At 37.6% G+C, this 67483-nt stretch overlaps 3 protein-coding genes, 1 long non-coding RNA gene and 1 pseudogene across 21 annotated transcripts; all 5 read left to right on the top strand.

The window, feature by feature from the left end:
* The first annotated feature begins 9835 nt into the window (after window positions 1-9835).
* Window positions 9836-21425, top strand: LOC147485952 (ubiquitin C-terminal hydrolase 13-like). Of its 5 annotated transcripts, none has more exons than XM_086571199.1 (32): window positions 9836-9990; window positions 10075-10141; window positions 10243-10402; window positions 10494-10651; window positions 11205-11470; window positions 11576-11794; window positions 11909-12017; window positions 12114-12229; window positions 12612-12710; window positions 13886-13995; window positions 15289-15363; window positions 15779-15857; window positions 15965-16111; window positions 16203-16283; window positions 16394-16513; window positions 16650-16772; window positions 17580-17657; window positions 17788-17876; window positions 18013-18121; window positions 18201-18269; window positions 18387-18497; window positions 18637-18692; window positions 18807-18984; window positions 19077-19178; window positions 19249-19320; window positions 19738-19803; window positions 19885-19950; window positions 20108-20194; window positions 20311-20424; window positions 20589-20663; window positions 20774-20860; window positions 20950-21425. In XM_086571199.1, exons 1-32 carry the CDS (start codon window positions 9958-9960, stop codon window positions 20989-20991), a joined length of 3363 nt encoding a protein of 1120 aa, XP_086427325.1. In that variant the 5' UTR covers window positions 9836-9957; the 3' UTR covers window positions 20992-21425. The 5 variants fall into 5 exon arrangements, with proteins under 5 accessions (XP_086427325.1, XP_086427323.1, XP_086427324.1 ...); XM_086571197.1 differs by having other exon boundaries at window positions 9837-9990; window positions 20308-20424; XM_086571198.1 differs by having other exon boundaries at window positions 9837-9990; window positions 10240-10402.
* An 11476-nt stretch (window positions 21426-32901) lies between these two features.
* Window positions 32902-33578, top strand: LOC147485951 (ubiquitin C-terminal hydrolase 13 pseudogene; annotated as a pseudogene). The gene is made up of 3 exons (XR_015202747.1): window positions 32902-33147; window positions 33223-33294; window positions 33504-33578. The product of XR_015202747.1 is annotated as a ubiquitin C-terminal hydrolase 13 pseudogene (transcript).
* A 40-nt stretch (window positions 33579-33618) lies between these two features.
* Window positions 33619-36317, top strand: LOC147485950 (uncharacterized). 2 transcript variants are annotated; one of them, XR_015201268.1, is made up of 5 exons: window positions 33619-33745; window positions 33837-33916; window positions 35116-35196; window positions 36023-36096; window positions 36289-36317. It is a non-coding gene; the product is annotated as an uncharacterized LOC147485950 (long non-coding RNA). The 2 variants fall into 2 exon arrangements; XR_015201267.1 differs by having other exon boundaries at window positions 36023-36317.
* Window positions 36318-42763: 6446 nt separating this feature from the next.
* LOC147485949 (putative GTP-binding protein OBGM, mitochondrial) lies at window positions 42764-47690 on the top strand. 3 transcript variants are annotated; one of them, XR_015201266.1, is made up of 6 exons: window positions 42764-44767; window positions 44843-44951; window positions 45040-45122; window positions 45275-45337; window positions 45445-47018; window positions 47236-47690. XR_015201266.1 is itself a non-coding variant. In XM_086571200.1 (5 exons), exons 1-5 carry the CDS (start codon window positions 44639-44641, stop codon window positions 46690-46692), a joined length of 1632 nt encoding a protein of 543 aa, XP_086427326.1. In that variant the 5' UTR covers window positions 42764-44638; the 3' UTR covers window positions 46693-47690. The 3 variants fall into 3 exon arrangements, 1 of the variants encoding a protein (XP_086427326.1); XR_015201265.1 differs by having other exon boundaries at window positions 45445-47092; XM_086571200.1 differs by having other exon boundaries at window positions 45445-47690.
* Window positions 47685-56266, top strand: LOC147485948 (callose synthase 5-like). Of its 10 annotated transcripts, XM_086571209.1 has the most exons (21): window positions 47685-47838; window positions 48097-48435; window positions 48543-48593; window positions 48710-48904; window positions 49170-49262; window positions 49665-49790; window positions 49906-50043; window positions 50133-50209; window positions 50302-50383; window positions 50479-50593; window positions 50716-50927; window positions 52023-52092; window positions 52166-52347; window positions 52957-53012; window positions 53091-53223; window positions 53374-53468; window positions 53581-54807; window positions 55083-55216; window positions 55311-55600; window positions 55786-55905; window positions 55978-56266. In XM_086571209.1, exons 2-11 carry the CDS (start codon window positions 48277-48279, stop codon window positions 50745-50747), a joined length of 1068 nt encoding a protein of 355 aa, XP_086427335.1. In that variant the 5' UTR covers window positions 47685-47838; window positions 48097-48276; the 3' UTR covers window positions 50748-50927; window positions 52023-52092; window positions 52166-52347; window positions 52957-53012; window positions 53091-53223; window positions 53374-53468; window positions 53581-54807; window positions 55083-55216; window positions 55311-55600; window positions 55786-55905; window positions 55978-56266. The 10 variants fall into 10 exon arrangements, with proteins under 10 accessions (XP_086427335.1, XP_086427330.1, XP_086427328.1 ...); XM_086571204.1 differs by having other exon boundaries at window positions 55083-55584; window positions 56098-56266; XM_086571202.1 differs by having other exon boundaries at window positions 55083-55600; window positions 56098-56266.
* Window positions 56267-67483: the final 11217 nt, after the last annotated feature.

Below are 67483 nucleotides of genomic sequence, written 5' to 3'. Positions count from 1 at the left end.
ATAATTATCTTTAATGTGAAGTTTGACTTTTCCCGGTATGTTTGTTGCCTCCTTATCTCTCGATTCTGTTACTTGTTTAAGTTGCGATGCATCTCTATCTTTGGGTATTCCCTGGCTCTACCTTTCTTTAGGGATCTTGTTTCTTTAACTTAATTAGATATCGCCTTTGCTTTGTCATATTCTTTTTGTTTGGCTATTTACCCGAATGCAAGTCATTCCCCATGCCCCACGTGTAAATTGTATCCCTCGTCAGCGAAAGGCTCATCGGACTCCGTGGGCTCTCTAGCCTCGAGATGCTAGTTGGGGCACTTATCTTGCCCCCAACTCAACTCTGGCCTTGTATCAGCGAAGGGCTCATCCCCTCCGCTGTCTCTCTTCATGCTCGGGCTCCATGCCCCATGTGTAGTTTGCATGTCTCATCAGCGAAGGGCTCGTCCTACTCTGCGGACTCTATAGACTCAAGAAGCTAGTTGGGGTAACTCATCTTGCCCCAGGCTCACCTCCGGCCTTGTACCAGCGAAGGGCTCATCCCTTCCGCGGTCTCCCTCTATGCTTGGATTCCATGCCCCATGTGCAGTTTGTACCTTTCATCCGTGAAGGGTTCAACCCATTTCGCGGGCTCTATAGCCTCCGGAAGTTTAATTGGGACAACTCATCTTGCCCCAGGCTCTACTCTGACCTTGTACCAGCAAAGGGCTCATCCTTTCTGCTGTCTTTCTCTGCGCTTGGGTTTCATGCCCCATGTTCATTTTGGACTCCTGCCTTTACAAATGATATTCTCTTCTCAAAAGTGTCGTTGTATTATATATTTACATATAACTACAGACTCTTGCTCTAGATTTTCATTACATTCAAGTGTGAAATTCTTTTAACATTCTCACATTCCACAACTTCTCTACCAATCTGCCTTCCTGTGTTCACAATTTGTAGGTGTCAGCTCATCCTATATCCACCACGGTGTAAGGTTTCTCACAATTCGGACCCAGCTTTCCATCTTTCTCCTTCCTAAGTACTAGGCGTCACTCGACGGAGCACCATATCACCTAATTGGAATCGCGGCGGCTTGACCCTCTTGTTGTACTGTCTTCGCAATCTCCAATGGTACGTACTCTTCCAACTTTATACAGGCTGTGTCTCTTCTCTCCTCTGCCAGATTTAGATCTGTTGCTAATATTCTCCAGTTTGAACCCTCCTCCACAGCCTTTGTTCGTGTTGTCGCTGCCACCATCTCAGAAGGGATCACGGCCTCCACACCGTAAGCCAACGAGAACGGGATCTCTTGGGTGGACGATCGAGGTGTGGTCCTATAGGCCCAGAGTACATGATTCAGCTCGTCTTCCCACGCCCCCTTCTTATCTTCCAACTTCCTCTTAAGATTGTTCATAATAGTTTTGTTGGATGACTCCGCCTGTCCGTTGCCTTCGGGATTGTAAGGGGCCGAGAACCCCTGTTTCACTTTATAAGTTTGCAAGAAACTGGTCACCTTCGCTCATGTGAATTTAGTCCCATTGTCTGCTATAATGGCATATGGCAGTCCAAACCTGCAGATAATATTTTCCCATAAGAACTTGACTATTTGCGTCTCCTTTACCTGTTGCAAGTGTACGACCTCAATCCATTTCATGAAATAATCAGTGGCTGTGAGCATGAACCTCCGTTTGCCACTGGCCATGGGCAGCGGTCCCACTATATCCATTGCCCACATAGCGAACGGCTATGGGCTTGAGACGTTATGCAATGGTTCTGCGGGGGCGAAGATCAGCTGGGAAAACCTTTGACATTTGTCACATCTTTTAGCAAACTCTACTGCATCCCTTTTCATATGGGGCCAGAAATACCCCTATGTCAATAACCGATGTGCCGTAGTTCTTCCTGCTGAATGACTCTTGCAATCTCCCTCGTGTAATTCTGCCAACACCTCAGATGATAACTGCGGACCTAAGCATTTCAACAGTGGTCCATTGAAGTTTTTTTAGTACAACTCTCCTTCCAGCAGAACATATCTCCGAGAAGTCTGTTCCCATCATCTTCTTTCCTTTTTATCTATCACTTCCTCTCCCGCCAAAAAGCACTTAATTGGATCCATCCAACTCCCGCTCTTTTCTACGACTTGACAAATCTTTATTGCGTCCTCAGTGCTCGGTTTCTCCAACTTTCCCACTCGTATCGTTCTTTCTTCCGACCCGGGAATTGCGGCGGCTACGTATGCCAGGGCATCGACATGTTTGTTCTCTCTGCGACCCAAGTGGATGAACCTGATCTTTGTGAACTTGGCAGATTGTTTGTGTAGCACATCCAAATATCTTGCCATTCTGGGGCATCATGGCGGCGAACCCCCATTCGCTTGACACACCACCAAATTTGAATCGGAATATACTGTTAGCTCCTTCACTCCCAAATAATCCTTGGCCATTCTCAATCCCGCTATCACCGTTTCATATTCTGCTTCATTACTGGATGCCGCGAAGCCTAGTTTCATGTTCTGCTCTATTTTGTTATTATTGGGTGTAACCAATACAACTCCTATGCCGCTGCACGTATCTGTAGCCGATCCATCTGCAAATACCCTCCATTTGTTGCTCTTATCCCACGGGTCCATTAGGTCCAGCTCCCTTTCCCTCTCTTGTTCCATGACCATCTATTCTCCCCAAGTGGAGTCCTCTGCGGGAAACTCTGCCAGAAACTCAGCCATCGCCTGTGCTTTTTCCGCGGTTCTTACCTGATATTGTATCTCATAGGAACTTAGCATCACTGCCCATTTCAACATTCTACCAGATTTTTCTGCCTTCAATGCTTGCCTCAGAGGCAAAGAGGCCAATTCGTCATCACCATTACCACATGCGCCTCAAAGTAGGGTTTCAACTTCAAGGTCGAAAACACTAACGCCAAGGCATACCTCTCCATTCTACTATACTGCGTTTCTGCGTCCAGTAATGTCTTGCTCTGAAAATACACCGACTTCTCCACCTTATCTACAACTCGGACCAGAACTGAGTTAACTGCATACTTCGTGTCCCCCAAATACAAATACAACTTCTCCCCTGTCTCTGGTCGTGACAACAAAGGCGCTTTGCCCAAATATTTTTTCAATTCCTGAAATGCCTCCTCACACTCCGCGGTCCACACAAAATCCGGTGTACTTCTTAACAACCTATACAACGATCTGCATTTATCGGATGACTTGGAAATGAATCTATTTAAAGCCGCGATCCTTCCTGCCAACTACTGTACTTCTTAACATTCTGCGGAGATGACATCTTTACCAAAGATCTTATTTGTTCGGGGTTAGCCTCGATTCCCCTATGAGTAACGATATAACCCAAAAACTTTCCTGTAGTCACCCTGAATGTGCACTTTTCAGGATTCAACTTCAAGTTGTATCTCCATAATATCCCGAAGGTCTCTCTCAAACCTTTTATATGTTCCTCTTTCGACATACTCTTTTCCACCATGTCATCTATATAGATCTCAATCCCCTTCTGAATCTTGCTTTCGAACATTCTCTCGCCCAACCGCTGGAAGGTAGCCCCCGCGTTCTTCAAACCAAACGGCATCCTCGTATAGCAGTATGTACCGCCTTCTACCACAAACGTTGTCTTTTCCTGATCTGGCTCGTACATTGCAACCTGGTTGTACCCCATCGACGCATCCATTGAAGGAAAATATCATGAACCCTGCCGTCCTATCCACCAACTCATCTACTCGCGTCATGGGATAACTGTCCTTTGGGCACTCGAGATTCACATCAGTAAAATCCACGCACATACGAACCTTGCCATTCTTTTTTGGTACCGCGACTATGTTAGACAACCAGTCTGTGAACTCAACTTCTCGGATTATCCCCGCCCTTTTCAACCTCGCGACTTCTTCGCGGATTCCTTTAGCATATTTAGGCCTGATGCTGCGCATCCTTTACCTCACGTGTTTAGCGTCTTCCTTCATGTGTAAGTGGTGACAAGCGAACTCAAGGTCTAACCCCGTGACCTCCTCTATCGCCCAAGCGAAAACATCTTTGTTTTTGGACAAGAACTGTATCAACTTACCCTTCCACTCCTCTGGCAAACTAGATCCTATCGATGTGAACTTCTCTTCTTCCCTTTTTCCAATATTCACCACCTCAATCTCATCGATCGTCTTTGGTCCCACCGATGTCTCCGCCTTCCCCTCCGCCAAGGTGCACTGTAATTGTTATGCCTGTCTCTTGCTAGGATTGGAAGTCTCTCTTTCAGTTTCGCGGATCAACCTCTTCAATGTTCCTCGATGACTATTCTTGGCCGTTATCTGATCACCGTAGACCTCATACATGCCGGTAAGTGTGGGAAATCTTATCACCTGATAGTAAGTTGATGGGACCGCCTTCATCTCATGAATCCACCGCCTTCCTAAAATTGCATTATATTGCGAAGCAGAGTCCACCACCATGAATCGAGCAAAACCCGTCACTGGTCCTGTTGTCACGGGCAATAAAAGTTCCCCCATGGGCTCCGTCATACTCCCATTGAATCCATACAAATTGGTTCGTGAAGGCTGCAGCTGTTTAGGATCGACTCCCATCTTCTCCAAAGCACCTCTAAATAACAGATCTATTGCACTTCTGCAATCAATCAACACCCTTTTCACCATATAATATCTCATCGCGACTGTAATGACCAGTGCATCCTCGTGTGGTGAGTCCACTGCCCGTAAGTTTGCGCTACTAAATATAATTCTGTCCTTTTCTGTTGTTGACGCCTCTCTTTGCCACGGTCTATCCATTCTCTCATTGATCTGCTGAATACTCGCAGTTCGCTTTACCTTGTCTCTATGAACGTTATGACTTAGAACCTCACCGTTGTAAATCACATTGATGGTTCCCAGTATTCTTCCCTGAGGCGGCAGGCGCTCCTCATTCTGGGCGCCTCTCACAAACTCTCTCATTCTCCCTTTCTCCACCATCCTCTGAATCAACCATTTTAGTGCATAACAGTCATTTGTCTCATGATTTCGTACCTAATGATATGCACAGAAAGGTTTTTCTGGTATCTCTATTGGTGTGCTTCGCGGTCCCTTATACCCCGGAAGATTCTTGATTAGGGGCAAGATCTCACTCAACGGTTTATCAGAGGGGTCTGTTCCATCTCGTGATATGGCTTCCTCTCCCTGTGCTCCGGGCGCCTTCCCGGCTTCCTTCTGCCCGTGCTCGGTATCCGCGATATCCCCTGCTTTCATTTTCTGATGTCTCTGCCCTCCGGTGTTCCCGTTCCTTCTCCAAAGACAACACTGCCTTCCTTGATTTCCTGGAATCCTTCTGCATGGTATCTTCATATCTAATGTACTTTTCCACTCGCGGATACAGCTCGTGCAAGGTCGTGATCTCATTCTTTGCCACGAACCGGTGCACTCCTATTCCCTGACGCAAGCCTCTCTCAAATGCTATCACCGCTGTCCTCTCATCTAGATTTTCTACTTTCAGTGTCTCTTCCTTGAACCGGCACAGAAAATCCCTAACTGATTCCGTGGACCTTTGTCGCACATTGAATAAAGCTGCGATATCTACCACCCGCTTCTTTGATGTATGAAGTGATCTATGAATGCCTGCTCCAACTCCTGGAAGTTTTTGATGCTCCCCGCTGGTAATCTGGAGTACCAATCCGATACCCCTCCCTTCAGACTAGATGAGAACATCATACACTGCAGACTGTCATACCGAGCCTCCTACCAAATAAGCATTTGTTGCCGAAAATGATGGATGTGATCCGCTGGATCTCCCTTGCAATCGTATCTCTCGAACCTCGGCTGAGTGAACCGCTTTGGGACCTCTGAAGCCCATATTTCATCTGCTAATGGGTTGCAATTCAAGCCAACCACCACTTGACTGGCCGTTCCTCCATGACCACTCACTTGCTTCCGGTTCGCCTCCCTGTCGTTGTTTATCATTTCTTGCACTTGCTCCATTGTCAAGCCAGCTACCGGGTTTTCAACAAGATCCGGCCCAGGCTCCTCCTCTTCAGAGATCCTTCTCTTCGGATCCCTCACTTCTTCCCCATCCTCTTCCTCCACCTTCTCTTTCTTTCTTCTTAGCTAGTCATTTTCCTCTCTCATCCTTTCAATCTCTTCTCTCATCAGCCGTGTTTCTTCCGCGGCTCGCTCCTCTTCTCCTTCCCCTCATCAATCACCGCCTCCGGCGTCGGCTCCTGAACCACTACTTTCTTTGGCCTACCAGCTGCTCTCTTTGGTGCCATTTCTAACTTGTTTTTATCTGGTCCCCACAGACGGCGCCAAATGTATGAACCTAAAATATCTCCACCTTACAATCTTCTCTTTTTCTCTCTACTCCTCACTGTTCACCATCTTTTTCTCTCTCCAGCGGTCTCCTCTTTTCTCCAGCGGCCTCTTCTTTTTATATCCTCCTCCCTCCATCTGGACCGTCCATCTATCTTGCCATCCCATGGCTCTCTTTCTGGCCGTACGCATGCCACGTCTACGGTCTAGGGTTCGGCGATCACGATACCATGGTCCTTTTTTCCTTCATTATGTTACACCCTATCCTATGTACCGCTGACTTAGTCCAACTTCCAACATTATGCCACTACAATGGAATTATAGGCAACCGCAGCGGTAATTAGGGTTTTTTCAGAAGTGAGAGAATGGCCTTGGGTGCATCCGTGCATGTATTATATGCTTGATCAAGACATTTATTTTATCTATGGAGACGAAAATCGGAGTGATCATCTTGACTTCAGATGCTCTAAGGAGGATGACAACTTGACAAGGACGTAGGGAAGAGGCGGATGAAAATGAAAGGGGTGGAGGTTTTGGGTGGTACCACTGTGGGTTGTATAGTAGTTTGGGATTGTCGGACCTAATAGGCCATAATAGGTTGGAGTTTCTCTTTTTTTGTTTTGCTTTGTTTGCTACTTGTTTATTTTTATTTTTAATTTTTGCATTTGTCAGGTGTGAGCCAAAGCCAGTTATCGTTGGTAACCTGGGAGGGTATCGATAAGGGAAGGAAATACACTCTTCATGTGAGCACATAAGGTTGCTTTGCCAAACCATCACGCTGTTCATAAGTTCTAACCTAAAAACAATAGTTTAATTATATTATTTACTTCGTACTTTCTAATTTGTTTATAAATAAAGTAATTTACCAATTCATTATTAATTTCAATCTAATTTTCTCCTCTAGTGTGCACATGACACAAGTAGTGGCCATGTTTCTCATCCCCCTCGTGCACAATAATTGCATGAAGACGGTATCTAACGCATAGTACAAAATATCGCGATAAATATCGAGATTTCAACAAAAGATGCATAAATATTGAGACAAGTTTATAAATATATACAACTGTAAAATATCAATGATATTTATGATATTTTCGATATTTTATGATATATTGTGATATTTTGATATTTTGTTTAGATAACAATTTTATTTGATATTTACCATTATATTTCAAATAAATATAAATGATATATCGTAATATATCAAGAAATATCCGCAATATCTATGATATTTGTCGATATTTTAGATATATCAACGATATTTGCATATCAAACAATATAAAATATCCCTAAAGAGAATGATATACACGATACATATCAAGAAATTGAGTATCGATGAACACCCATATCTTGATATTTTGTACTATGATCTGACGTATAACATGAAGAAATGAATAATGTTCAACTTTATATTATATTCATTAATTTTTAGATTAAAAGGAAAAACATAAACATACAGATGTACCTGGTGTCCAATATATAAATAAAAATCAAGTGACGTTGGATAACCAATTGTGCCATAATTTTTGCCACCACCAGAAATCCAAAGCCCAAGTTGAATAACCAAAATCGTCGTGAAAACATCAATTGATCTTTAAATGGATAATTCACATTGATTGTTGCAACCTAGACATATCTGCCGAATTCTACCATTTAAGTGGTTTATCAATAGTTGGTCTAAACTTGTAGTGCTAACATCTAAAGATATACAGACGAATTAGACTATCAGTAGATTCTACTTTCTCCATTAGGCAGCTAAGACATGCAGTCAGAAAAAGATAAGAGAAATCATTTTGCTATTGCAGTAATTAAACAACTCGATTTGAGATCATGTAGTTACCATTAAACCTTAACACGCACTACCAAGAATCTGAAAATTTTAAGTATTTAGAGTTTGAAGAACAGTTTCGAAAAATTCCATTGCATCTTCGTGTTCTCATGTTTTAAAACTGCCAAAGGCTATGGTTGTTAAGAAAACTAAATCTAAAAAAAAACACACACACACACAAAATCTTCCTATGAATACAACAAATCCAAAATGTATACAAAATCAACATATATACTTGTTATCAGTGATCAATCCAATATCAATTGGACTCTCATCTATATATTTTGCTAACACTTGAAATATGGCACAATGTATACAAAAATTCCAGTGGCATCTCTCGTGTTTCCTAAATAACGTACTCGGAATTAGCAATCGTTGCTAATATATATGTGAATGGAGGGGTTCACATAACAAGTGGTACATAGATTAGGAAGTCCAGTCACCTACACAATATAAAAGTAAATAAAACCATATAGAATTCACTTGAATCGTGGCAAGGCAGATGACAATGGAAGACATACATCACAACATGGCATGGGTCAAACTTCATGTAATAAGTGCTCACAAATATATAATCACATAACCTCATTTTCTAGAAAGCAAGAGCTTTACAGTACTTATATCTTATATATTATGCCAAAATATCATCACATGCATGATAACTTATATAGTCCCACCAATGAATAAAACTTATATAGCAAGAGCTTGATGCCTTGATATTGACAACGATATCTTATTTGATCATTGACCAACCATGTTATCTGTGGGCGTTAAAAGATAAATGAGAACAAATGTGCTAATGAAAAAAGACAAGTTAATTAGATCTTCTGAATGGTTGAAAAACTTAAGTTACAAATAAAAGTGTGAGAGTCCTACCATAATTTACACCCATCAATGAGTAAAGTTGCATCTCCACATTAGTGACCACGCATATGAATACGAAGGTAATGAAACATCCATCCATTGTATTAGTCATAACAACTGTAAGAAATAAAAAATAAATAAAAAAAAATAAGGGGGGTTTGTTTTTTGGTTTGTGTAAGTGTTTACTACTTATTCTCATTGCAAGTGGTGTCCCATTTTTTTTTGGGTGTTGAGTGTTTGTTTTTCAACTACTTATAAAAGGTAGACCATTTTTATGGTATATTTTTGCTATTTATAAATGACAAAAACATAAATAGTAAAACTAGACTTACAAAAATTATAAAACTCGACTTACAAAAAGTTATAAATAGCAAATCACTTATAAGTAGCAAAAAACAAACACCTCCTAAATTTGGTCTTTTTGTTTTTGTATATGAGCAAAAATTATACCTAATAGAAAATAAAATGAAAAAGTAGATTTAGAATTAATATTCTCTAGAAGGAAAAATTATTTTTAACCAAAAATGTTATGTCACCATCTTTACCATTTAAATTCAATCTAGGCAAATTTATGATTGAGAGAAAGAATATACGAAATTCAAACTTTAATTATTACAGATTAAAGATTTTGTTTTAAGCCATTAAAATTACTCGTAGAATCGTGGTTACGTTTTTACTCCTCAATCTCTAAACCCATCCAAAGGCTGCATGTACACATACAACAACACTTTACATTCCCTAGTAGGGTAATATTCGAAACACCGATTTACATTTGCCACGTGTCACACATGACATGCAGGAACACAGTAATACTCCAGTCTACACTGACTTTTCTCTCTTCACCTTCTTTTTTTTTTTCCTTCCTCTCAATTTACCAAATCACCCTTCCTCTCAATTTACCAAATCACCCTTCCTCGAAATTAAAAAACCCAGTCATCTGCACCAACAACAACATCTTTTTTTCACTTGTCATTTTTCTCATTTTCCTTCTCTGGCATTAACCGATGACTATGATGACTCCACCACCACCGTTAGATGTAAAATAATTTTTCAATTTCTATTTACAATTCTAATTGTTAGCTAGGGTTTTAACTGAGATTTGTTTTTTTTGTTTTTGATAGCAAGAAGATGAAGAGATGTTAGTACCACACTCTGATTTCACTACTGAAGTTCCTCAACCAATGGAAGGTATTATAAATTGATTGAATTCATTTCGATTAATTTGATGATTTGATTTTATTTACTGATGACATTGTATTGATTTTTTTTTTTTTTTAATAATTTAGTAGCTCAAACAGATACAGCAGCTAGTACTACTGTAGAGAATAATAATAATCAACAAGTTGAGGATCCACCAACGTCCAGATTTACTTGGACTATTGAGAATTTTACTAGGTTGAATATTAAGAAGCATTATTCAGAGGTTTTTGTAGTTGGCAGTTTTAAATGGTATGTATATACTCATTTGTTTTATTTTTTGTATACATTTGTTTTATTTTTTTTTGAATTGATTTTTTGATAATTGCGTGTTTTGGATTAGGCGGGTGTTGGTTTTTCCTAAAGGGAACAATGTAGATCATTTGTCGATGTATCTAGATGTAGCGGATTCACCTAATTTGCCTTATGGTTGGAGTAGATATGCTCAGTTCAGTTTGTCAGTGGTTAATCAAGCTTCCAATCGGTATACTGTGCGAAAAGGTTTGTTTTTTTTTACTAACTCTACGTCCTTTTTAAGTGTAAAATTTAAAAATGTATTTAATGTTGTTGTAATGTCTGTATGTTAACAGAGTAAATTCAGTAGGGAAGCATCTTTCCTATAAGTCCAAAGAAACTTCATACATATTCCTCGTATACTTAGTAAATTAGGGCTTTTGGATGGATTTGCAATCATTTTTAATTCTCTGCTATGGTTATTTACATATTTGGACTCCACTCGTTTAATATACAGTGTAGCTTATTTCGAGATACAGTAAGACACATTTAATAATCCATAATAAGCACTAGTCCACTATAATACTTATTGCTCTAACTCCAAAGAGTGGTTTTGGGCAGGGTTGGCAAAATTTCTATTGCACGTAAATGGCGTAATACATTTTGCTCATCTGTGTAGTAAATGAGGCATTTAGATGGATTTAGATTCAATCTTGTTTCTCTCGCTGGTTATTTTACATATTTGGATATATAGCTTATATCTAGGTATGGTAAGACACTTTGTCTGTTAATAATAAACGAGTCCTTACTCTTCTTGCAGACACACAACATAACTTTAATGCACGAGAGAGTGATTGGGGGTTTACTTCGTTCATGCCTCTCGGCGAACTGTATGACCTTAGTAAAGGTTTTCTTCACAACGATACATTAATTGTTGAGGCTGAGGTTGCCGTCCGTAAGGTTGTGGACTACTGGTCATATGACTCGAAAAAGGAAACAGGTTATGTTGGACTTAAGAACCAGGGAGCAACCTGTTACATGAACTCCTTACTTCAAACTCTGTATCATATTCCCTACTTCAGAAAGGTTGGTGCCCAGGACCCTGATCTCTCTCTCTCTCTCGTTAGATATTATTGATCTTTTAGATATAGAAGTTGTCTTTATAAGAATTTTGTTTTCTTGGGAGTACAGGCTGTTTACCATATGCCAACGACAGAGAATGACATGCCATCAGGAAGCATACCTCTAGCTTTGCAGAGCTTGTTTTATAAGCTCCAATACAGTGACAACAGTGTGGCTACAAAGGAGCTGACCAAGTCTTTTGGTTGGGACACATATGATTCTTTCATGCAGCATGATGTGCAAGAACTCAATAGGGTTCTTTGTGAAAAGCTTGAAGACAAAATGAAGGTATTGCTTCGAGGTATTATAATTGTGGGGTGTGTTGGGGGGGAGGGAGGGGAAGGGGTGGTATGAGGTGGGATTTATTTATTTTTGCATTCTCATATTCATTTATTAATGCAGGGAACTGTTGTGGAGGGTACCATACAACAATTATTTGAGGGGCATCACATGAATTATATTGAATGCATTAATGTGGATTACAAATCTACAAGGAAGGAGTCATTTTATGGTATTTTTTTGGGATTAATACTAGATTTTATGAATTATGAGTGCCGAAATTTTCATGATCTTATGAAATTCTTATGTTTTTGTATATTTGTGACAGACCTTCAGCTCGATGTTAAAGGTTGTCGGGATGTATATGCTTCTTTTGACAAGTATGTCGAAGTTGAACGTCTTGAAGGTGATAATAAGTACCATGCTGAGCAACATGGTTTGCAGGTTGGTAACTATCCACACTATGTGATACACTTACATTTATATACTGTGAAATATGGAAATGTGGACCTTTTTACCTACCTACTGACGCGTTGGGATTCATACTTTGAAGTCACCTGAAGTCTAGGCTGGCTTTTTTCAGTGTGAATTATTAGGGTTTAATTGTTTATGTGACACTGCCTTGATGGATGTGTTTCTGATTGATGCAAATGTGTTGTATAATCTGTATCTTTGAATGGATTACATGAGCACTTCTTGACACTTCATGTGTACCTAAGCGCAAATGTGGACGTTGGAATGATATACAATATATGTTTCTTGAGTGCTTACTTTCGTTTTCCACAGTAATTTGACATTGCAATGATATATTTTATGGTCATTTCAGGATGCTAAGAAGGGTGTTCTTTTCATTGATTTCCCCCCTGTACTTCAACTTCAGCTAAAACGTTTTGAATATGATTTCATGCGGGATACCATGGTTAAGGTCAGTATTTAATTAATGAAATGTATTTTGTAAGACGTCTTAACAAATGTGATAGCTGCTGTTAAAGTAGTTATTATGCTAAAGAAGTAAATTAGTCTTGCTGTTATTGTCTGCCTTGTATATAGATTTCTGATTTTGGCATATGTCATGCAATTAAAATCTTGTAAGGTAACTTCATCATAGGCCCATAGCGAAAACTTTGCGGATTAGAGCAAAATCCATCAAGGATTGATTTGGACTTGGCAGAAAAAGTATTCAACCATTTGAATTTTGCAAATCCGTTTAAAAGGAACATGCGTATCAATCTGAAAATTAAAAATGATCCCTAAATATAGTTGCCAAATCGGGTTAACTTTTTTTTCCATCCATTTTGCACTTATAATTAACTGTTCGAGGCAAAATATATTTTTTTTGTTTGTATTCCTGGTGAAATGCTCATCAACTAAATTAGCTCCATCATATTGTTTTACTTCTGTCATTTTGCTTGCTTTGTTTTGTGGCTAGAACTCTTCTGGTTAACAACTTGCATGAACATGACAAGATTGCATTGCTAGTGTTGTGGTGTTATATGCTTCACATTTCCAATCCATTGCTCTTTTTTTGTTCAGTATTTGATATTTTCTTACCCCTCCTGTCCTATTGGCTATAATGGTAGAACTGATCCCCTGTTGTTGACTGGATTGTAATTTCTGGAGCTATTCATGGAAGAAGCAGAGAAAAACCTGAGAGGGGTTCTCCCTTCTCCCATGTGGTTTTATTGGCAAAGAGAAGTAAAGTGTAACTCCATGAGAATGGGTATTTTTACCAAGCAAAAGAAACAGAAGGGAAGGAAAAAAGAAAAAAAATTGATGGTGCTTTTTTCGCTTGTAAAGGTTTTTTAGCTAAAGCTATCTTGACCCTTGATGAGTTTATCCTTTTGCTTCTGTCAGTGCATGTGTCTATAATAACAAATTAAATTAGTCAATAAATTGTATTTGCAAGCTTAAGCAACACTGAAATCACAGACATGAAGATATGAAGACTTAATTTCTGGAATTGGTTCCAAATCACAGACATCATTTTGCATATACGTTGTGTGTAGTTTTGGCCAGAAATGTTATTTCTAGATCAGTATTCACTCAAATATATTAAAAAACAATGTTTCGTAACTATTGGAGGCGGTTTTCCTGCTGCAGATTAATGATCGATATGAGTTCCCTTTGGAACTTGACCTTGACAGAGAGAACGGCAAGTATTTGTCGCCAGATGCGGATAGGAGTGTTCGCAACCTTTATACACTGCATAGGTAAGGTTATTTATATAATCACCGAGTGCCTTGTTTGTGCTCGCATAATAAATTTATTCTCCTGTATAATGAGTTATGGGATCTTTTGGATCAGCATTGCTGTTGTTTAATTTGGGTCAACTGATTTATCAGCTTGCCTTACAAATAACTTTATTTATTTATTTATTTTTAACTTAAAACTCATACAGTCTACAGTTATAGTTAGACAACCAACTAGGATCAGAGGCATTGTGCCTGAAGGCCCAATTAGCAAGCTCATGGGCCTGTCCATTAGAGTTCCTAGAAACCCAATTAAAACAAAAAGAAGAACATCTGTCCAGAAGGGCCAACAGTAGTTCTAACTACACTTTGCATCCTCCAGCTAGCATCTTCAGGGCAGTTTAGGCCTCTAATAACTGCTTGATTGTCTCCTTCCTTCTTAGCAAAAGTGACTCCTTCCCTTTGTACAAGCCTTACAAACAGTGAAACCGACTAAAATAATATGGTGCCAAGGAAGCTCTAGTGGGGTGCTTGGTGCATTCTACCTTAATTCTGGTTTGCTGTAAGAAGATTTGAAAGTGATTCCGTACCATTTAGTGTAGCTTTCTTCTGTTGGGTAATGGTGTTGCAATAACTTCTTTTCGTCAATCAGCTTAAAAGATCAGTGAAAATTCCTAACTGATCCTCTCTATGCAAATGTGGCAGAGAAAATTAGCAATTTAAGCATGATTTCCGTAGTGAGATATGCTTTAGAAGTTTAGTATCCTGGGCTCCTAAAGTCACCAACTTAGTCCTAGTAGTTCAGTGCAAGATTGTCTCATTATGAGACTTCTTGAGAAGGTGGCATCTTGAAAAAGTTGCTATTCAACAGACCGTAGAGGTTCCACGGTCAAGATGGAAGGAAAGCATTTGTAATTTGATGACACGTCACGATGCTGATGATTCAATTTGCGATATCAAAAACTTTCTTTCGTATTAGTCAATGGGGTATGTAATTTGTTCACACTATACCACATGACTAAATGGTTTTTATTGGGACTTTCTGATTTCTAACGTGGAATCTTAGGTTCCAACAGAAAAAGAGGTAGAACAGAAAAATAATACAATACAGATGGCCGAAATGGTCTGTCTGTATTTGTTATGGTTAGCTTCGAAGAGTAGGAACTTTATGTGAGTAGTCAAGTTTTTAGAACTAAATCATCTGGAGTGTTTTTCCTGTTGGATTCTAAAATCTAAATACATATCACAACATTATTTACTTGCGGAGTTGCACACAGTTCCTGTATTAACTTTATCATTCCTGTTGCTTTGCAGTGTTTTGGTTCACAGCGGAGGGGTGCATGGTGGACACTATTATGCTTTTATCAGGCCAACCCTCTCCGACCACTGGTATGTAGCATATTTCTGATATTTTTTGTTTTTACCATATTTGTTGCAGATTATATGAAATAGCACATGACTTAAGTTGCTCCTTTTTGTGTTATATCATTTTGGTTATGCCTCCTCGTGTTGTGTATTTTTGTTCTACTTATTTGATTCTTTTGTTCGAGTGCTTTTGTTTTGCTTGTATTTGTATTTTATCTTTGATTGTTTAGAGTTTCCTACCTATGAAAAAAAATATCAAAATGGCCACTCATCAAAAACAAAAAAGAAAGAAAGAAAACCATAAAGCGTTCCACTTTCTCTCTGCTTATGCGGTCACATTACCAATTTACTTTTTATTTCATTAAATATTTGCTAAGTATGAGGAATATTTGTTTAAAATCTCCAAGATCTATATCAGTAAGCGAGACTTCACTTATAGGTTAAAATTTGATGATGAGCGGGTAACAAAAGAAGATATGAAGAGAGCTTTAGAGGAACAGTATGGTGGGGAGGAAGAGGTATTTCTAATGAATGATATCTTCTTTTGCCCGGTTTTCACAGTTAGTACGCATATCTTTTCCTAATCCATTTCTCCCTAATGTTTATTCATTTTGATGCGCAACAGTTACCTCAGCAGAATCCTGGGTTCAATAACACTCCATTTAAATTTACGAAATACTCAAATGCTTACATGCTTGTCTATATCCGGGAAAGTGACAAGGAAAAGATAATTTGTAATGTAGATGAACAAGATATTGCTGAACACCTCCGGGTAAGATTCATATTATATATATCATTGACTGGCATCTTGGATGTTTGTTTCTAAAAGGCTTTAGCTGAGCATGTCCATTGTGATCTCATAGACAAGGTTGAAGAAAGAACAAGAAGAGAAGGAGCATAAGAAAAAGGAAAAAGCTGAGGCTCACCTTTATACCATTATAAAGGTTTGGACTTGCTCTTGTTTCATGAGTGATTGCAGTTAACAATTAGTGTGAATATATAATAATTTCTCTTCAATATCTTGAGCAATACTAAGCCAGACATGCTGATGTAGGTTGCACGGAACGAGGACCTTGCCGAACAGATTGGCAGAGATATTTATTTTGATCTTGTGGATCATGATAAAGTTCGCTGTTTTCGTATACAAAAGCAGATGATTTTCAATACCTTCAAGGTATCGAGTCAGAGTGTTTGGCATTTCTCTAGTTTTAGTGGTTAAACTATTTAAGTGTTTCAGATGAAGCTTAGAATGTTGTTAGTTTGTTACCTATCATGGCAATAGATTGAATGAATTTGAAAGTGTTTTGCAGGAAGAAGTTGCAAAGGAGTTTGGTGTACCAGTTCAGTTTCAGCGGTTTTGGCTCTGGGCTAAGCGCCAAAACCATACATATCGTCCAAATAGACCGTTGACGCCTCTGGAGGAGATGCAATCTGTAAGTAACTTGTGCCATGCCCTTCTCCCTATTTTGAAATTTTTTTAGGTCATGTTTGTGGGTGTGTATGTGTGTGCATGCGTGCACAACTCTTTCTGTTGAATTGTCAAACTGGATGCACAGAAGGCAACAACTGAACATGTGAACAGGAAGATGTACTTGAAAATAGGATTGGTTTTAACTTTTAAGTGCTTAACATTTATGGTGTAGTTTGAGTATGTATGTATTTTGTGCTAGACTGCTTGTAGTCTTGGTTTTATCATATATTTAAAGAAAACTAGAGAATACCATATTTGTAAGTCTCTTGTGATACACGGTGTGACAGATGTATGTTTTGGTACGCATCTATATTTAAAGAAAATGATATGCGTCTTAGATGTGCATGCTGTTTGACCTGTATCATAGTATATGTGGCTGGTCTCCAAGATGTCAAGCTGGAGACTGGCTGGCCCTTGGCTCTTGCATTACTCATAGTTGTGTTTTTTCCCTATTATAAATGGTTAAGGTTGCACATCTCTGCGGGACTGTATACCGATTCATTGTAGAGATGGAAGATATGTTTCCTTTTATGGGTTCAATTCTTGAACTCTGATTATAGTAAGTTTGGAATATGATCAGAGTCAGATGACATCAGGCATAGCTTGTTGAGATTTTTCTTGTCATTTTTCTATCGTTTTTCTATTTGCAATGCAAATTCTATGAGATTTTTACCTTGATTTAGATACGTTGCTATATTAGATACTGTTGTATGAGTGAGGTAAGATTTTTGTTGCTCAAGTAAATTAATTTTCTTTTCTGGCATTGTAGGTTGGACAGTTGAGGGAAGTATCGAACAAGGCTCACAATGCAGAATTAAAGTTGTTCTTGGAAATAGAACTTGGGCCGGTAATGGTGTTTTACCCATTAATGAATTTGTGAATATGTTCTCTAGAACTTTGTGTATCTTAAACTTATTTCATATTCCTTGTAACTCGTCAGTTTAGCTGACCATAGTGATTTTTTATTGGCTGTGCAGGATTTGCACCCTATTCAACCTCCTGAAAAGACCAAAGAAGATATTCTACTGTTCTTTAAACTTTATGACCCTATAAAAGAAGAATTCCGGTAACTCATCTTTTTTAATTGCCTTCCCCATTTTCTTTGGAGTTGGCATGATTCTATTTCCCTACTTTTAGTATACTGGTTGGAAAAAAGAAAAAAAGAATAAGAGGAAGAAGCTAATGATTTCTATCTGTCTCAGTTATGTCGGGAGGATTTTTGTGAAGGGCAGTGGTAGGCCTTCAGAAATATTGACAAAACTAAATGAAATGGCTGGCTTTGCGTCTACTCAAGAAATAGAACTTTACGAGGTGAATTTCCATCACGTACTTGGATTTATGTCATGTACTTCTGTTGTAAAAGTTTCTTAGTATACTTCATGTTTTTCAGGAAATAAAGTTTGAGCCGAATGTCATGTGCGAACCCATCGACAAGAAGCTAACATTTCGAGCTAGCCAGGTATATAACATGTCTTTTCATATTTGGAAGTGTATAAACTGTGTTACAACTGCTTGGTGTAGTTGGTCAGGACTATATCTGATCGTGGTAATTAGTTTGTTTTTAATTCTTTTGCAGCTTGAAGATGGAGACATTGTCTGTTTTCAAAAATTGTCTCCAGTTGAAAGTAGGCAACAATGTCGTTATCCTGACGTTCCTTCGTTTTTGGAATATGTGCATAATCGCCAGGTACAATAGAGTTTAAATGAGATTCCACTTCTAAGAGTAATATATGTATATCTTACTATTTTGTATATATCTCCTTCCAATTTTATTCGAGGAAAAACCAATGAATAATAGAGAGTAATATACGTTGTATGTTTTCTAGGTTGTTCATTTCCGATCGCTGGAGAAGCCAAAGGAGGATGATTTCTGTTTAGAGCTGTAAGCACATACATGTCTGCTGTCGTCGTATCTTTATATCGAATAGCCCCGCAGTCGTTATACTGAAATATCTTATTGAAGATCTCCAAACTCATTTTCCATGTAAATTTCCAGATCTAAGCTTTTCAGTTATGATGATGTTGTGGAAAGAGTTGCTGGCCAACTTGGTGTTGATGATCCATCAAAGATTAGGCTTACCCCTCACAACTGTTATTCTCAGCAACCTAAACCAGCTCCTATTAAGTACAGGGGTATGGACCATTTGTCAGATATGCTGGTCCACTACAATCAGGTGGTTCATCTATCAGGTTTTTTGGTACACATGTTTTCAATGAACAGTTGTTTTATGAATGACCGTGTAATTATAATGGACTTCTTCCACAGACTTCTGATATCTTGTACTACGAAGTACTGGACATTCCTTTACCAGAATTGCAAGGGTTAAAAACACTCAAGGTTGCCTTTCATCATGCGACCAAAGATGAAGTAAGTATACATTCATATAAGGTCTTAATTATTTGTTGTTCATCTGTTTCTAAATCCGTTCCATTTTCAGGTAGTGATTCACAGTATCAGACTGCCAAAACAGAGCACTGTGGGAGACGTGATAAATGATCTGAAAACAAAGGTGATTATTGTCTACAATGTACACATTTTGTGTATTTATGTTTTTTTTTCAGATTCTTGTTGAGTAGGTAGTACCGTAGTAGTAGTAGGGACACGATAAATGACCTTAAACCAAAGGGTAGTTATTGCTTACTATACATTCATGCTATGTTCTCGTTTTCTTCGTAGTGGGGAAGCTCTCATTTATTATCTGTTGTAGAAACTTTTGTTCCTGAAATTATGATTGTTGACTGCCCTATATATATCCCCGTTTATCGATTCTCCCCCCTCATTCTCTTAGTTACTTAGAATTTTCGGTGGATATAATATATCACCAATATTGTTTGATACATTGGATATTTTCGTCCATGCCTAGTAACATGTTTGTAGAATTACATTGAGTTAAAATTGAGTGACCCTGGTTGGTATTTGGTAACAGGTTGAGCTGTCTCATCCTAATGCGGAACTTAGATTGCTCGAAGTGTTCTATCATAAGATATATAAGGTTTGGAGACATTCTATTTGGCTACTGTTGGTACTAGCACTTATCTATTTCATCTGAGAGTTCGCAATTAAATTCTTGCAGATTTTTCCAGCTAGCGAAAAGATTGAGAATATAAATGACCAGTATTGGACACTACGCGCAGAGGAGGTAACATACATTTTTCTCCTCTTAGACACTAATATTTGTTAGTGGATATATTTCAGAAGTTATGTGTGGGTGGATATTTGGTGGTAGAGGGGTTGGGTTGGGTTTTAGATCGTTGTGCTAGGAAAATAGCTTGATCTTCTTATTTGTTCTGTCGCAGATTCCTGAGGAAGAGAAAAACCTTGGTGCTCATGATCGCCTTATTCATGTTTACCATTTCACCAAAGAAAGCTCTCAGAATCAGCTGGTTAGTTCAAATATTACGCACTGGTCGAGTTCCTATTGGTACATGTCCAGTGATGAAGGGCACTTCTTGCATTGGATGATATATGTTTTTGAAACTTTTTTGTCTTTAAGCAGCAGGTTCAGAATTTTGGTGAACCATTCTTTTTGATCATTCGTGATGGCGAGACTTTAGCTGAAGTTAAAGTGCGTATCCAGAAGAAATTGCAAGTACCAGACGAGGAGTTCTTCAAGGTATTTCTTTCATGTGCACAATGCATGAATATTAGTGATTATCTTACACTGGTGCTTAGTAATACTGTGTTGAGCACAAACTCAACCAGTATGGATATCAGCTTATGGGAGACGATTATACTGATGAGATAAATTCTGAATTCAAGTTGCAATTTTTTGTTTAGTGGAAATTTGCGTTTTTGTCTTTGGGTCGACCTGAGTACCTCCAGGACAGCGATATAGTTTCTAGCCGATTCCAGGTTTGTCAGTCTGTTTTATTTATTTATTTTCTTAACTTTGTTTCTTGGCTTGTATTTGTTATATTATTTTCAGTCGATAATTATTTTCTTTTCCATAATTTTGCCCACAGAGAAGAGATGTCTATGGAGCATGGGAGCAGTATCTTGGGTTAGAGCACTCCGACAGTGCTCCTAAAAGGGCTTATACAGCGAACCAGGTCTAGTGCTATTTGATTGACCTATAGTTTATAGAGCTTTGTGACTTCTTCTGTGTTTTGAGGCATGTTCTTGTTTCCCGACCTTGCAGAATCGCCATGCATATGAGAAGCCGGTGAAAATCTATAACTGAAAATTGTGGTGGTGAGCCTCCATCCCAGTGTTTGGTTGAACCCCGTGGTGCGGGTTTGATGAGATCGCCGAGGAGGATGAAATTTATAACATACACACCGACATCCATGGGGTTAAAGAGGCTGGTCTAGAGGTGCTGTCCTTAAGGTTGGGGTATTGGTCTGTTGGCTTTGTATTCTTTGCCGTGAGGGTGAAGTGGACTATTTTTCTATGTGCCGTGTGTTTTTTCTACCATTGATGACAACCCCCTCGTGATGACAACCCTTATGTTCTTCGTTATCATGAAGCCCCCTTCTCGGGTGAGCTTTTGTCATTTCCCGTGCAATTTCTTTAGTATACATTAGGTTATTTTGGACATAGCGGGTGTATACAGCGTATAGTGGGTTGTCATGTACATTCCGTTTTATAAATTTATATATTTTTTCTTTGTCTAGATATGTTAGGTGTGGGGATGCATAATTTTCTGTGTTCTGGATTAGGGCGTTTCTGGATCAATATTCAGGGTGTAAGGCTCTTCTCTGCAGTTCTTGTATTGATTATGTACAAAATTTGCAATTATCTAAAATGAATGGCAGTCTCCTACTCTCCTCAACTCAAAAAGAGATACAAATATCCTTTTGCATGTACGTATAATAAGTTGTTATTAAGTTTCTGGTCTATACGAGTAGAAAACAAAATAATAGAAAATGAAAAAGCGCCTTGGAGAAGAAGAAGAAAAACAAAAAGGTGTTCTGGTAGGAAAAAATGACTTAGTGTGTTGTTTTTGGTTTTAGTGAAAACGTAACTGGGGAATTTTTATGATTAATAAGAATGTTGCGGATGTGCTCACCCCAAAAAGAGTTGCAATTTGCAAATGATCAATGGGCCAAGAAAGGCTTAGGGTTGGTACCGTGGATATATGGGGAAAGGCTTCGGCCCATAAATTCCAGTATGGGTGGGCCGTTGGTGTGTACCACCGATTTATATCCCAACCTGACCTTAAAAACCTAAAAAACGCCTTCTTCCCTAGGTAGGTAGATTCTTTCTCTTTAGGCAGCAGATGACGATGACATCACAAGTCTTCCCACTCGATGTCACGGAGAACATACTAGCAAGATTGCCTGTAAAGTCTCTTCTACGTTTTAGGTGCGTATGCAAAGACTGGTGCAACTTACTCAACGACCCTCACTTCATTGGCATGCATGCTGTTCGTTCAGAAAAAGAATCGACCTTAATACATTACTACTGAATTACGCACGCTTGAGTTTGCTCCAGTCATCAGAAACTATCTCTATCAATTTATATCCAGCTGAAACCATTTATCCCGATTCAGATTCTCGGCCGTCATTATTCCCAGTTGAACTTCAAACCACTCTACAGTCCTACAAAATACTAGGTTCTTTTAATCAATTGTTATGTTTATATCACCTTGATACGGGGCGTCTCTTCATATTTAATTCATGTTCTAGTGAAAAGTATGAAACAATACTGTTTAATCTCCGTGATTATCAATACTGTTGTCCTAATAGCGGTGTGAATTATGTTTGGCGGATTCACAGTGATGTATTTGGTTTTTGGTATGATGAGCATGCAATGGAGTACAATATAGTAGTACTTGAGTTTGATAGTGGTGACACTATCAATGTAATTGAGTACTCTTTTAATGCCTATCCCAAAAAGAAGTACTCCAATGCTAAGGTCGTGCGGAGAAGTAATTTCCATGAAAATATTCCTTATAAAAAGTTTGACCATGATTCCTTCGGTATATTTCATGATGGCTGTCTTAATTGGTTAGCAAGTAATGCAATAGATGTTTCTAAGAAAATAATTCTTGTTTATGGCTGTTGGACCAAAGAATTATATGAGTTGCCATTGCCTGCAAATAAAAACTGTGATTCCCTCATGTGTTTGACAATTTTTGGTGAGAATCTTTGTGTGGTTTTCTTTTCCGGAACCGTGCTTGATGTATGGGAGATGCATGAATACGGTGTAATGGAGTCTTGGGTCATGCTACATACCTTCTTAAGGCAAGATATTGTATGAGATTTCGCTACGATTAGTGGTGGCTGGTGGTGGAGGAGAAGTTGCTGGCGCTGGAGGTGAGGAATCGAGTTGGAACTTTCATTAAAGCTATAGGGTTTTTGTTCATGAACAAAACCGCTGGAATGAGGAAGTGAGATGGTGGTGGCTGGTGAGGTGGAGAAGACGACCTGGCGGTCTCTCTGGGGCTTGGGCCTTAGGTGGTTGTTGGGCCAGATTCTTTTCTATTTTCTGTCTTGGCCGAAACCTAATTAGTGGGTTGGGCCAGTTCCAGATTAAGTTCTATGGGCCAGTTTCATTTGTTTTGCTTGGGCCCGATTTTGTTTTAGTTTTGGGCCAGTTCAGTTTAAGTGTTTGGGGCCCATTTCTAATATTGTTTGGGGCCAGTCCATAGGACTTAATAGAGATCCAAATGGGTCTTTCAACATTTAGACTTTTGGGTTCTAAGGTTTGGCCGGCATTTAGTTGGGTCCGAACAATTTTCCTTAGTCATGAGCCCATGAACCATGTACCTTTGCCCAAAGCCATTGAGCGTGGATATGACCCGAACCCATTGAGCATGGAAACGAGCCAGGTTTGACTTGGACAATGATGTGTTGACTTTATTTGTTGACTTTGACCTTTGACCTTTGACCGATTAAGCGTGGAATGTTTTTTTTTTTCTAGTTTTTCACATATTTAAGAATATGGACAAATATAGTAATAAAATATTGTCGAAGCCTGTATAAATTTGGTTGTCAGTATCTAGGAAAGATTTGACGTTGATATTGTGTATATTTTGACACGTGACGAGATAGAAACTTTAGGAGATATAATATTCCTAAAACGCTATAAAAATGATACGTTTGAAGCAATTGTGACATTATATAATATGTTGGGATATATATATTAAATGCAATAGTTTTGGAGAAATAAATGTATAAACGCTCCATTATTTTATCTGTGAGATACTACTAGGAAGTAGTAGAGTATTTGTGGATATTTTCAACGGGAGTGTGGCGTAGTGCAATAATATATTGGCACGTGAAAGAATGAAAGTGGTTATGAGATATAATTGAGATATTTCTAAATATTGTGGCTTAGTGCAATAAGGCATTTGACCTGCACGTGATATAGTGGAATTATTATGAGTCATAAATGTATGACACTTGAATAAACTACGTAACAAAAATCCTAAAACCTAGCTACCACAACTCATGTGATTTGGCCCTAATAATGGGCGTATGTGATATGATTGGCCCTTCGGGCGTTTCAGTGAATCTGAATGGCCCTTCTGGCGTAAGTAATGTGATTGACCCTTCTGGCGTTTCAATGAAGCTGAATGGCCCTTCTGGTGTAACCGAATAGTGGCTTAATTATTCCGTTTGCAAAATTAGAACGAGACACGCGATATTTTGTGTCGTATAATGGCAGTACTTACATAATGGCTTTCGTGTGAGGGTTACCTGGTGTGCGACATCCCGCTCAGGGTAGTTATGCACGGAGTGGTTCATTATGTAAGTGGAGGCATGTGGATGTACATGTTCCGCGTTGGGAAGCGATTGTGGTAACCAGGGAAACCAGGTAAGACATAGTTACGACGTGATTTTAGGGACACGCAAAGAAAGCCTTAAATAATATAATTATGGTAATATGTTGGTTAACTATATATCTTTAAATATATGATTGTATATGACTTTGCAGAATGGGGGGTCAAACTAATTACTTGGGCAGAGACGACCCACTCTGTAATTGAGCATGAAATGCGGTACGGATATAATATGCTTGGTTGGTTATTTGTTTAGTTAGAACCTAAGGAGCCTCGATGGAGGAACTACATGCCTTATTTATTATGCGTATAGTTGTTGTGTGGTTAGTGGGAAGTTAAAGCCTCGGTAGAGGAACCACCGCCTTTAATTATTGTACTTAAGGATGTTGTATTAGTTGTTGGAAGTTAAAGGCTTTTTCGGTGGAGGAACTAAGCGCCTTATGGATTGTGTATGTATATGTATGAGTATATGTTGTATTTTAGAGCTACTCACACCAGCATTGTTTATAATGCTAACCTGATTTGCATGTTTGCTTATCGGGTGTGTTCATTAAATGAACATAGTTGATAAGTCTTGACAGGTTTCATGTTGAAGAAGGTTGGTTGCTACTTGTGGTTTGCATTAGCGACACATTCAGGATATGTTTTGTTTTCCCATAAGGTGTAATAGATTTTTAGTTGAGACAAATGTTATTTTATATTTTCAGTTGTATTTATAACTAAAGAGGGTTGAAAAGAGATTTATAACTTAATCAGTTTTGTGAATTTTTGTAATGAAGAGGACTTTTGTTAATTTGAAATTTTTATTGGTTTTTAATTATCCGCGTATTTAAACTGATTATGGGTTTTTGGGAGTGGAGAGTGCGTCACACCTCGAAGATCGAAGAGTCGGGAACAAATACTATTTTTTCCGAATTCTGTCGAAATTCGGGGTGTGACAACGTTCATTCTCAACAATCATATTATGCATTATAATGCATGCCTTCATTATGTCTCCAAGAACAACAACACTATGACAACGCGCAGAAGCCTTAACAATATGCCATCGTGCCTACAAAACTCTAAACGTCCTTTCAACATCCTTTCTTGCAGCTTCTTGACGTTGAGTCAAGATATTTTCATGCTTATATCTTAGATAATGAATGGCTTGAACAAATGTGCCCCATTTTGGGTAAATACCATTAGTAAGATAATATCCCATATCGTAGTCATTACCATTCACATTAAATGCAATAGCAGGAGCCTCACCTTGCTCTAATGATTCAAAAACATGAAAACGATGAAGCACATTAATGTCATTGTGCGAACCTGGTAATCCGAAGAAGCAATGCCAGATCCAACAGTGTTTGTCTACAACGGCTTCAAGTACCAAAGTTGGTTCCTTCTTGTACCCTACATGTGTTCCAGCCCATCCACTTGGACAATTCTTCCACACCCAGTGCATACAGTCGATTGATCCAAGCATTCCTGGAGAACCCCTTGTCGCATTTTCAGCTAATATCCTAGCAGTGTCTGCCTCAGTTAGTCGTCTCTTAAGTACTCTTCCTCAAACGCCGTGATTATTGCCTTGCACCAACGCTTCATAAATACATTTGCTGTGGAATCTCCAATTTGTAAATACTCATCCGTTGAATCAGAAGAACAACCAGTTGCTAATTGTGCAACCGCAGCCTAGTCCCTTCAGAACCCGTAAATTGCTTGCCGACCCAATCCATCCACCTTGTCTTTAAAGTAATCGTCGAATGATGCAACAATTTTCAACATATACATAAAAAGCTCTCTTGTCATCCTGTACCTTCATCTAAACTTATAAGAAGGCCACCTACACAGAGTTGTGAAGTAATCCCTCATTATCTTTTGTTTACTGAAATCACCACCATCTCTAAACGTGTACTCTCTGCCCTTCACAGATCCACCGCGTTTGTATGTATCCACATCTTCAAGTTCAATGGCTGCTTGAGTCATAAATGCCCCAGCAGTGGATAATAACTGCAACCTCCTCCTCCTCCTTCGCCTCATCATATCATTATGCTCATCTCTTACTCTTTCCATGTAGTCATCTTTAGCGGAAGTACCAGAAGACGACCCGGTAAAACCAGAAGACGAACTATTACTACTAGATCCTCCCCATAACCTTTGGTTAAATGCAATTCTTTTTTCTCTTGACATTTTTTCTATTTTTAGCTTGGTTGTGGGGAAGAAGATGGTTGTTTGTTTGTTTGATCTAAAAGAAAGAAGAGTAAAACGAAATATGAAAGGTAAGGTCTTGTCACATGTGATAAGGTCACATGTGATAGTTTGATTTTGGTCCACTCTCCAATTGACAACACATTTTATCAGATTTTTTTTCACTCTCTAAGTGACAACACATTGTATCCAAATGTCTATCCAAATGTATTCTCAATAATTCCAATTTATGGCCCACCATTCACAAATCAATGTATGGAATAGTAAAAGGCGCAGTGGGAAGGAACCATGAACCAAACGGGATGTTACATCCCATCTCAGTCTAAAACTACCAGACGGGATGTTACATTCCGTCTCGGTCTACACTATACACTATTCCTGTCACAACCTGTCAGGACCAAACCACCTGCAAAAATGAGTGATATTCCATCAAAATTTTCTATTTCAACCAAGACATAGGAAATTAGTTAAATGTGAGGTCTAGCCTAACCTACGAACTTTTGGAACGAGTGAAATGAGTGAAACGAGTGAAATGAGTTAAACGAATGTGAAATTTTTGGAAACATACAAACTTATAATTTTCTGAATTTTTTTTGCCATAACCTCATTTGTTTTATTGACATATTCATATCCAAAACCTGCTAATATACTTTGGAAATAATAAATAAGACAAACAACAATCATAAACAACACCCAAGTCTAACACAGAAACTCGATAAAAAAACTAACTTATAATTTCTAAAAAAATTTGGACATAACCTCCTTTGTTTAATGACATATTCATATCCAAAACTCATCAAAAAAACAACCTGCTAAATCAGTAGTCGTTACAAACAACAATCCCAAACGCCATAAGACAAGTAATGGCACGGTTATTACAAACTACAAAAAATATCTATCGAGACCTCCTCCCCTACGAAGGCTCGGTCGAAGAGCTCTCCCCCTACGCCGTTGTCGCCTCCGGGTTGAGGTTGAGCTTGAGGTGTGGCACTTGCAGCATTCTCCAACTCTTGCACACGCCTCTCAAAGCGCAAAGTTCGATTCCGCTCTTCTTATAAGCACTCAAAAATTGCGACGAGAGGACTCCATGAAGGACGACGACGATGGCATAACTGAGAGAGCTGTAGTTAAGGAGCTCCGACTTTACTTCATCCTGTTTAACAAAACAAATGCATGTTAGGGGTTATAGTGAATAATAATAATAATAAATCATGAATAAATTCAAATTATACTAACCTCGGCTAACTGCTTCAAAACAGATCGACAAATCTACTACCACTGCGGCATCTACTGGTGGAATAGGTATGCTCATATCTTGCCCCTGAGAAGTAATCATGCTCCAGTACCAAAGGTCATCCTCATCAAATATCTGTGGAGTTCTTTGCGGCATGTGAACATCATGAAACACCCTGAGTTGTGACTATGGCAACTCCACTCCTTCTGGGAAATGAATGTCGAGCCTCAATGCTTCAGAAGTAACCCCTTCAAAATTGGTGCCCCGGTATAACGCACCTAGCAAGAGACCTCGACCAACCCTCTTTCAATACAAGTCATAGTCTCCCGTAAAAATAAAAGCTGATGCGTCTGGCCAATCATTTGGGTTTGCTCTATAGTGTGAAAGAGCAGCAGGAAGAATATCAGAGACTGTCATATCTATGGGTGGTGGGTAAGGTATAACAATCTCTCCAGATACTTGCCGCCAACATCTGTCCCCAAGGTACCATGCAATTACTGACCCTATAAGTATCATTCACTGCTGAGAAAGAAACCTTGCTCTATGACACATATAGGATAGTCTACGGTACTCAGTGTTCTCGGGAACATCTGGAATATCCGCATAAGTGGTCTGAAATATGAAGGACTCGACCGAGGGTTGCCACTCAATGCGGGTAGCTCCTAAAAGCTCAATTTGCTGACGAGTGTTGTGAATATTATGCGATAGATCCCCATACCCCCTCTGCCTACGATGAAGCCCCCATGCTTGAATCCGTGGAATCAGGTCATGAGTCTCATCCTCTTCCAACCTCTTCAACACAAGATGCATCACACGAAAATGTTCGTACCACCAATTAAATTGTCAACATTAACATGTCAACATTAACAATTAATTAAATATATAAACATGTCAACATTAACAATTAAATAAATAAATGAAATGAAACAATAACTTAATAAATAAGACTTACCGGTATAATCCAAACAAAGCCGCACAAATTAAATTGCCTTTAGCGGTTTTCGTCTCAACTGCGAGGTCTAGCCAGCGGTAAAGGTATGCCAAGATGAATTGACCCCAGTCATAATCCCACATCCTCTCTACGCCCGCCGGAGACAATGGCCATCCACCCGACACGTAAATAACTATCAAAGATATTCAAATAATATCGCGCCAACAATGTAGAAGAGGAAGGCACGTACATACTCGTGGATCGACTCCTCACCAATATGATAGTCTTTCAGCTTCTCCTTGAGTCTATTCAAATATCTCGAAGTAAACCAACTTATATTTATAGCTCCTCCCTTAAACTGCTCAGCCGATAATCTAAAAAACCCGTCTTCCTCATCATCTTCATCCAAATCAAAACCTTCAAAGAAACTCATCGCCGTAGTAAAAACCTCTAAATTTTCATCAAAAGGAACGATATCTCCATAACCAATTGGGATACCCGTGAGCATTGTGAAATCAAGAGGGATAATCCCAAGCTCACCCCATGGGAAATGGAATGTTTGGGTAGTTTGCCACCACCGCTCAACTATCCCAAACAACAACGCTTGATCATTTTGTCCCAAATTAGAATTCAAAAAATTCCCAAATTGTGTGGCAGCTATAATATTGGTAACCGTGACAAAATTAGGATCCGTTTTTTACTTCATACAACGCCACCACGACACAACATTTGAAAATGCATAACGCACTTTCCATAGGTCTACTTCCTACGTTCAACCAATACGCAATACGATATAATTACAACTAATTTTTTTTTTAAAACAATGCGACAAATTCAAACTAATTACACAACAACAAACTTGATATAAACTAACATAAATAATAATAATTAATATAAAAAAAAATCTAGAACTTACTTGAGACTCCGCCACTCGATTGGCTACGTGTCGGACCGATGTTGACGCTAATGGTGGGTGTTCCTCGATTTCACAACGCGGTGGAAAATTGAACCCAAGTTCAATTTCGTCCTCCTCGCCCACATTTTTGCGTTCGCGACGATGAACCTTTTTGCCCCTTTTTTTTTGGAAATTTTAAAACTTCCAAACCATTTACTACGCTCTTCGTGTGGTGAGGTTGGTAGGGATGCATTGGGGGTGTTGGAAAAGTCATTAGGAATGGAAGTTTGTGATAAAAGGTTGTTAATGGAGGCTAGAAAATCACAATGGAGGCTGGGAAGAAAGTGAAAATAGAACCTGTTCGCGTCTGTTCATATTGAGTAACCAGATGAGATGTTACATTCCGTCTCAATCAAAAGTCTCCAGACGGAATCTAACATCCCGTTCGAGATATTTTATTCACCTCTGCATTGCACAGCTTCACCTTGGTTTTCACTGATTTGGTGAAAATGGGGTGAATAAGTGCTGAGGTGGCGGTGATAAGGGGGGGAAATAGTCACCTGCATTGCAAATACTCTAATGGCTTAATCTAGGCATGATTTCAGTTTTTGTCCTTTTCAGCAGAATCTGTGATGGTCGATGGGCCAAGGAAGGCTTAGCTTCGGCCCGTGGATTCCGGTATGGGTGGGCCGTGGGTGTGTGCCACCGATTGATATCCCAACCTGACCGTCCTGACGTAAAAAAAGTGATTTTTGCTCCCAAATGAAGTTTTCCTCCAAAGCTCCAAAGTTTAAATTTAGACCCATTGCGTGTCCCCAAATTCCATCAAAATTGCTGTAATTTTTCGCAATTTGTTAAATACTATATTATCCTCACTAGAAATCAAAGAATAAAGGAACCTTTCACACGCGTTTCAGATTTTCACTTATAGGTTTATTATATTTGGCTTTGGTGTTCTCCATTGTGCATTTAACTTTCTTCTAGTTGTTGCAAAAACATTTCAACGCTAGCTCTAATTCAATTGAAATGAACCTTGCATCTAATATTACCCCAAGTCAATGTGATGAATTCAGTTTAGTAGTGTTGTCGGAACATAACATATCGGCTTTTATCGACAAAACTTTTCTAAGAAACGTAACCCGACTATGATTCAATCAATTAAACTTTCAAGAAATGGGTTAAACTAGAAAATCGTTTGCCACTGATGAAAGAAATCACAAGTAGAAAACAGTCTCAAAACCCGACTAAACTTTGACGTCAATGACTTTGAAAGAGTTTCTGATTTCAGTAGAGGGCCGTCCGTGCGTAAAGGGAGAATTTGTGACCAAGGAATTTAAAACGTGTGGCCCAAACCGCTTGAACCTTAGAGCAAAACTCGCTGGGAGCAAAAAATCACTCGTAAAAAAACACCAAAGAGTCTAAATCCTAAGAACCAATTGAACCCTAGAGAAACGCCTTCTTCCCTAGGTAGATTCTCTCTTAAGGCCGCAGATGACGATGATATCAGAAGTCTTCCCATTCGATGTCACGGAGAACATACTACCAAGATTGCCTGTCAAGTCTCTTCTACGTTTTAGGTGCGTATGCAAAGACTGGTGCAACTTACTCAACGATCATCACTTCATTGGCATGCATGCTGTTCGTCCAGAAAAAAGAATCGACCTTAATACATTACTACTGAATTACGCACACATGAGTTTGTTCCAGTCATCAAAAACTATCTCTTTACATTTATATCCAGCTGAAATAACCATTTGTCCCAATTCCAGTCCTAAGCAGCCATTATTCCCAGTTGATCTTCAGACCACTCTACAGTCCTACAAAATACTAGGTTCTTATAATCAATTTTTATTTATATAACCTTGATACGGGACGTCTCTTCGTATTTAATTCAGTTAGTAAAAAGTATGAAACAGTACTGTTTAACCTCCGTGATTATCAATATTCTTGTAGTAATAGCGCTGTAAATTATGTTTGGCGGATTCACAGTGATATATTTGGTTTTTGGTATGATGGGCATGTAACGGAATACAATATAGTAGTACTTGAGTTTGATAGTGGTGACACTATCAATGTAATCGAGTACTCCTTTATTGCCTATCCCAAAAAAGAGTACTCCTATAATGCTAAGGTGCGGAGAAGTTTCCATGGTGAAAATATTCCTTATAAAAGGTTTGACCATGATTCTTTTGGGATATTTCATGATGGCTGTCTTAATTGGTTAGCAAGTAATGCAATGGATGTTTCTAAGAAAATAATTCTTGTTTACGGCTGTTGGACCAAAAAATTATATGAGTTGCCATTGCCTGCAAATAAAAACTGTGATTCCCTTTTGTGTTTGACAATTTTGGGTGGGAATCTTTGTGTGGTTTTCTTTTCCGGAACCGTGCTTGATGTATGGGAGATGCACGAATACGGTGTAATGGAGTCTTGGGTCATGCTACGTACCTTGGAAGTTCCTATATATGATATTGGCAATCCGCCAATCAAGCGAGCGTGCAATCTGTTTTTCTACGGAAAGGAAGAAATGGTATGAATTCTTGAGACAAGATATTGTATGAGATTTCGCTACGATGTATAGTATATACTAGTTGTTTGTTTATCTTATCAATGTTAACACTGGATTTTGTTTTCTTTGCCAAAAGCAAGCTGGGATTGGGAAGACCTCTCACAAGAATTTGAGAACCCATACACAAAAAGAAGACATCCTCGGCTACGGGTATTCCAAGTTTCTTTAACTTGTAGTAGTCCCATTGTTTTGTATTTGTGCTTGTAAATTCATATATGCTTTTCTTAACACTTTAAACTCCGTTGAGTTTGTCAATTCGGTTTGATATGAAAATATGTGCTAGCTTAAAGTTAATCAATAATTATAGCCAAAGAAAGCACCAAATAGTTTGTAAATGTTGTCTTTGTTTTCTAAACGTAGTCTAGTCTTCTTAGCGACATAGTATATGCAGTGCAGTCTCTATTATTGTTGTTGCCATAGACTTGTTATCCACTCATCAAGAGTGTGATTTACTGAACTATGGATAAAGGCGTCTTATGCCTAAATCTGATGTACACTAGTGATGGCATTGGAAATTATGTTATCTTCGATGGTTAGGTACCATAGTCTTTCTTTAGCTAATTAGTCAGCTTCAAAGTTCAAAGTAAGTTTGTTTAGAAAGGTTAAACAGGTGTAATCTGTTGTGTTCTAATAGAAATTTGAAAATATCTTACAAATTCCTGAACAATATGTCAATTAACTTTCTTCACCAGATTTCTGATATCTTACAGTACGAAGTCTTGGATATCCCTTTACCAGAGCTGCAAGACCTAAGAACCGTGAAGGTTGACTTTCACCAGACGACGAAAGATGAAGTATGCTTACAGTTGAGATCTTACACATTATTATTTCTCGTTTCTACACTTTCACTAAATTTTGCTCATTTTCAGGTTGGTATTCACTACATTACTTTGCCAAGGCAGAGCACCGTGGCAGACCTTCTTATTGACCTGAAAAGGAAGGTAATTATTGGTATATTTGATGCTATGTTCTCGTCCTAGTTGGTAGCGGGAAAGCCGTCACTAAGTCAATTTGCCTATAATATTGTTTCACCGTGCTTACTTTCACCTAAGCAGATTTTCTTTTGCCCTCATTCTCCAAGATTCTAGAATATATACATTGAACTCCATTGAATTATGGCTCAATTGTCCTGTTTGGTGCTTTATAACAGGTTGAGCTCTCTCACCTTGATGTGGAGCTTAGATTTTTTGAAGTGGGTGAGCATAATAAGATCGTCAAGGTTTGATAGCCTTTTACTTTAATTTATTTATCCTCTGTCTCTTTTTTGTGGACGTTCATGTGTAAGTGAATTTGATTTACAGATATTTTCAAAGAAGCGACAAGATTGCTGATGTGCATTTTCGTTGGTTTAGAGGCAGATTATGTGTTGATGAGGAAAGTTGTTATGACATGGTAAGCTTAGATATCAATCACAAACCGAGTTCAAATTTGTATTTCTGTAGCATGCAGTGCTTGCACTCTCATAAGTTGTTCTCTCCTATAGGTTTTCCCACAGCGAAGAGATGTCAATGGAAAAACGGAGCATCCTGTATTCCTGTGTTGGATCACTCATCAATCAATCAGGTCTGTGCGTTATGTTGTGTGGCTTATGCAGCCAAACAATGCGTTGAGGCCAGAAGGCCAGGGCACATTGTTTCCTTTGTGCTATGCTTGAATTCATTTTGATTCGAATTTGATTATGTTTTCATTGAAATTTCATCTTATCAGTGTATGTCAATTAGGGGTGGCAATTTTGTACACGACCCGCTAACCCGATACGAATCCGACATGAAATTAGCGGGTTTGGGTTGGAAAAAAAGGCTTTTGGGTCATTTAAAGGTTGACCCGCCAAATCCGTCAAATAAATGGGTTGGGTTAGGATCACACATGTTAACCCGGGTAATCCGTTAGTATACCCGATTAGTTCCCGAGTCCAATGGGTCGGGTCATCAACCCGTGACCTGTATGACCTATTTTAAGTCCTTAAACATATATGTTTCCGAATTTTATTAAATCTCATAATCCCAATTACCTAAAAGAAAATACTAAACAGAAAATGATCAACTAGATTTAGAAGGATAAGCTGGCAATCCAGCATATATAATATTATAGATTCATTCAATAAAATATATTATCACGTACATTAACATTGAACCCTTACCCTAGTCTCAATTATATAAAGAGAACAATGAAGCCATCAAAATCACAATAATATTTGCATTTATTTAATAATAGGTTTGTCCACGAGGTAGCAAAGTGGATAAACTGGACATGCATGGTTGTTGTTTCTAGTTTGGTTATGTTTTTTGTTTGGCTAACAGGTTGTTTCACTTGTTTGGTTCAGGCGTTCAGCAGATACATGTGTTTCAACAACTCTGCGCACTTTTGCAAGTTCTTTTATTATTTAGATTAAAAAATATTCTTTATCCAAAAAAAAAAATAGAACTTACGGGTTATCTATTAACCCGATCCAAAATTGACCCGTTGGCTTAGCGGGTCACCCGTTGGGTAACCTGTTACATATGCGGGTTAGGTTTGGGTTTGACAAATTTGACACGATTAGTAATTGGGTCGGGTTTGGGTTTGCTCTCCAAACACGTGACCCGAATATGACACGACACGAACCCGACCCAACACGACCCATTGCCACCCCTAATGTCAATGGTAGCGGGCTTATGTCAATCAAGTGTTTGTGAGTTCCTTAACTTCCTTTAAAACTGCAATTATTTAGTAGTGAATGTTGGATACATAATTGTTGTAACGTATGTTTTGATGCTTGGCAGTCCCACGAATTTGAAAGCACAGATAAAGAGCTGTTTGAAGAAACGATTAAAGATGTAGTCAAAGGTTATGGAGTCCCTGAGGTGAAGTTACTTACTCCACTGAATATGAAATGGAAATGGTTGTTTAACTTCATGCTTTCAGAAAAGAAGTTTCTTTTGCTACTGCTTATGTAAGTATTTATTTATTCCAAACGAAAATTTGGTAAAATAAAATGTTAAAGACATGGAGATATAACTCTTCGAAGGAGCAAAACTAGCTACGTTTGGAATTCAAGCAAAACTAGAAAAGATGCACAAGAAGAAAAGTATTCAATCTTCCGTTCTGTACACATGAACTGATGTTATCATCAATCATCATAATAAAATTATGCTAAACTTCTTGGAGCACCCTTTTCCAAATCCACTGAGCTGAGGCATAGTAGCTAGGTTTAGTAGTAATTCAAGCCTAACAAGAAGATCAGCATTCTCAGTTTTAGCTCGTTTTCTAAACAAAGTCTATTATGTATTCAGGCTCGACTCGTTTTCTAAAAAACTTTAATATGTGTTCAGGCTCGGCTCATATAGTTATAAGAACAAGCATAAGCAGCCTTTAAATGAACCAAGCTTGAGCCGAGTTCGAGCAACTCCACCCTTTTTCTTCACAAACAAGTAGGGAATTTTATTAGAATATGAATGGTATGTTAGAATGCTCCAGTTAGCAAGCCAGTGCGCTGAGTCGCTGACCGCTCATTCCTATCCCTAACATTCGCTCAACCAAATTATCCTAGTACATTTGTTTGTCCCAGTTGACTGATACATTATTGATTTAAGATGTAATGAGTTCTAGTTTGCATGGTTTTGAATTATATTGTTTCATTTTGGGTTGTCAGTTTCTCCTGATATTTTCCTTTGATTTATATTTTGACAGAACTCCTTGATCCTGAACTCCAGAATATATATGGATCTGTTCTGGGAGTTTTGATATCCGGCATATTTCTTTATGTGAGCTTTTACTCTATTGTCTATACATTAATTTATAGTGTGGCCTGTTACAATGGAATTGTATTAGTGGACAATCCAGCTAGTTGGGTCATAGCTACCCCAAATGAATCATTTGGTATAGCCCGATAGACTTTGAGAAAGAACGAGGAATTATGTTATTGTAACGATAATTTTTGTTGTTGTTTTGATAAGTGAATGCAGAGAAAAAAGATGTTTTCTCATTCTAGTGTGAAGGGTGCGACCAGGCAAATCCATTTACGGGGCAAAGTCTGAATATAAGACCTCATGACTTTGGTGACTTCTGAGGCTCTTCAAAGAAAGCGGGATGGGTGGTAGGAACTTTGCCTAGTGAGGGATGGGAGATCCATGCTCCACCTTATTTCAGCACGAATTTGCCCTTTTTTGGAAGTTGTTTGAAATAGTATAAATATAGGTTTTTTCTGTAGAAACCTAACTTTTCCTAAACAAAGAAAGAGAGAGATTATAAGTGAGCAATTCTTTGTGAGTTGAGTGTTCATTCTTTGTGAGTGAATTGAGAGACTTGTAATCTATTACTCCGGACATCTAGTAAAGCTTGGAACTCGCAGTGTGGACGTAAGCAAATTGCCGAACCACGATATATCTCGTCTTGTGGTTTGTTCTTCTTTTATATTAATTATTTTACTTTAGATACTTGTTATTTGATATTGAAAAGTGTTGGGATTACTTTGGAGGGTGTTGATTCTTGTGTAGGATTGATCTATTTGTTGTGGGTAACGTTGTTTTCGCATTATCCTATTCACAACAATTGGTATCAGAGCATAGGTTTACGACCTAGGAATTTGTGTAGACAAGGAGTTCGATTAAATTCCTGAGTTAAAGTTTTTTTTTTTTGGGTTATTGTGTGGAACTTGAAAAAATGGCTCCCAAGATGTCAAATGCTAAATTTGAAATAGAAAAGTTTAATGGGAAAAATAATTTTGGGATTTGGAGAATCCAAGTAAGGGACATTCTCATCCAACAAGGTTTGCATAAGGCTTTAAAGGGGATTAAATCTAAGACGGCGAGTATGACGTTGCTTGTAAGACGGTAGGAATTGGAACTATACGGGTCAAGATGTATGATGGTGTAGTGATGACTTTAACCGATGTGAGACATGTTCCTGAGCTAAAGAAAAGTCTTATTTCTCTTGGTACCTTGGATTCCAAAGGCCACAAGTTTGTGGGCGAAGGTGGAGTCCGAAATATTGTTAATGGCTCTTTAGTTGATATGAAGGGTTAAAAACATGAAACCTTGTATACTCTGATAGGTAGTACGGTGATAGGCGATGTAGCAGTGGGTGGGGTAGTAATGATTCTGAGTGCACTAAGATATGACATATGCATTTAGGGCATATGAGTGAAAAGGGTTTGTCTGAGTTGTGCAAGCAAGGGTTCTTGAAGAATTTGAAGAAGCCAAGTATGGGGTTCTGTGAGCATTGCGTCTATGGGAAGCAGTGCAGAGTCAAGTTCAAGTTAAGCAAGCCCACGACAACAAGCATCCTTGACTATGTGCATACGGATGTTTGGGGACCCTCCAAGGTGGCTTCAAAGGGAGGTAACCGTTATTATGTCTCATTCATTGATGATCATACTCGTTATGTGTGGGTGTATATGATGAAATCGAAAGATGAAGTGTTTGAGACATTTAAAAAGTAGAAGGCAAGGGTTGAGAATCACATAGATAGGAAGGTAAAGACATTACGGTCTGACAATGGTATTGAGTATACCTATGAACCTTTCTAAGAGTTTTGTGCGCAACAAGGAATTGCCAGACACTGGACAGTCAGGGGCACACCACAGCAGAATGGAATGACAGAGAGAATGAATAGAACCTTACTTGAAAGAGCGAGATGTTTATTGTCTAATGTTAGTTAATGCAAAAGAGTATTGCATATATGGAATAGGTCCATAGAAGTGTTGTTCTGTTTAATAGGTCAGAACTATAGATTGCGGGACACCTTATGAGGTGTGGTGTAACTTCGGTGATTATAGTATTTTGCGGGGATGTTCAAACGACATTACCTCGACCCGAAAAACCCGATTTTTCGGGTTTTGAACGGTATCGGGTTCATCGAGCCCGAATTCTATTCTTTATGGTCGGGAGGTCGGGATCGGTATTTGTTGGATACATGTGACCAAACCCTACCCTAACCCTATATTTGCAATAAAGGTTCGGTTGGGTTTCGGCATGGTATGGTAAAACCCAAATATATGAAATAAAAAGAATATTAAATCTCTTCATCGTGAACATCATTTTAGGTTATTAGATCTTAAGATCTCAAGAAAAAACCTCTTTTTCATCTAATTAATCAAAAAAAGCCATCTTTTTTGGATGATTTGATCGCTTTAACTTTAACATCGTAAAGCCACCCAACAAGTCAAAGATTCAAATTCAAAACACACCTGATTTTTTTGAAAAGCAAAAGAAGAGAAAAGTAGACCAAGCAAAGCAAGCAATTCCAAGACAATAACATCAATAAGATTGATGGTTTTTGGGAGTTCGACTTCTTGTGGTGGTGTGAATCGACTTTGATTTGACAATAAGATTGATGGCTTTTGGGAGTTTCGGTTTCTTGTGGTGGTGTGAATCCGACTGTTGATTTGCTTTCGGTCTTGGTGACCACATTTAGAAAGAGATATTTGAGGAGGTGCCGCAAATTTTTAAGTGAATGCAAACTTAGCAAACAAGCATATCAAACCCACCAATCTCTTCATCATGAACGTGTGATTGGGTTGTCTTGTTCTTGGGGAGTTGTTGGAGGGAAGAGAGAGAAGAGTAGTAGCGGTCTCGGCCAAAGGTAATTTGTCTTGAAGACAAAAGTAAATAGTAATGAAGCAAAAGACTAAAAGTTTGTTGAAGATAAATAGATAATAAATGAAAATATAGTTGTTGGGAATTATGGTCCCGTTCGGGTCCGGGTTTGTTTGGTCGGGCATTTTACTCTATATAACCGGGTTTTGGGTTATATCGGATATGGTTTCGGGCTTTTAACCCTTTAACGGGTTTAGGGCCAAATTATCGGTCGGGTTCGGGTCGGTCGGGTTTAGATAGTGTGACCAAACCCGACCCTATGTATTTCGGTCCGGGTTCGGGTTGGGTTTTTTTGCCTTTATGGTTCGGGGGTTTTTTTTTTGGGTTTTGGGCGGGTTTCGATTTAGGCTCGAATGGACATCCCTAGTATTTTGCGAGTGTTTGGATCGACAACTTACTACCATAAGAGGGAAATCAAGCTAGATCCTAGAGCTAAGAAAACTATATTCTTAGGCTTCGAAATGGGGTAAAGGGATACAGATTGTGGTGTCTAGAAGACCACAAGTTCCTGGTCAGCAGAGATGTTACCTTTGATGAGACTTCCATGTTATCTTTCAGTAAGTCGGAAGTAGCTAGGCAAAATGGTGAGTCTATAGAAATTCAAGCTACTGAGCTTGAGTTGTCTGATGCAGCAGATGACTGGTTAGATCATGATGAGGTACCAAATCATGGAACCACACAACAACAAGAAAAAAAGCAAGAGCATCCGCAACTTGTAGTGGATGACCCTAGGCCAAAGAGACAAGTTAAATAAGTGCACAAGTATGGGCACGAGAAGCCGGTGAAACACTATGGTCAGGTGGATTTAGTGGCATATGCATTGAATATCGAAGATGATGAGCCAGATAGCTTCAAGGAAGCAATTAGAGATGCTCATTACAGAGATTAGTTGGTAGCTATGCAAGCAGAGATGGAATCTCTTGATAAAAATCACACATGGGACCTAGTTTTATTGCCAAAGGGCAAAATGACTATCGACAGTAAATGGGTGTTCAGAAAGAAAGAGATACTTCCTGAGTCCAACAGTACTGGGTACAATGCAAGAGTGGTAGCAAAGGGTTTTTCACAGAAGGAAGGAGTCAACTACAATGAGGTATTTTTCCCGGTGGTCAAACATACGTCAATTCGTGTGTTATTGAGTTTAGTTGCTCACTTCGACTTGGAGTTAGAGTAATTTGATGTGAAAACTGCTTTCTTGCATGGGGACTTGGAGGAAGAGATCTATATGAGACAACCTGAAGGGTTTGTTGTTGCTGAGAAAGAAGATCATGTATGTAAATTGAATCGGTCATTGTACGGGTTAAAACAATCGCCCAGGCAATGGTACAAGCACTTTGACACGTTCATGATGCAACATGAGTACACCTGAAGTAAGTATGATTGTTGTGTTTACTTTCGTAGGCTTCGTAGTAATGACTTCATCTATCTCCTACTTTATGTGGATGACATGCTTATTGCTTCCAAAAGTATGGTGGAGATAGACAAGTTGAAATCTCAACTTAACTCTGAGTTTGAGATGAAAGACTTAGGTGGAGCCAAGAAGATACTGGGCATGGAGATTGACAGAGATATAGCGCGGGAATCGACGGATAGTTGTATCTCAGAAGAAATACCTTCAGAAAGTACTTTCGCATTTTGGTATGGAGAATGCAAAGCTGGTTTTACGCCTTTGGCTGGGCATTTTAGGCTTTCAACTAAGTTCTCTTGTAATTCGGTGGAGGAACAAAAGCATATGGCACATGTTCCTTATGTTAATGCAGTGGGCAGTTTGATGTATGTTATGGTGTGCACACGCCCAGACATTTCACAGGCAGTTAGTGTTGTAAGCAGGTATATGGCTAATCCTGGGAAGCAGCATTGGGAAGCAGTGAAATGGATATTAAGATACTTGGATGGTACCTTGGATGTGGGATTAGTTTATGGTGGAGGCACTTGTTATGTCAGTGGATATGTGGATTCAGATTATGCAGGTGATCTAGATAGATGACGATCGACTACTGGTTATGTTTTTATGATGCATGGTGCACCGGTTAGTTGGATGTCTATGCTACAGGCTACAGTTGCTCTATCTACTACTGAGGCAGAGTATATGGCAGTGGCAGAGGCATTATGGCTTCGAGGTCTTCTGGATGATATGGGTATCGAGCAGAACAGTGTTGCTTTGCATTGTGATAGTCAGAGTGCTATTCATTTGGCGAAAAATCAGGTTTATCATGCTCGGACCAAGCATATTGATGTCTGTTATCACTTTATACAGGATGTCGTTGATGATGGTGATGTAGCACTTGAGAAAGTGGACACCCATGACAATCCTGCTGATATGCTAACTAAGGTTGTCACCGGAGTTAAGTTCCAACATTGTTTGGACTTGCTCCAAATCCTACATGCTTGATAGAGCCCTTTGTGGGCATGGCCCTTAGGGGCGGATGGACTGCGAGTTTTTGGATGGATGTGTTATTGCTGGATGTGTTTGGCTCGGTTTTATGTGTTAAAACCTCACCGAGGTGGAGAATTATAGAGAAAAAAAATATTTTCTCATTCTAGTGTGAAGGGCGCGACCCGCGCTCATGACTTTGGTGACTTACAGGCTCTTGGTGACGACCAACTTTGCTTTGGTCGGTCGAGGGCGACCCATGCTCCACCTTATTTCAGCACGAATTTGCCCTTTTTGGAAGTTTTCTAAAATAGTATAAATATAAGTTTTTTCCGTAGAAACCTAACTTTTCCAAAACAAAGAAAAAGAGAGATTATAAGTGAGCAATTCTTTGTGAGTTGAGTGTTCATTCTTTGTGAGTGAATTGAGAGACTTGTAATCTGTTACTCCGGACATCTAGTAAAACTTGGAACTCGCAGTGTGGACGTAGGCAAATTGCAGTGTGGTTTGTTCTTCTTTTATATTAATTGTTTTACTTTAGATACTTGTTATTTGATATTGAGAAGTGTTGGGATTACTTTAGAGGGTGTTGAAGTCTTGTCTAGTAAGAATGATCGATCCTTGTGTAGGATTGATCTATTTGTTGTGGGTAACGTTGTTTCTGCATTGTCCTATTCACAATAGTGAATTTGCAATAATTATCTTTATTTGTTAAGAACACGTTATTTTGGATATATAATTGTATTGTGCCTGCCTTTGTGTGTCATATTCTCATTGTTTGTCCTATTATTTTTTTAGGATTAGTTGGTATATGTTAGGTGATGGGCATGTGGTGTTTACGCCATTACAGGTTTTGCAGGAGTTCATTGGTTGAGAACACAATGAGGCGACTAGAGTCCATGGATATTAGCTTTGTACTTTTGTTCTTTTGGAGAGTTTGGTAGTATGTGCCTTTTGATACCAATGGGACTTAGATGTATATACTTAACTTGGGTTTTCGGCAATGACTTCATTCTTTGTTACAAGGTGCTTGGATGATCTGGCATAAATCGAGACATATAAGTATTTTGACGTGCTAAGTCCTTGTGTTTCAGTAGCAAACTGGAATATATGGGTTTGGGGCGTTACAGGAGTACTGAAAAATTTCAACAGAAAGGCTAAAGAAGACCACGCTGACAGAGGTGCAGTCCTCATGGTTTGGGTATTGGTTAATATCTGTACGCGTCTCTGTGTATAATGTTGAAGTAAGTCTTTGTCTAATGTTAAAGTGTTTGTGTTTCTGTTATTATTGATGACATCTCCCTAGCTAGTGATCAGTTAAAACTTAAAAGTACCTTGCTCTGGCTTTCTCCAAACTACGAAAATGGGACGGTTTTTCCTAGGGGTTGCAATCTCTAGCTAATATGCCCAAGTGTCAGATCATGAAGCTATTTCTTAAGCTTGCCAAGCACATCCGGCAAGGATCAAGGGAGATCTCGTTGTTGCATAGCTCAGGTCGGAGCAACGTGCCATCTGTCGTTCAACAGGCAGTCTCTTGGACATGGTATGTTGCATCGCTATCTGATGTTATTGTTTATTGTTCGAGGAACCCTAGATGCTGTCGGAGTAAAAGATCGTCAACAAGGGCGTTCTAGTGCGTTGTAGATTCTTATCCAAGATTTGTGTCTGTGCGTGCACGGAACGAGAGGCTCTCGTTCTAGCGCAGTGGTTGTTCTACCCCGTTTTTCAAGAGGATTCCCCTGCATGAAGGGTAGAAGGCCCAGCAGATCTTTCAAAAGTCTCCGTTAAATGGGCTACATGGAAGTCATTTCCTATGTACGTTTAGTAGTCTGGTCCCTGAGTCTTCCAGGTCAATCTTTGATAGTAAACCCGGTTTCATCTCCTATGATATTTCCTTTTTTCCGTGTGAAATTGGTTGTGAGAGAGAGCCTAGTGGCCTTGATCGGTCTAGTTCCTACTGCTTTCCTTCCTTTCTGTCGCTGCTTCGGATGCTGCCCTATCGCCATAGGAATGAATGGCGGGACGCAACTCCTTTCCAAAACCACGAGTTGAAGAGCATCGATAACAGGATTTTCGGTTTGTCATTTTGGGATTAAGGCAATGAAAGAATGGTTTCGCTGAAGTGAAAAGGTTCCTTGGGTCACAAACCTGTGGTCCAACAAGGTGCCAGAAATGTTCCGTCTGGCCGAGGAGCCTTGAAAGGATGCATTTGTTGTAAAGCGAACAAGATCTCCTTATTATCAATCGGCATTCGGCATTGCGAGACTATGATGATCAACAGTTGACAAGGCCGGTGTCTCAACATTTAGAATCTCATAATCAAGACAAAGTTCATAAGTAGTTATTAAATCTACAAAAAATTCCGTCAATCTATCACCAATCTGCTGCCTTTCTGTGAGTATAGCACTTGTAGGGTCACTAAGCCAGTGAATAGAAGATTTTTGTGTTTAATATTGACTAAAGCATGAAAAAATTTGGTGTTCAGATCACCAAACTTATACTAGCCTGAGCATGATTTCTGTCCCTAGTGAATAGCTTGTTGAACAGGTAGATCATTGTATTTCTGAATTAGCGCTTGTTCTTCCTCAAACAAATCATCTCCTGGGTCGTTGTTAGTAAGGATACAAAATTGAATCTGCTCAAGTTTCTGCTTTGTCTCCTTCATTTTGGTATCTAAATGTCCGAAAATGTTCTTATTCCACCATTTTAGATTCTTCTTACATTGCTTTAGCTTGTTGCACAATCTGAAAGAGGGAGAGCGCGCACCCACTACATGGACTTCGAATGCCAACTGAACTTGATATGTACAACTCCTATCTTGTAACCACATAGCTTCAAATCGAAAAGGTCTTGGGAGGTGATTTTGTTCAGTGCAAACTTTGATAACCAGGAACTTATTATCAGAAGTCATTGACATTTGATGGTAAACTTTTGTATTCACAAACTGCAACATCCAAGCAGCATTCAATTCACAAGCTGTTATCATATCCAAAAAAGGCATAGCTTGTACATAGTTAAATGGGCGATTTTGTGGTTTCAACTTTCAACAGAGGTAAAACAGACCATTGCATCTTACGAATAGCCAATTAGGGATTACCATAAACACAATACAAAACAAACTTGTCATCTTTCCCATTCATAGTTAGATCAAGATTACAGTGAATAAACCAACACTTCCCACATTCACAAAACGTTCCCACACTAACCACATACCACCTGACAGACCCCATACTCGGCACAACAAAGGAAGTAGTAAAAGATTATAATCAAATCCTGTTACAGTGATCCCTTCGGCGTTGGTTTGACGAAATATCGGAAAAAGCCGCGTTTTTTTAAATGGGTTTGTTCCGGCTTCTTCCTTACTTGGAAGTTGTAGTAAACAACAAGTGCCCATGGCTTCTTTCTTCGTCCTGTTTTTACTCATACGGAACATCTCATAAGAAATCAAAAGCTGCCCCTTTACAGGTAAGACTAATTATTTTTATCTTTTATTAATAAATCATTTGTATTAATATGGGGTGGGTTGCGTTTTATTCATAGGAAAGGAAGATGGTGGACAAAATTAGATTGAAAGTTAAAGGAGGTGATGGAGGCAGTGGGTGTGCTAGTTTTCACCGCAGCCGACATGATCGTAGAGGAAAACCTGATGGTTTGTTTTCCTATTATTTCCATATATAAATGATTATTTAATATATGCATGTGTTTGGTAATTTGATTAATGTAAGGAGTGAATGTAGGTGGGAATGGTGGAAGAGGTGGGGATGTAATACTAGAATGCTCTCCTGCGGTTTGGGATTTTAGAGGTCTTCAGCATCATGTGGTATACTTCATTTCGTCTCTTCTCCTTGCAAAGTTATAGAAGCAGACATGTTTTTATCTCTTTTAACATTATATAGGAAGAAGCTTAATATATATTATAATCAGTAATGAAGTGTTTCGATGAAATTAAGTAATGGATGTTATGTTTCTCAGAATGCCAAGAGAGGGGGAAATGGAGTTTCAAAGAATAAGATAGGAAGCAGAGGAACAGACAAGGTGATCTAAAGGACTTGTGTCGGCTCTTGCAAGTTTTTTATTATGTTTTACGTTATTATAGGTTAAGATTAATGGGATACACTAAATATATGAATATTGTCCTGCAGGTAGTTCTAGTACCTGTTGGGACCATGATTCATCTTGTAGAAGGTGAACTTCCTTCCATTGTCGATAGTTGTCCCGTAAAGGCTTTGGACCCCTGGGAGCTTCCAGATACACTCGAGGATAATCAGTCCGACTCTGATCACAGTGCTTCAACTAGTATGCCAAGTGAAACCGAAACATTGGAGAGAAAGAACTTTGATGAGCCATCTTGGGTTGAAAAGTCAAGTAGAATGCATAACAAAAAGTTACCGGATACTTCGCCCACATTTTCTGGCCGGTCGTCATATTCTTTTATAGCACAGTCCAAAGGCGACAATGCAGAAGTTGATTCCTATTCTATAGACGGTGAGAGGGGAAATGAAAACATAGAATCTGATGATGGAGTGTCTGAAGGAGATTGGAGTGAAATGGAAGAAGAGGAAGAAGAAAAGCAGGAAGTAATACAATATAATGTTGCAGAATTAACAGAACCGGGGAAGCAGGTTATTATTGCTACAGGAGGGGATGGTGGTTCAGGCAATCTTTCTTTAGGAAAATCTTCTAAGCCTAATAAACATGTAAAAGATAATTCCATAGAGACATCAACCAGTCACAAAGAACCGGATAATGAAGATCAAGTTTCAGTTTATGCAGGTTTTCCAGGCTCAGAGGCTGTTCTTATACTAGAACTGAAGAGTATTGCTGATGTAGGTCTTGTGGGAATGCCTAATGCTGGTAAAAGTACTCTTCTAGGGGCCATTTCTAGGGCTAAGCCTACAGTGGGCCATTATGCATTTACAACCCTACGGCCAAATATAGGGAAATTAAATTACGATGACTTTTTCTCAGTCAAAGTAGCCGATATTCCTGGTCTTATAAAGGGAGCTCATGAGAACCGTGGGCTTGGGCATGCTTTCCTACGTCATATAGAGCGAACCAAAGTTCTTGCGTATGTGGTAGACCTGGCAGCAGCACTAGATGGTAGAAAGGGAATTCCTCCTTGGGAGCAGCTGAGAGACTTGGTTTTGGAGCTTGAGTGCCATCAAGAGGGCTTGTCAGATCGTCCGTCACTAGTAGTGGCTAATAAAATTGATGAAGAGGGGACTGAGTATGTCTATGAAGAACTTAAAAGAAGGGTGACTGGCGTTCCAATTTTTCCTGTTTGTGCAGTCTTGGAGGAAGGAGTTCCTGAGCTGAAAGCTGGCCTTAGAGCACTCATGGACACTGGCGAGTCACAGAGAGTTGAATTGGATAAAATTATGGTCGACTAGGTCTTCATTGCAATGAATCCTACACCAGATCATATTTCTATTTATAGGACGAATATATCTCACTGTAAATCACACCCAACTTGCTGAAGTATATTGAAGTCCGAAGGATGTTTCCTAGCCTAGCAAACTTCTTGTTCAAGTTTCAAGAGGTGTATTCTATTTTCATGCAAGACCAGACTTTTTATCAAGATCTCACAGTTGGCAGAATCTTTCAATTCTTTTCTTCCCGCAACACATTCCATTTTTTTATCTCCCCTTCCCAAACAGAGTTGCTCTCCAGGTGTAGGGCTTTTTATTGATGAATGAATTGAAAGGAAGTCAAGATGGTGTGTATCTTCTCAGTGTTTCGAGTTTTATCTTTTTATCATTAAGTCAGCTCCCAGTGAAAGAGGTTGCAAATGTATGCGTGTACCTTTACTTTGTTTTTCTTTGAAAATGCAGTTATCCAACTACTATTCTAGAATGAATGTGACATACTCTGAGTCTCTGATATTTAGACTATTGTTATTATTCTATCGACATCCAACCTCCCATGCTTTGTAGGTTGTCAATGAATATATTGGTAAAGAATGTGATCTGCATGGTGGTTGGCCACTTAGAGTCGTGGCGAGAGGTATCATGCAAGATATTGATCCTAATACCGAGTTTGGTAACAGGAGATTGGAAGAGGGGAACTTCAAAGTTCACATGAACGTGGTTTATGACGGAGGTGCTGTACTACCATTGCCTCATGATGATTGGAGATCAAAGCTCGGCGAGGTCGCTCAAGGGAGTGTTATCTGGCCCAAAGAACTGCTAATGTTGTAATCATTGGGCCACCTTCTTGAAGCACTGCTCATGTACTTAAATGTTTTTATTGGCTTTTACCAGTGCCAAGTACTAAGTAAACTACCGGCTTTTTGCTATTTCCTTTTGGGTTTCGTGGTTGTGATGTATATTTTTTTATCACTATGTAATATGGTTCTTAGGAAAGCAATAATTGAGTTGTGTTCTACTAACCCCCTTTGTAACTCCGCCTGTGCAAACTTATGATAAGTTTGCATTGCTGGTCCCAAGCCCAGATAAAGGAGAAGGGAGAAGGATGGCAGATGTTTTGTTTTGCTGGATTCACCTACGTTAACTGAAGCTGCTGGTGCTATTATAGATGTAAGTAATTCTTTTTCTTACTTTTACGATTTCTGCTTGTTTCTATTCATGGCGAGAAACTCATCTTTTACTCCATCCTTATATTGTTTTTATGGCAGGGAGATCATCTCCTCAAATAAGTAGCCCTTGATTCTTGATGTGGTCCCATCATTTTCTGCCCAATCAAGCTTAACTTGTCTAACTTAAGCCTCTTATTTTCAGTCAATTGTATGATAATTGATGAAAATTGCATATTCTAATTATGTGGGTTATTTTCAGTTGTTGCCCACAATTCTATAGTGTTACCTATGTTGACAAGCTTAGGCATGAGTTCTTGACAAGCTTAAGGCTGAGTGTGAACGTGGTATCACCGTTGACATTGCCTTGTGGAAGTTCGAGACAACTAAGTACTACTGCACTGTCATTGATGCTCCTGGACATTGTAACTTTATCCAGAGCATGATCACTGGAACCTCTCAAGCTGATTGTGCAGTCTTGATCATTGACTCAACTACTGGTGGTTTTGAAGTTGGATTCTTGAAGGATGGACAAACTCGTGAGCATGCCTTGCTTGCATTCACTTTGGGAGTGAAGCAGATGATCTGCTACTGTAACACGGTATTTACTTCACCTTTTTTTGTATTTCCTTTTGTTCATATCACTTTGGAACGGAATTTCGAATATATAAAAGGAGTGCATTATTCTCGTTATCCGCATCGTTTAAGGAAGGCATGCGGAAGCAGTTGGCTGCTCAAGATAGCTCACTGCGCCTAATGGTAACAACCAGAGATTTGTCTCTTTTACTAGCTTTCGTTATTTTTTAATCTTCCAGATGTTACTGGGTGTATGGTTTCTTATTAAAGCAACTGCCAACTGGATTAAATGTGACCAGGTCAAGGGAGAGGAAGATATCAAAGCAATTCTTGATGGGAGCTTGAAATATATCCCCGATCAATTGAGAAAGGATTTACATCAGTACAAATTACAAGAGACTGTGTCTGCACTTTTATCTTTACTAGACAAGATTGAAGCACAGTTCCTTAAGATGCAAAACCAACTTTGTGGGGTCGTCTCCAAAGAAATGGAGGTACTAGTAATACTTTAAAGGAATTTAAGTTTATGGATATGAGCTAATTAATGTAATTGTCTTTGTTGATTTCTCTGGGACGATAAAGTCAGAACTGCTAAATTGCTACTTCGCCGAATCTTTTCTGATTTCCTGATAGTTGATAGCAATGTGAGGAATGTGATCGAATGTGACTTTAATTGATTTTTGTTGTTATAATAGACTGTGAAGTTGTTTTTTCATTTTTGTTTTCTAATTCTTTGTTGGTCCGTAATGATGTTAATAGAGAGACAATGTGAGGAATCAACGGGAAAATGTGATTTTACTGCTTTCCGAGGAACATATAAAGTTGTTGCCCAAGCCGGAGCCTCTGAACAAGGTATGTATATTCTGTTATTCTAACTCTTAATTGCCTTGGTGTTGTTATAATGGTTATTTCTTAACAATCTTCACAAAACATGACATATTGACTGAGAAAGTGATGTCACCTTTCCAGTATCTTAGATGTTGACATATTATTGTCCTCTGCAGCTTGATGATCGAGCTGTTGACATCATTATGAGTAAATTATTCAAAAATTACAAAACATGGTGCAAATTCTTGGGACGAAAGCACAATTTAAGGTGGCGCATCCTTTTCCACATTCCTTTTTGTCTATCCCTCTCCCCAAACCAGAGAAAACGACACCTTTTTATGTTTCGACTGCTACAGCTGTGTTTATCATCCACATACTATAGCTCTAATTCTGAAATATAAATGTGATATACTGTACTGTCATCAGGCTCCGCAAGGGCAACAAGAAGTGCAGCAGAGGAAGATGCTCTATATGGGTCTTTATCTTCTTATTTGGGGTGAAGCAGCTAACGTTAGATTTATGCCAGAATGCCTATGCTACGTTTTTAATAATGTGAGTTCGATTCTATTATTATTACATGTTTGATGCATTTCGTCTTATATATTTGCACCTCCCAATATAGATTCTGCATCAATTTTTTGAATAACAAGTTCTCAACTGTAATCAGATGGCATATGAGCTTCATGGTCTATTAGCTGGAAATGTTAGCATTGTGACTGGAGAAAACATCAAACCTTCATATGGTGGGGACGATGAAGCATTTCTGAGGAAGGTTGTAACACCATTGTATCGAGTGGTAGAGAAGGTATATTTTGGTAAAGATGTTCTATTCGCCTGAAACATTATGCTTTGTGTTCTTTACATATACCTAAGCTGTGCTGCTGTTGCCTCCAGGAAGCAAATAAAGCAGGGTATGGGAAGGCCCCTCATTCATCTTGGTGTAACTACAATGATCTAAATGAATGTTTCTGGTATGTAAGGGATTTACATTTCATAAAATTTGTACTTGTATCCTCAGTGGTTGGTGTCATCATTGTTAAGTTTTTGTACACATACAATTCAGGTCTCCCGATTGCTTTTCTTTGGGATGGCCCATGTGTGATGATGGTGATTTCTTCAAATCAACGCGAGACTTGGCACTGCAGGTATTGCAGTATCGTTACTGTATTAACCACTTTTGCAGTTGACCTAGTTTCTTTTGTGAACTAACTATCAAATGCTTGGAATTGTTTTGTCGCAGGCAATGGTGATTATTTCATGGAAAGCTACTTCACTGTTGGATGTACTGCGGAAGGATCTTATAAAACCCGTGTCTAGTATATTCATCACAGCAGCTGCGCTTCGCCTACTTCAAAGTATGATTGCTCTTATATTGTTGCATTTTTTATATTCCCATTTTGCACCCCATTTATTAGCTAAAAGAGCTGTTTTCTTTGCTTATCTTCTTCCTTAAAGAATACTTCATCATAATTTGCAGCCCAGAATTTATGTTGGAAGGGGAATGCATGAAAGTCAGTTTTCTCTTATGATGGAAGTGTTAATGAACCTCCAAAGGCTTGCACTCAGAGAACTCTGATTCCAAGGATAAAGATCGAAAGCCCAGAAATCTTCAAAGAGAAAACAGCTTCATTTGCAAAGAGACTAAACAATGCCAAGCACAAGCAGGAGGAAATCTCTCTAATTGAGCTTGTAAGTTTGAGTACTCTTTATCTTTTGTCTGGAATAAAATGCTTCGACAAAACACTTTAATGCATTCAAATCCTCTTATAAATAGATGGATATGGTACTATGGTGTGAATGCTGTATTAGGAGTGGTTATCAATTTTTCGGTTTGCTCTTCCATTCTAGGTGAAGAAAGGAATCATAGACTACAAAAAAGGATTATAATTTAGTAAAGAAGGAATCTCATATGTTTTTTTCTTTCGAAGAACCATAATATGTCTTCCTCGAGTCCAAGTGGAAGGGCTCTTCAACTGAAGCTTCACTTACTTTTGCCTTGAGGCTGAAGGCTGATGGCAAAGTCTTAAACTTTCTAAAACTATCAAAGCTTAAGTACAAAACTTGTTCCATATCATGTCCAGTGTACGAAATCTTGATGCGATGAACCCTATCTTTTCCCATCAGAGCTTGACAACATTACTAAGCCTATTTGATTTTGTGATGGTGTTAAAAAAGCATCACTTGCTGATATTGGATATTTGGATCAAATGATATATCCAATTATATTCTCTGATTTTTGGTGGTTCAAAATGGCACAATAGATTTATTAAAGCAGACCATGTAATATTTTTTCTATTTCACTTGAAACAAAATGTGTATGTATATTACTCTTAACCAACTTCATGCGGCTGAAAGAGGTGCAGCTGAAGTTGACAATAATTTCTAGTCCAGATATGGTATTATCATCTTTGTTAGCAATTCAGTAAGTACCTTGGCCTTCAAAATTAGTGTAAGCGTGAACTTTAAACTTAGATGCCTCTGCGAAAGAGATGCAGTGGCTGGAAATGACCTGCCACCTGTCAGAGCCTAGAACTGGCCTGCAGCAGCCCAACAGATGGCCTATATCAGCCCAGGACTTGAAATTGTACAAAGTATGAATCTTGCGTATTTTATACCATTATAGAATTATTGTTTGGAACCATAGGAACTTTAAAAGCTAGTTTCTTAGTTAGTAATCAACACACAAGTTTATTAGCGTGAGAATATTTGTTGAATATAATGTTCTCAATGAAACAGAAACAGTACTATTTCAACATAATTTTCCACATTTCTATTTGTTTGTAGTGATCTCACAAGGAAGCTTCAAGATGCAGGTATCTGCACCTGCAATGGCTTGATGATGCAAACTAAGAAGGTGAAACTACTTCACAACTCGAATTTGTTGCTATTTTTGACTTCATAAATACTAATTTTCGATAATTTTGTAGGTTGTTTTGTAACACTTCATCAAGTTGAAGCCATCCAGGTAAATAGAAGTGGTAGCAATGGTTATTAACAATGCTGCCATTGGAAAAGAGTTTGGTGCACCTGAAGCACTGGTGCAACTTACATGAGCAGGAAAATAAAACAGAGTGGTTTGTGAGGCTATACTCGTTGGCTTCCTCTAGAGGTAGAATCTGATTGCTTTAACTTTCATATTGCATACCTATGTTGAAACTGATTTTATAATGTTTGGTTGCTGGTTCCGATTAGAAATTAGAAAATTAGAAACCCAGTAGTACCAATAAGAATCCAGACAGTATTGGGAAATAACAGTATCCCGAGTAAGTGTAGAATAAAAAAGAAGGGTCAGGATCAAATGATATCATGGAAGTTTAGATTTAGGTCTACACTCGCCTGAGCTCTGTACTTTCTGTCACCAATTTTCATTAAGGGCGTAATTATGCTGCTCCCACCTTTAAGCTTATACATGGGTACATAGTTCTCTAGGCTTTAATTTTAGTTTGTTGGAGTAGATGTTATAGATAAATTGATATTGATTGTGCTGAAATTATGTGGAACACTGTTAATAAGTAGATGGAAAAACTGCAGTTGCTTTTAGAAATTGGTAGTTATCCAATTTTAACACCGATAAACGACTTAATCTGGTAAGTAGATAAGGATGCTTGTTGAGGTTCAGGCACAGTGTTTGCGGTGCTATCACACATCTTTGTATCATTTTCTCAACATTTGACTACTTTACATCTTTCAGTTATTCATGTTTTATTTTTATTTGCAGCTTCATTCGAGAGTAATGATGCAACTCAAAGTGAAAATGATCCAAATAATACACTTGTGGGTATTTTGTTTTATTTCACAATTGTCAATGTTTTCTCTGGTGCCAGAGTATGATGCTTAAAATTGTGGTTGCAGATATTTGGTGGTGGTTTGGGTTCAAATGTTACTGATGATAATCTGAGGTAAGTTTTTGGTCAGTTTGGCGAACTGACCCACATGTGAAGATACCAGTAGGAAAGTGTTGTGGATTTGTCCAATTTGCTAATAGGTAAGAACCAACTGTATTTTCCTTGGAGTTGCATGTTACATAACTAACTCCCTCTTTTAAAAGAGGAAAAGAAAAGAAAGAGAAGAGGCATTTGATGTATAGATCCCTTAATAGTTTTGATTGAATACTGGTTTTTGTTTGGTGACGCAGAGCTTGTGCAGAGGAGAGCACTTATGTTAAACGGAACTCTTTTGGGAGGGCGAAACATTAGACTTTCCTGGGGGTGTAGCTCTTCAAACAAACAGGTTCACTGTTGCTTTGCTTATTTATAATCATTCTTCCCGTTTATCAATATACTTCCCGTTTATCAATATATGTGAATGTATATTAATCTGACGGATTTACATGATACGTCAGATGGGTGGACACAACCACAACCATACCCAAACCAGTGGAATGGTATTGGATATTATGGATACAACCAAGCTAGGTTACGAATCCTATGGATATACCCCTCCTGCTCAAGATCCTAACATGTATGCTTATGGTGGAGCCTATCCTGGATATGGAAATTACCCACAACAACAGGTGTGTTTTCATGTCCCTCTCTTATAGAGTGGTTTCATTAATAAATTGAACTTAGAGAGATACTTTCATAGATCCCAAGTATATTGTTAATTTAAGCGTATTATAACTTGAGATATAATTACTGAGCATATTCTATATTGATTTGGTATCAGGGATACTTGAGATGACATTCAACATTCAAGTTTGATACTAAGTATGGCTCTTGGGATTATTTGAAGTGACTTCTTTTGTAATAATTGTGATGTTTAGGATACCTCAAAGAATTTTTTTTAATATTTTTTTAATAAAAAAAACTAATATCCGACGGACGGACAAAGGCTGTCGAGTAGAAGCAATACCTGACGGTCTATGACCGCTGCAATGTCCCGTGTCTTCAGAGTAAAACTAATTCATTATTGCTCTAAGTTGGGATTCAATTTTGTTTCGATGCATTAACTTATTTGTACAGATCAACGAGGAAACAGGATGTGTTCAAAGATGCTGTGCTATAGGACATCTGTGTCTGCACACCTGCAGATCCAATGTACTTCCCACCACATTTCTTTGAAATTAAACAGGGCACAAGTGATCATTAACAACTCAACGTCATGATGGTAGTCTCATGATGAATATGTTCCAAAAATAAATAAATAAAAAAACTCTCACAATCTCACGTATCACCTGTGTTCAGCCCTTGACCGTATCGTATCTCATATTCTCATTTCACACCAATAGCACATTCAACTGTTTTTTTATCACCCTTCTGTTCTAAATTCTTTCCATCCCCATACGAGTACACGAACTCTTGATTTGTTATTTGTAATCTGCATATTAAGGGTACAACAATTAATTAGTACCACATATACTGGTGGTGGTTCCCTCATACGGTAACATCTAAAGTAATTGTTGAGGCCCTTAGACTATTGGAGCCATTTGTTGTATGATTTTCTTCAATGTATGTTATCTAACTTAGGAAAGGCTTGTTCGTGATTGAATGCATGAGTTTCTTTTGAGCATGAGTAGCTGCTACTAGGTAGAGAAGCATGCATACACCACTGGAGGTTGCAACGGGAGACGGTAATACTTCACTCATTGATGATGTTAGATATAATACCAAATTGCTAAGTTTGACTTGTCAACAACCAAACATGATGTAAATATAGAATTAGTATCCTATTAAATCAGAATTGCAATAGATTATCGAAAAGAAAAAATCAGAATTGCAATACCCAAGTTAGTAGAGCAAACTACTGGTCCCCTTATGCTTCAGTTGCTTTATTATTTCCCGTGTCGTTTTTCTTTCTTGCAATTTTCGTGCCTCTCAAAGCTTTAACTGAACTCAACATTTTCAGGAATTTGTGGATTCGTGAGGATTCAGCTAAATACCTTGTGATTCTTGAAATCAGTTTTGCCCATTGTGATCCCGGAACCTGGTCTATGCGTGAAGATTCTGTTTCTGACAGCGGCCAAAGTGAAGATTTGTGGAGTGAATGCTTAAACATTAGCACGTTACACCTATAAGATGCATGAAAGTACTTCTCAAGTTGTGATGCTAATCAATGTGATGGTTTTCTTTCCAGGTGACATATATAACATGTGGTCAAGCAATGGAGTTTAAGTTTATTATTCATGCTTGCGAAGAGTATGAAAAAGGAGAAAATGATCATATCCTGCTCAAGCTGAACTGTTTTATAAGAATTATAAGATTATCAAGGTGAAATTGAAGTCTAAAACACGACAATAAAGAAGTATAGAATGCAGCTGTTTGAAGTAGAACATCATAAATCACTTCTCTTAGGACTAGGGAAGAGACAAGTTGAATATGATCATACTGGCAGAATTATTATCTTCATGGTTAGTACATTCTCAGGTACATGTCAATGATGTCATTGCTTCCCTTATTTAATTGCTGAGCCTGGGTGTAATGGAAACTATTTGTAGTCTTTATTAGCATTTCTCTTCAATTTGGATGACTTCTTTCTCAAGGACATGAGCTTCTTTGGAAGGGTTTGTCCATCTTTAATTCACTTATCCACTTCAGTTGTTGGCTTGCAGACAATATTGGTATTGCAAGAGTATATGTAGTATTAATGGTCTTTCAATGGAGCATGTAAAATAGCTGCAATATTCAACCTGAGATCCTTTATTCATCCCTTACTGATTGATGGTTTCGAGGTATAGTGGTTCATTTTGACATTTCTTTAAATCTAACTTTCAGTCAGATTTTGATCTAGGTTCAATATCTAGGGTCCTGCATTCTGTCCAAGGCCTATCAGTCAATCATCTGCACCAACTCTGTTACTTCTCTTTGATTTCTTCTGATGATTTTGAGACGTAGGTATACTCATATATAAATGGCATTTGCAGGAGACATCACTTCCAACAAAGGCAACAAGTAAGTCTGAGGAGGATGTTTATATTTACAAGCATGCGAGTGTATAGGATTGTAATGGGGCAAGAAATGCTGCAAGCAAACAGACAAACAGTAAAGCTCGATTTAGGCCAAGTTTGTTGGAGCATTTTAGAGTTTTATCCATTACCTCGCATAGGGCTGTCAATGGTTTCGATAACCCGATAACCGATCCGAACCAAACCGATAAAAAACGGGTTGGATTTTAATAATTTAGTTTGCCCTCTACCGATCTGAAACCGAACCAAACCAATAAGATATTGGTTTGGTTTTGGGTTTGTCCTCCACCGAACCGATAAGATAGCATTTTAGTAATATTTTGTATATGTTTATCAATTGTGTGGTTAAAATTAATTAATTTAATTTAAAATTTAATTGATTTTATAGTTTTCGGTTCGGGTTTGGTTTGTAATATATCTTATCGGTTCGGTTTGGTTTCGGATTAAACGTAATATTATCGGTTCGGTTTCGGGTTCCCAATTTTCTTATGGGTTTGGGTTCGGATTTTCCAAAATCCGATCTAAACCGATTCATTGACAGCCTAGCCTTGCAACCCGTCTGTTATCTAATATAAGTATGTGAACCGTGTTATGCATTGGTTTTTTTTAAATCTTTAAACCTGTCGCTCTAACATCTTTAAAAAACAACATAAAAACATTAGGAGGGGTTGATTATAATTTCAGTGATGTGAATGAGGTTTTTTAAATTATTTTAAATAATATGAAAGTTAATTCTTAAGGTGAGGTGAGGGAGTTTTTTGTAAAGTATTTAAAATGGAGGGGAGTTGATTAGAATAATTGAGGGAGGTGTTTCTAAATTGTAAAACATGAGATATTAGAAAGTCTATTCGGTTGAGAAGTGTGATTCCTGACCGGCCTATCCTATAGATATAATTTTTGTGAGGGAGGTGTTTATAAATTGAGCAAATAGGTAGATTTCAATTTGCCTACTCGATAGTGGAGAGTGGGTTCCTCAAAACCCGGCTATCATATAGTGTAGAGATTTCCTATCAACTTCTTCATCTTGTTTTTTTTTTCTGATATGAAGAGAACCACTGTTTCTTTAAGTGAATTCCAGTGTTATTTCCTAGACCTTAGAAGTTGTTTATGTAAAATTAACAGAATTCAAGTTCATTCCCTTAACAAAATTTAGAGGTTTAGTTCAATTTAGCAATTAAATGTTCATCAAAATCCCAATCGTTTAAGGGATTTAAATGTTTTTTTCAGACAGTACAAAATTCACTGTCAAATAGTCATCTAGATCCCATAAAAGGATTGTTGGGGTAACAAAATTTTGAGGATTTGACATCTATTGCATGAATTCCAATATTTAGATATATATTATAGCTATATTTTCTTGGCTTTATTTTTCAAGACTTCACAGAGTTTCCAATTTTTTGTAAACTCTAATACTAATTATGAAAAAAAAAAAATCAAAATCCTTAGATATATATTATAGCTATACCTTCACCCATTTATTTTTTGGAACACTGACAGAGACTCAAGTTTTTTCTAAACTCTATTACTAATTACGAAAAAGTAGGATATAAATAAAGAAACAATCTCATCTAGAGTTTTACAGAGTCTCAACGTTTCCTAAACAATATAGCTAATTACGGGAAAAAACAAAGACAAAAAACTAAATTGCTAAAAACAATAGTTTCAATCAAAAATGATTTTCCTACAATCATTACGCTACAAATAATAGTTTTCACACTAATCTCAGGTGAAATTTAACAATAACAAAGTTTATTTCTAGAAATTGACAATGAAACTTTGAAACAACAAAGGAAAAAATGAATTGATTTGTTTTAACATTTATTAACCACACATGTGACTGGGAAAAAAAGAAAAAAAGTAAACTAATCATAAAATAAGTAACAGTGTATACCCAAAACAAATAAAATCGTATTGTATGCACTATATATATGGGCCTAACAAATAAAGTTGGATCAATTTGATGTGTCATCCACTGTGGGATTTAGACATTTAGTCATAGTTAAGGATTTCAAAAATCATAATTATGGCCACAATAATTACGACATATTTCAATTAAATTTTTGAATTTTATAATTTTCAATTTTAGTGGAATAACGAGATTCAATTAAAGTGAACGTTGGCTTAAATAAATTATATAACTATTGATTTAGTTAAAGTGGATGTTGGGTTTAAATAAATTATATACCAAACAAAAACAAAACAAATTACATGTGGAAAATTAAATTATACAAAAAATAACATCACAAAATATATAATAGAAAATGAAAAAAAATAAATAATATATATATATATATAAACTAAACTAAACTAAAATTAACAATTGAGGAAACAAAAACTATATGCAAATGCATCGAACTAATCTCAAATAATATTTAACGGGAAATCAAAAATTGGATGCACATGCAAGCATTAAACTAATCTTTAAAAATAATTAATGGACAATCGGAATATGGATACAACTGCATTAAACTAACCTCAAAGAATAATTAACAGGAAATCAAAACTTTGATGCAAATACACCGAACTAACATCAAAAAATAATTGTCGGGAAATCGGAAACTGGATGCAAATGTATTAAACTAACCTTAAGATATTAAATTAACGGGAAATCGAAAACTAGATGCAAATGTATTGAATAACTAACCTAAAAAACATTAACTATAAATTGGAAACAAGATGCAAATACGTGAAACTAATGTTAAAAAATAATTAACAGGAAATCGGAAACCGGATGCAACTACACTTAACTAATTTCAAAAAATAAATTGGATATAAATGCATTGAACTAACCTCAAGAAATAATTAACGAAAAATCGGAAACTGGATACAAATTCATTGAACTAACCTCAAACAATAATTAACGGAAAATTAGAAACTAGATGCAAATGCAACCTCATCGAATAATAAACGAGAAATCGGAAACTGGATGCAAATGTATTAAACTAATATCAAAGAATGATTAACAGAAAATCGGAAATTGGATGCAAATGCATTAAACTGACCTCGAAGAACAATTAATAGGAAATTGGATGCAAATGCATTGAACTAATTGCAAAGAATAATTAACAAGAAATCTAAAACTGAATACAACTGCATTGAACTAACCTCAAAAAATAAATAATAGAAAATCAGAAACTGGATGCAAATATATTAAACTAACCCCAAAATATAGTTGTGTTATATGTTGTGAGAATGTTTCGATAAGTATAGTTTTGCATTTAAAATTGTGTTTATCTTATCTTTTTTCATATGATTGGAAACACCTTGCTATTCAAGTAGCTTCAATATGAACTTAGTCTTATTAGACAATCTCACAAAACTTCAATCAAATTTCCATTATTAAACAACAAAATGAAGTTGAAGGGTTTTATCAATGACGAGTTATTTTTTTTTAATAGAGAGTACGTGGGGTTTTATCAATGGATAAGTGATCAATATAATATATGTATATAATAATTATGCATATATAGTTGTATATATTTTTCAGAATAATTAATATGATAAGATTCGTTCGTAGATAATCTTTGAAGATCTCACATAGTGAGTCATGTATAATTTAAAGAATAATTAACGAGAAATCGGGAACTGGATAATCTTTGATGATCCCATATAGTAAATAAAGCATAATTTATTTTTATGTCATGTTTGCAAGGACACTACAGATGGATCAGTAAAAAGTTGGTATTACACACCACATTGGATAATTAAAAAGAAATAAAAAATTGGATTCAAATATATTGAACTAAGCTCAAAGAGTAATTAATGGGAAATCGGAAACTTTATGCAAATGCAATAAACTAAACTCAAAAAGTAATTAACTAGAAATCGGAAACTGGATGCAACTGCATTAAACTAACGTAAGAGAATAACTAACGGGATATTAAAAATTGGATGCAAATCCTTGAAAAATATTTAACGGGAAATCAAAAACGGTATACAAAAATACATCAAACAAACCTCAAATAATAATTAATGGTGAATCGGAAACTGGATGCAAATAACACATTGAACTAACATAAAAAAATAATTAACAGAAAATCAAAAACCGAATGCAATTGCATTGAACTAACCTCATAGAATAATTGGCAGGAAATCAGAAACTATATGCAAATGCATTAAAATAACTTCAAAGAATAGTTAACGGGAAATCAGAAACCGGATGAAATTTCATCGAACTAACCTCAAAGCATAAATAATCAGAAATCATAAACTAGATGCAGATGTATTGAACTAACCTCAAAGAGTTATTAATGAGAAATCAGAAACTGAATGCAAATGCAATGAACTTTTCTAAAGACTAATTAACGAAACATAAAAAAATAGATGCAACTGCACTGAACTAACTTCAATGAATAATTAACAGGAAATCATAAATTTGATGCAACTGTATTTTTGAACAAACCTTAAAAAATAATTAACGGAAAATCGAAAACTTGTTGCAAATGCATTGAAGTAACCTCAGAACAATTAATGGGAAATCGGAAATTGGATGTAACTGCATTGAACTAACCTCAAAAATAATTAACGGAAAATCAGAAACTGGATGCAACTGCATTAAACTAAAATCATAGATTAACTATAGTCTGGGAAATCATAAATTGGATGCAATATCCTTGATAAATATTTAATGGAAAATCGGAAACTGGATGCAAATGCATTGAAATAACCTCAAAGAATAGTTAACTGGAAATCAGAAATCAGATGTAACTGCATCGAACTACCCTCAAAGCATAAATAAACGAAAATTGGAAGCTAGATACGAACTAACCTCGAAAAATAATTAATGGAAAATAAAAAATTGGATGCAGATGTATTGAACTAACCTCAAAGAGTAATTAATGGGAAATTTGAACATAGATGCAAATGCAATGAACTAATCTCAAAGAGTAATTAACGAAACATTGAAATCTAGGTGCAACTGCACTGAATTAACCTTAATGAATAACTATCGGGAAATCGTAAACTTGGTGCAACTGCACTGAACTAACATCAAAGAATAATTAACGAGAAATCAGAAACTTGATATAACTACATTGAATTAACTTCAAAGAATAATTAATATGAAATCGGAAACTAGATGCAACTACATTGAACTAGCATCAAAGAATAATTAACGTAAAATCAGAAACTTGATGCAAATGCATTGAACTAACCCCGAAACATAGTTGTATTATATGTAGGGAGAATATAATGTCTCGACAAGTATAGTTTTGCATTTTAAGTAGTGTTTATTATAATTCTTTTATTATGATTGAAAATGTATTACTATTCAAGTAGTTTCAATATCATCTTCGCCACATTGGACATTCTCACAAAATTTCAATCAAACTTCTATTATTAAAGGGTCCCATTATTAAACCTAACAACAAAAATAAGTCGATGGCTTTTATCAAGGTTTGGTGCCTTCTTTTTATAGATAGTGGTGCAAGAAATTTGAATGAGTGATTAATATAATTTCCATATCTCATAGCTCTACATAGTTGATAATATTTTTTAGAATAATTTAATATAACGACACCCGTTCGTAGGACGGGTTCGAAAGCTAGTTGAGATTTATAGTCCTAAAGTTACTGTTAAATTTTACTTTGTGCAAACCATTGGACTGAAAAATTTGCATCCTCAACTCCTCGAGTCCTTCAAGAGAAGCCATGGAGTTCTCGCGGCGTCTATTTTCAGTTTAGGATTGACTCTGGTACTCCATCATGGCACTACAGTACCATACTTAAAAATTGAAGGACTTGCCTTAGCACTCTACTAACAAAGTTGTTGTTTGTTTTTGTGGTAAACAAAGTCCTTGTTTTACCAAAAAAAAACACAAAATCTTGGTCTACCGTATAGCTTGCCTGCGCAATAGAGATGAATTTTTACTAACTTGAAAGCAGGAAACCATTTTATACAAAGTTTGTATAAACATAATTAATATGGTCGATTGCTATACTGCAGATTAGAACGGGATCTGACACTAGGCAGACCGGCGCAGACCTATGCTTTTTCCCATCACGCTGCTGGGCTCTTCCACGAAAGATGCTTGAAGGAGAATCTTCGTTAGAGGGACATTCTTCCTAGACAAGTTTGAAGCCCGGATATCCAATTATTACTATTCCAGATTTGACGTGAAGGGCTCTAAAAGAGGTTTGATCCGTACAGAAATGGGCCCAAGAATATCTACTTGACAGCAGGATACCCTCGCTAACTGGTATTTGAACAAGGTCTTTCGCAGAGTGTGAGACGAAATTAAGAAGTTAGCTTCTAATACAAAGACCTACAGACCGAGCTGCTGGGTTCTTCCTCTTGTGCCTTTTGCGCGTGGAATGAATTATGAAAAGGGGGTTGGCATAATCGTAGTGAGAACAACGAGATCAAAGAATGCATAAGGATTAACAACCTTTTTTCGTAGTGCGAAAATGCATTCTCTAACGAAAAAACGAAAGAGGTTGTCCCCGAAAGGGGATACACACCAATGGGGTATCCTTCTGCTTCCCCTTCGCCATCATTGTCACATGTCCTGCCATTACCTATGAATTGGTTTGTGGTCTCATGGTGTTCCCCGCCTGTTTACCTTTTTGGATCCATCTGTTCTCCATGTTCCGTTCGTTTGCTTCCTAGAGGATGTGGCCTGCTTGACACTAGGTTTCGGAACGTGCTGTGTTTTTTCTGGTTTCGGAACATGCTATGAAAATTACTGCTAATGGGTGAGCGCTATATAATCTGGACAATTCTGGATGAGGAAAATGGGAATTACTTTTAAATCCTCATCCACAAGCGGTTTTTGATGCTGAATGCTTCATTTTCATATTATTTACAAATTATGAGCACCGTGATCAGATTCTTTTTCGGTTGCCATCCGGCTCTGAGGTTTGCTCCTCCCATTATGTTTTTTGAAACCTGGATCCCTTTCGAGTCTTACATTCGGCACATTTCGTCCTTTTATGTGCTATAAGTCTATAACTTTGCAATTTTTGAAGACGTTCTGTTTTGACAGTATTTTGTTGAGGTATTCGCATAAGCAAACATCAAATGATTTTTTCATACATTTGTACAACCCAAAAACGAGGTATGGAGAACCATAAGTTCCTGGTGGCATAAGCCATAGGGGCTAGGGGCTAAGGCCATAAGTTACTTATCATCTCGTGGTTTCAAAACCGGTTGAGATGGCCTGCATATTTTGCCTGTGCCAGAGCAGATAAATTAGACTGATCATCTATGTTCAGGTGTATACTTTGTGAGTACACCATAGACGATAAATTTTCAGAGCTGGAGAGTAAATAAATTTCAGGGCAATTTAATGTCTTTGGTGGAGGCCATAAAAAGGAAGTATGGTGGTAAGCCTGTTGTTGAATACTTGTACGTTGAAAGCAGTGTAGGGAGGCATGATCCGTTAATGGAAGGTAAGGAACAGAGTGAACATTGTAGGGGCAGTTGATGACCTCTCTACTATAGGATACAAGTTAGCTATCAAATGCATGATTTATGTATTCTCATGGCATGAGGTCTTGAAGCCAGGACAACCAGATCGTGTTGGGATTATTTTAATCCTACATCTTTGACATGCTAACTTATTATTGATCAAAAAAAGAATTAAAAGAAAAATACTTTCAAAGCCGGAATTGGAGATTGACAGTAAAGAGAATTTTTCCAAAACTGAATCCAAATCACTTAGTTTTCAGTCTTCTATTAGTATTCACCACACAACACACCACAAAACACTTTTGCTTTTTTGCTTTTTTAATTCTTCTACTTTTAATTGTACTTTTACCTCCAAAAAGTCATTCTCTTATATAGAGAAACTGTGAGAATACGTAACTATGTAGAAAATACGTAAATATGTAGTGGGATCCATTTAGGATTCCAAGTCTTATCTTAATAGGACAAGTTATTGTCATACAATTACTTATACTTGATATACTAAAACACTTTTAATATATATCTCTTTAACATGGAAAGTGCCCATTAACAAATTCATATTTATAATAAGGCCCTTGAAATTTTCAAGAAAGTCATTTCCTATCATTAATTATATCTAAGTCTCTCCACCTTACTTGTATTCACAATTAGACCATTGGAAATTTGTTCTTCACTGTCACACTCATGTCTAATTGACCCAATGTGACATTTAACATCAATTGAGCATTAAGAAACTATTTCTTATACCGGCCGGGTTTGAGCTCAATTAGTTATGTCACAATTTCCTAATACATAACTCCGTAGAGTGGTGGATCATTTATTAGAATTCGTGATTCAAGACGTCCTACATTCATTACCCAAAACATCAAGTCTAGTCTATGAATAAACATTACTTTTTAACGTTTCAAAGTAATAAATTTGAGACACAATGAATTTTCACAATTCCTCAAGTCCAGGAATTAATTGGTAGAGTGAGATTTGCACACTAACCTTAACAGTGAATTTATAGTGTGTTCTCACTTTGATCCCCTCAGTGTCAATCATGTAACTACACTAATATACAAACGTAGAGTCATACTCAAATGGTTGAGATATCATCATCCTATCATATAATAATTATGTATATTACAGTCTTATAAGTGAAGCGTCCGACTTCACCCCTAACTGTGAGCATTCTAGGTAAATAGATACAATCAAATCTCCCGCACATGACTCTTCATATGCTTGATTGTTCTAATTCTATTACCTATAGAACTTATGGTTTCATCATATGATATTAGTTCACCCATATGCATAATAATAAGATTTATGTATTTAATCATCATGTATAAATAATAAATGTTCATTGGCTTTGTAAATGCCAAATATCGCAACAATCTCTCACTGGCCTTCAAAGCCATTTAGCAACTATTCTAAGATCCATAATATTTATATAAGGATCTGCACATACATATATACCAATATATATAGTATTTGGTCCTCATAGACTATATCATTCATAATGAATAGTGTATCATATACATATGAGACCAAAAATATAGCCATCTTACCTTCAACCTTCTTGTAAAACACAAGTTCATTCCTTACATTTGATCAAAACCAAACGATTTGATTGTTTGATCAAAGTTTACATTCCAACTCTTTAAAGCCTGTAGGAACTGTAAAGCCTCCAGGTTCTAAACGCGGTCTTTACATCCATTTGCCAAATCATATAGTCATAATGAGCAACAATCACTAGAAGGACTCTAATGGACTTTTCATGGCTACTGGCGAAAAAGTCATCTCATAATCGATACCCTCTTTTTGAGTAAACATTTTCTCTACCAATCTCGCATTAAAAGTCTCTACCTTTCTAACATCCTCTTTAACTTTTGAATAATTACTTATTCTTAATAGGCTTAATATTTGGTAATGGATCAACAAGTTCCCAGACATTGTTGAAATATAAGGACTCCATTTCTCATCTCATTGATTCAAGCCATTTACTCAAATCAATGTCAGAAATTGCTTCTTCGTAGTTTATAGGATCTACATCCTTGTCATTTGATATAACATATAAAGTTTCCCTTAATAATAGGGTTAACTTTTCTGGAGTTCTAATTGCCCTCCTACTACGACGAAGTACTGGATTAGGTTCAGGTAATTAATGCTCGAAACTTCATTTGGAAGGTGTTCATCTAAACTAGGAGTATATTCAGATTGAACATGACCAGGAATATCTGCCGTCATTTCATCAATGACCATTGCACTACGAGGTTTTCTTTTCCCAATATAATCTTCCTCGAGATACTTAACATTTGTACTCACAAACATTGTTTTTTCTCTTGGATTATAAAATAAACCACCTCGAGTTTCTTTTGGATACCCAATAAACAGACATACTTCAATTCTTGATTCTAACTTGTCACTCTTTCCTCTTAGTACATGTATGTCATTCTAAACAGACATACATGTATGTGGTGTAAACTAGGTTGTCGCCCTGACCATAACTCCCTAAGAGGTATAGGAACTGACTTAGAAGGAACCAAGTTCAAAATATATATCGTTGTTTCTAAGGCGTATCCCCAAAAAGATATAGGTAGAGCAGAATAACTTCATCATGGACCAAACCATATCCAATAAGGTTCAATTCCTTCTTTTAGCAACCCCATTATGTTGTGGAGTTCTTGGTGCATTTAATTGAGACAAAATCTCATTTTGCATTAAATACTCTTTGAACTTATCTGAGAGGTATTCACCGGCCACCTCAATCCGATCGAAGTGTTTTAATTGGTTTACTAGTTTGTTTTTCAGCTTCTGCTTTGAATTCTTTCAACTTTTCAAAAGATTTAGACTTTTTGTGCATCAAATACACAAAACCATACTTTGAATAGTCATCAGTAAAAGTGATAAAATATTCAAAGTTACCTCTTACTTTCACATTAATGGGTCCACATACATCGGTATGTACTAACTCCAATAACTCTATGGCTCTTGACCCTTTAGCTTTAAAGGATCTCTTAGTCATCTTTCTTTCTAAGCAAGACTCATAAGTTGGGAAAGGTTCTAAAGAGAGTGAACTTAAAACTCCATCTTTCACCAACCTATCAATCCTATTTAGATTGATATGACCAAGTCTTAAATACCATAAGTACGTTGGATTAAAAGAAGTTGACTTCCTCTTTTGAGGCGTGCAAGACCTTTGATGAATTACCAATAACAGTATCATTTATTTCTAGCATAAGAGAAAGTATATAGAGACCATTTACTAAAGTACCAGAGTTAATAAACTTTCCATTTAGTCTGATTACAACTTTTGAATCAAACGAAATGGAATATCCTGACTTATTAAGTGCAGAAATAGAAACCAAATTTCTCCTTATCTCTGGAACATAGTAACAGTCTTCTAAAACCAACACTTTCTCACCTAATGCTAAACAATAAATTGATACTACAACAACCCTTGCCTCTGTACCTAGTGTTAAGTACACCTCTCCTTCATTCAACTTTTTTTTTTCCTGAAACCCCTGTAACATATTACAAACGTGGTTAGCGGCCCCTGAGTCCACACACCAGGTGTCAAAAGGAAAAACCAACAAATTGGTTTCAAGAATAAAGGATTGCATGCATTCTATATCTATTTGTTTCAAAAAACAAATACTCCCTACAGTTCCGTTTCCAATGACCAGACTTTTCACAATGGTAACAATTACCCTCTGTTTTAGCCCAACTTTCAGCAGTCAAGACAGATGTTAAGGGATTGAGACATATTTGGAACATTTACATATACATAAAAATTATTATAATGCATTTAATATTGGTTTTGGGAATTTAATAAACCAATTACCCGCTTATATAATAAAAATACAACACCCTCCATATTGTATCAATAAAACAAATATAAGCAATAGAAACCTAATACTTATGAATAATCTCTTATCCGTATGGTATCAAAATTATT

Source organism: Coptis chinensis, chromosome 7 (genome assembly GCF_015680905.1).
Source record: "Coptis chinensis isolate HL-2020 chromosome 7, ASM1568090v1, whole genome shotgun sequence".
NCBI lineage: Eukaryota > Viridiplantae > Streptophyta > Magnoliopsida > Ranunculales > Ranunculaceae > Coptis > Coptis chinensis.
This window is presented reverse-complemented; position numbering and strand designations above follow the sequence as displayed.

Coding starts and splice junctions, on each gene's coding strand:
- LOC147485952 (XM_086571195.1), top strand. CDS start 9,958: ATGACTATGATGACTCCACCACCACCGTTAGAT. Junction 18,985..19,076: donor TGCTGGTCCACTACAATCAG/GTGGTTCATCTA, acceptor CTTCTTCCACAG/ACTTCTGATATCTTGTACTA. Junction 20,861..20,949: donor GGGCTTATACAGCGAACCAG/GTCTAGTGCTAT, acceptor CCGACCTTGCAG/AATCGCCATGCATATGAGAA.
- LOC147485949 (XM_086571200.1), top strand. CDS start 44,639: ATGGGTTTGTTCCGGCTTCTTCCTTACTTGGAAGTTGTAGTAAACAAC. Junction 44,952..45,039: donor TCGTAGAGGAAAACCTGATG/GTTTGTTTTCCT, acceptor GAGTGAATGTAG/GTGGGAATGGTGGAAGAGGT. Junction 45,338..45,444: donor GAAGCAGAGGAACAGACAAG/GTGATCTAAAGG, acceptor ATTGTCCTGCAG/GTAGTTCTAGTACCTGTTGG.
- LOC147485948 (XM_086571209.1), top strand. CDS start 48,277: ATGATCACTGGAACCTCTCAAGCTGATTGTGCAGTCTTGATCATTGAC. Junction 48,436..48,542: donor TGATCTGCTACTGTAACACG/GTATTTACTTCA, acceptor GCATCGTTTAAG/GAAGGCATGCGGAAGCAGTT. Junction 50,594..50,715: donor TGCGCTTCGCCTACTTCAAA/GTATGATTGCTC, acceptor CATAATTTGCAG/CCCAGAATTTATGTTGGAAG.